Here is a 72,089-nt window from a genome sequence, read left to right as displayed (position 1 = left end):
GTCTAGAACGTCTGCTAACTGGAGTTGCTTGTCATCTTCCTGCCACAGTGGTAGATGAACATGGTGATTCGGTGCCAAATAAAATGCATGAGGAATATGTGGCACAAGACAGTGCACTGGCATCTTGGTTGCTATCCACGATCAGCCCTCATCTGCTATCCCAGTTTGTTGGAACGGAGACGGCAACGGCGGTCTTGAGCACGGTGTTGCAGTTTTTTGCCAACTGATCTACCACAACGGTCATTAGTCTTCACTATAAACTTCAGTCTCTCAAGAAAGGAACTGATAGTTTCCATGTGTATCCCACTCGTATCAAAGAAGTGTGTGATGTGTTGGATCCGTGTGATAGTGCAATTCCTCAGGCTGAGCATGTTGTAAGCATATTAAAATGTCTTCCCCGAGAGTATCAACCGTATATTGCCTTCATAACTACCATGAAAGATTCCTTGTCGCTGGATAAGATCTACTTGATGCTTATCAATGTAGAAACTCAGTTGGTCGGTTTTGACTCTCAAGAAGATTCTCTCCCAATAAGTGCTCATATAGCTCAATCAAATTCTGCCTTGAAATCTACGATTCATGGCATGCATGACATGGCATGCATGATCGATTATCTGGTCGATCAGGGTATGATGTTGGGGGTAGATTTGGAGGTCGTGGACGTGGTCAACCTCGTGTTTAGTGTCAATTATGTGGGAAGAATGGATATTTGGTTATTGACTATTGGTATATATTTGATTAGACTTTCACTAGTAGATCGTCTGATCGTGCTTTGTCGTGTGGTGACTCAGGAGCAGTTAACTATTCCAGCCTAGAGATTGCTTCAAGAAGTGTGGATGAATGTGCATGTTGTACAAAGGCTCGTGCAGAAGAACATGTCTACTATTCCTCACAACCACATAGTCATGTTGCCACCAGCACAAGGGATCACTGAGTGGTTGACTCTGGGGCTACACACCATGTCACCTCAGATTCGGCCAAGGTTCTTAATCAGAAGGATTTTTTCGGACCAGGTAAACTCGTACTTTTGGTAATGGAGGCTCGCTTCCTATTCGAGTCATTGGTAACACTGTTTTTAGTTCTTCTTCTTAAGCATTGATGTTGAATGATCTGCTTCATGTCCCTAAGATAACTAAAAATATTCTCTCGGTCTCGAAGCTTGCTAGTGATAATGGGGTATACTTCGAGTTTCATGCCTCATCTTGCTGTGTTCGTGATGAAGATACTGGTGAGGTACCGCTGCAAGGACATGAGATTTTTAGTTCTCTTAAGCATTGATGTTGAATGATCTGCTTCATGTCCCTAAGATAACTAAAAAATATTCTCTCGGTCTCGAAGCTTGCTAGTGATAATGGGGTATACTTCGAGTTTCATGCCTCATCTTGCTGCTGTTCGTGATGAAGATACTGGTGAGGTACCGCTGCAACATGAGAATGATGGGCTTTACATGTTCGAGTTGATTGCATTAATAATACAAACTTGTTTGAAGCATAATGTTGTTGCTATACATAAGTTGTATGACTTGTGGCATAGACGCCTTGGGCATCCTGTATATGGTACCCTTGAGGAAATATGCAAGTTGATTGATGTAAATGTTGAACAAGAAGTTAATGGAATTTGTGTTGCTTGCCATATGGGAAAGAGTCATAAACTTCCTTTCTCTAACTCGACCACTGTGTATGAATCACCTTTTCAGCTTATTTATGACTTATGGGGACTAGCCCATGTTGCTTCAAATGGCCATAGATACTATGTTAGCTTGTAAACGTTAGAACAAAACGGTGTGGTAGAGCGTAAGCACAGACATATAGTCGAACTTGCTCTAGTTATTCTTGCGCAGGCCTCCATGCCAGTAGCTACTAGTCGTATACAATGGTTATGGTTATACATTTGATTAATCGACTTCCTTTGAAAGTTTTGGTGACAGGTCTCCATTTGAGTGCATGTTCAGTAAAACACCTTATTATAGCTCCCTCAAGGTGTTTAGTTGTCGGTGTTTTCCTCACATGCTTCCTTTCAACAATCATAAGCTAGATTTTCAATCACAACCATGCACGTTTTTGCGTGTTAGTCCTCAACACAGAGGGTTTCTTTGCTTAACACCTGATAAGTGTGTCATTGTCTCTCGCTATGTGCGGTTTGATGAGTGGCATTTTCCGTTTGCTAGTGATAGACATGTTACGCAGTCGTTAATTGGTTCGTAGTTTAACTGATCGCTTGATATAGTTATGAATGCTACCAAGTTGCGTACTGAGGATGTTCATGTGCCAAATATTGCTGAATTGCCTATAGGTACGCCTACAGAGAGTATCACGCGATCAGAATCAACTAGTGAGTCAAATGATATGCCTGTAGATCCTGGTGTTGGTTAGTCAGTACCTAAAGTTGCTGAGGAGATTTAGTCACTGCCTTCTGACAGAGTAGAGCCTGCAGCTGGTAGTGGTCACCCAATGTTGACATGAAGTAAGTGCAGGGTATTTAAGCCAAAGATTTATACTACGTTCTTTGATGATGTTGTTCCATCCAATGTTGAAGAAGCCCTTCAGTCAGTATCGTGGACTGATGCAATGCATGCTGAGTACTCATCGTTGCTTCATAATGATACATGGATTCTTGTTCCCCTACCTGTTGATCGAAATATGGTAGGGTGCAAGTGGTTATTTAAACTGAAAAGGAACCCTGACGGGTCTGTGCACAGGCACAAGGCTCGATTGGTTGCAAGAGGTTTCACACAAGTTTCTGGACTTGATTTCAAAAACAAGTTCAGCCTAGTGGTGAAATTCTCAACCGTGTATGTGCTTCTTGCCTTGGGAGTTCAAAAGGATGGGTGTTAAGGAAAGTTGATGTTAATAATGCCTTCTTGAATGGTGATTTGAGAGAAGAGGTGTATATGCAGCAGCCTCCAGGATTTGAACAATGTGTTGCAGATGGTACACCGTTGGTGTGTAAGTTACAGAAGACACTTTATGGTATTCGCCAAGCACCACGAAACTGGAATGAAAAGCTTAAATCAAGTTTTTTGGAACTAGGCTTTGTTGAGTCAAAAGCAGATGTGTTGTTATTTGTTAGACTTCAAAGTGATTGTTGTACATATGCTCTTGTCTATGTCGATGACATTATTATCACGGGTACCTCTCCTACTGCGGTTAATCAAGTTGTTTGTATGCTTAGCACTCGATTTTCACTTAATGATCCCGGTGAGTTATCGTATTTCCTGGGCATAGAAGTTAATAAGTTGGATGTTGGTTTGATGATAAGTCAACGTGCTTATATTTGTGAATTGTTAAAAAAAAACTAACATTAACCAAGCAACGGATGTGTGTACTCTGATGGTTGCTGCAAAGATTGCTGATCATGAAGGTAAGCCAATGTCTAATGCTCGAGAGTATCGAAGTTGTAGGGACTTTACTATATGTTTGTCATACTCGACCGGATATAGCATTTGCGGTTAATAAGATGGCACAGTTCATGTAGTCCCTACGAGATATTCATCTAGTGTTTGTCAAACAAGTCTTGCATTATTTGGCAGGCACGCTGGATTATGGTTTGATGTTTTCGAATAATGATGCTCGGATGTTGATTGGGCTGGAGATGCTCATGATCGTAGATCCATGTCTAGTTACTGTGTTTTTCTTGGGGGTGTTTGGTTGCGTGGAGCTCAAAAAAGCAGAAGATCGTTTCACGCTCAACATTGGAAGTTGAGTATATGAGTGTTGTTGAATCCACTGCAGAAGTTACTTGGCTCACTACATTGCTTCATGATCATGGTTTGTCATTACCGGATGTGCCTGTTATTTGGTGTGACAACACGAGTGCGGTTGCCTTGAGTGTAAATTTGGTGTGTCATGCTCGGTCTAAGCCTGTTGAACTAGATGTTCACTTTGTTCGAGAGAAGATTGCTGCTGGACAACTTCGAGTTAGCTATGTTCCTGTTGAGTATCAGGTGGTTGATGGTTTAACCAAGCCACTAACCAAGCCAGTATTTGAGCAGTTTCGAGAAAAATTGAGGGTGCTGACTTGTTAGAAGAGGGAAGGAAAAAGAAGTGGAGAGAATGTCAAGATATAGAGTGTGCATGGCATGCATGTGAAGTCATCGTGTGCATGGAAGTTGTTAGCTGAAGTAGTTGGGCTGAGTGCAAAGGCTGTTAGTAATTAGTTTTCAAGCTGTTAGGTTGTTTTGAAGTTAGTTACAAAATGTGCTATAAGTATCAAATGTAGCTAAGGTGTAAAAGTGATATAGTTTGCTTAATAAAACAATTCTCGATTTCAGTTTTCATTTCTCTGGTTTTGCATCACTGCAATACCTAACACAAAACGACCAATAAATTGTTCATCTGTATATACTGTGGATAACTCCTTAGATAGCTTCTTGAACACTCGGTCGGGTAAGGTTGCTGGCCTTAAACTTGATCCATTTTTTACGTATCACATAAGGAGCAGCGCATCTCTTAGGTCTGGTTACTTGACAAGAGTAGGATTGATCATTCTGACTCTCAGTTTGAGGTACTATAAGTTGATTTTCCTCGTTAAAATCAACCACTATATGATTCGAAGGGTCTAGATAAGACTCCTTAAATTGTCCAATAATACCTAGGTAATTTTCAAACACAAGATTATTATTAAAGATAAATTTAGAGTCGTTGACCCTTACCACTTCTCTATATATGAGAGTTTCAACGTACATGGCTTCTGGCGTTGGCATAGTATTGCATAGAACCTCCCCGCGTATGGACCTGCTATCATTAACGTGCGTTAGATTTTGGTGTTATATAGTTACTTGACTCAACCATCTGGGTTGGTTTATTCAGTATGATCACATGATTCTCATACTTTTTCGCCTGGGTTTACGGTCTGTGGTCTTGGTTACCTTCAAAAGAATTTCCTTGTGAATTAGACTTGCTTTTTCCTTTAGCCTTTGACTGTGTTAACTTGGAAAGATTTTGATCAGTAGAAATAATATTGGAATTATTATTAGCAGTATCCAAAGGGATTGCACGTGGATTTTCCTCCGGTTCTTGCTAAATCTTCCTCTTTTTATTCAATGTAACGCTTAACGCCTCAAATCTCGACCCCTGATTCCTGGTTTTCTTAGAAAACTCTAATTTTTTAGCGGTACTCGATTGGGTACGATCAGGGCCGGCTCTGGGTAGGGGCAAGGGGCACCCTACCCATAATTTTGATTTATATTAATTTATTATATTTTAATAAATTAAATTAAAAGTAGGGTCTATATATATTAATATATTATTTTTTATATTAATACAAAGGCCCTATAAATATTAATATTCAATTTTAAATGATTTCTCGTCATAATTACGAGGGCCCAGTTACTATAAATATTAATATTTTATTTCTAATGCAAGATGACTCATAATTATTAGTATAAATTAATGCAAGCTGAATTTAAAATTTTTGGATATTCTCATCTTATAAACGTTAATGCAAGAGCCAAGGGCCCATAACGGTTACATAAATATTAATATATTATTTCTACATTAATGCCAAATGACTCATAAATATTAGTGTAAATTAATGCAAGTTGAATTTAAATTTTTTTTGGATGTTCAACGTTAATGCAAGGAGCCAAGAGGGCTAATGGTTACTTTTTTTTATTTTCCTATAAATGATAGGAGAACATTGAAGTAAAATCAATTTATTTCTTATCGTTCTCAATTTTCAATTTCTCATATTTCTCACAATTCACAAACACAATTACTTATCATCAATTGTGGTCATTGAAGATATTTTTAAAATCCTAAGTAAGTTCGTGTTTCCAAATTCTTTTTATTTTTATTTTTATATATTTCTAAATTATAGATAAACTTATTCTCTTTTTTTTGTTTCATAAATTTTGGATATGAAATGTCAAACGTGGATATGAAGATACTTCATCTTCCTTCTAAGTTCAATCATTACAGTGTTACGAATTTGGCGTATAAATACTTCGATCGAAGATCTTCCCATTTACAGGTGTTATTGTTCTTTTCTACATTAGTTGCATTGTTATATAATGTTTCCTAAAAAACATTTGTCTGGTAGTGAAAAAAGAAAAAAAAATAAAACAAATAGATGATTTAATAGAATCACAAAAGGGAGCTCTTGATAAATTCTTTAAAAATAGAGTAGGAGAGTCTTCTAATGAAAATTTAAATGATATTGCTGAGAATTTAAATAATCTTGATAGTTCTTCAAATGAGTCTAATTTAAATGTCCATAATCATGCACAAAATGAGTCTAATGTTGAAGATGTTGGGATTGATCAACACTTAGTCCCTACTGTAGACATTTATGATCCTAGAAATTGGGGTAATCTTGATAACACATCTAGAGATATTTTAGTTGAAAAGGGGCCTATAAGAGAATTGAATTTGAAATTTCCCTTAGCCAATAATTCTAGGCATTTTTCATATGCTTATTTTTCTAAAAAGTTGAGTATTGGAGAGATTAGCGATAGAAAATGGTTAGTCTATTCTAAACATGTGGACAAAGTTTATTGTTTTTGTTGTAAATTGTTTACAAAACAAAACAATAAGAGTTATTTAGCAAATGATGGATTAAATGATTGGAAGCATCTTAGTGAGAGACTCGAACAACATGAAAATAGTATTGAGCATATGACTAACATGAATATTTGGAGTGAATTAAGAGTGAGATTAAAAACTAATCAAACACTTGATAAAGATTTACAACAAGGAATTTCAAAAGAGAAAGAACGTTGGAGGCAAGTTTTAATAAGAATAGTTTGTGTTGTAAAATGTCTTGGTAAAAATAATTTAGCTTTTCGAGGCATATTTTTTAATATTCTTTTAAATTAGGGCCCATTTTTTAAATTTTGTCCCGGGTCAAAAAAAAGTCAGAGCCGGCCCTGGGTACGATAACGACGTTTCTCGACCAACATCCATGATCCATAGAGGTAACTTTTTTGTGAGGTAAGGTCGGTAATGGTGGAGTTCTCGATTTGACTCAAGTCCCTAGCCCTAAGGTTATCGTGGTTAGGAATGTTTCTGGTAGGAGGGGGTCAGTTGCTGGTTTTAATCCTTCTGTAATTGTGAGTAGTTGGGACGATAATCTTTTCGATATCTGAATATGCGTCATGAGAAACAAATAAGGGGGAGGTTCTCATATTCGATGATATAGATTTTATTATCGACCACCATCCAAGAGACCAGAGGTTTTTTCTGATCAACAATGACGACCACCCTCATAAATCTTCTTCTGTAGCTCGTGGTATTATAAAAATCGAGTTTGACCACCTTTCAAACCAGGCTACCTATACCATATAAAAATTTCTTCTTATATATATATTCTGGTAGCCACAGGAAATGAGTCCTGGAAATCACATGCAGTTGTTGGGTAAGCTTGTGAACCATCGTCTATGGTTGAACTGTAAGATACTGATCATAAATTATCTAGGGTCCCTCAGCAAGGTCTTTCCCATAATCTTCCTCATTCTGAAATTGAGCCAAGAAATATCTGTTCTCTAGATCCATCAGGATAAATGGTCTTGAAGGCTTCCATATGGCATAAGCCTTGTTAGTAAGGGAATGAAGACCTATGTTGCGAACGAGAAGTTTTAAAACCACTGTTCTAGCCATACTTACTTCCATGAGCTTATAGGCATTAGGGCCGTAAACGAGCCGAATCGAGCTCGAGTATTACTGAGCTCGACTTGAAAACTCTAAAATAGAACTTGATTTAATTCAAAAACTCGTGAGCCTAAAATTTTTAAGACTTGAACTTGAAACCGTGAACAGAAGCTCGTAAGAGCTCAAAAAGGCTCGAAATGAAAATAATTCTTAAACTTAACTCGATTGAAACTTCAAACTCAAACTTGAACATAAACTTTTATATATATATATATATATATATATATATATATATATATATATATATAAACCTTATATTGTATTTTTTTTAAAAAAAATTCAACACATAAATGTTAATATTATTAATAATTTATTTTAAAAAAATAAAATCTTAATATATTATATTTTTGAGCTGCTCACGAGATTTTCGAGTCGAGTATCAAGTAACTCGTTTCGGTTCATTAAGAACTCGAGTTGAGCTCGAGTCGAATATTTATCGAGCTTTGACCGAGTTAATCTCGAGGAGCTCATGAGTTGTCTCGTCTCATTTACAACCTTAGTAGGCATGATCCGAGAACTGTGTTGATGGGAGATCGGATCCCGCACCATTGATAAGGTCTTCATCCGAAATATCAATATCATTATCCTCATCAATGTGATTTATCGCCTGGTTCGGGATATCTCTAGTTATTCGTGCCAACACCGAGGCATACAAGGGTAGTGATTCCATTTGCATTGCTTCTTGTGTTTCTATTGCCAGCTCCGATTCATTTAGATTATCTGGATCTTTTCTCTTGAAATGGACCTTTTTTGTTGCATCGACATTAGTCGGATCCCGTCGAGGTTTCATTCACATTGAGAGATTCATTTAAAAAATTATTGTTGATAGTGTTTTATTATATTTAAGACTTTAATATAAGAAATATTTACGACAAATTAAAATATTTCATATATAAGGAGTATTTCTGTCCTTGTAATAAACTCGAATCAATAATATATATTTTTAATTTATGTGATTCATAAATAAGCATGTGATGCATGTATAGACATGAATGAATGAGCAATAACATGCATAGGTTATCTCGACAAATGCATCGTGATAACAAAATATCATGCATCACTACTAATATGAACATCACAAAACACATCATATAAATAGTTGAATCATAAGGTCTGATCCACAAAGCATAGACCAATAATTACTACAATGCTTAATCCACAAAGCATCAGACATTAGAACAATATAATGTCTGATGCACAAAACAGCAAACAACATAGTATTATGATGTCCGATCCACATAGCGTTAAACGACCCTCACACAACTATTCATACAATGTTAACTCGGTTCACATAACAAAAAGTGGCATGAATCATGAATATTTGATCACTTATTCTATACGGCGCATGAGTGAGTATAAAACAAGGTTAATACGATCACATCAATAATCATTGAAAAATATGTCTAACTCTCTATCACGTTCTCCTTTAAGGAAAGTATCAAGTGCGACACCCTTAATATAATACTAAAGGCGTTATTGATTTTGTTATTATTTTTTAACAAAATCGGTAAAAAAATTATCAGAAACATTTTTATTTCTACTGGTTTTGTTATTATTTGAAGCTTTACCGGTTTTGTTAACATATCCGGTAAAGCGCTACCAGTTTTGTTATTTTTTTTACTGGTTTTATTATTATTGAGCACTTTACCGGAAAATGTTAAAAAACATTAATGTTTTAGGTAATTTTTTATTAATTTTATTAAAAAAATAATAAAAAAATCGATAATATTTTACCTTAGCCTTATATTCTCTCCTTTATGATCTCTTTACCAGTGTCGTATCCTCCATTGTGGTACTCTTAACATAACATTTTTTATTTTAAAAAATTATGTAGTATTATCTTATGATGATACTGTTCATAATTTTTTAATTGCGAATAAAAATAGTTAGGTGACTAAAATAGAACAAAAATTGGTAGTTGGATACTAAGCGTATAATTTATCAAAAAAATAGAATATAGTTTTATCAAATATTATATTTTAAATTAATCTTACAGAATTAAACCAAATATATAATCTCTTTTTCTTTTAATTAATGAGAATTGATACTCTTTGTCCCATTAAAAATGTCTCTTTTGTTTTCTGAATTTATCTCATTCAAAATGTTTTATTAAAAAAAAGTCAACAAACAATAATATTTATATTTTTTATCCTTATATGTTTCATTTTTTAGACCTATTAAAATAAATCAACCAAATATATAAATCATCTTTTAGGAATAATTTTATTATTATTTTTAATTAAATATACCTCCTAAAATTATGTGTATAATCAATATAATACATAAAATATAAGAAAGATGAAATAATAATATATTAAACCAAGGAGAGGTGAAGGGAGGTTTTTTTTTTATTTATTAAAATCTTAAAAAGGGGTAGGGGTCATTGTCTAAATTCGTTAGTTTTGTGTTATACTGTAATTGCCCTCGCTTTGACAAGGTATTCCTACCTGCACTCTAATAACAATGGTTATCAAAATCGGATCGGACCGGTCGGTTCAATCGATTGAACTATGAATTGGTGGCTTGTCTGGTCTGGTTACCTTAAAAAACCGGACTGGCAATGAACCGGTTGAAAACCTATATAACTGACTAAAAACCGGTAAAATCGAGGTGAACCGCCTGAAAACCGACAAAACCAGTTTGAACTGTCGGTTCACTTTTTTTTTAAACAAAAATTAAACCAAACGACATCGTTTGTTCAACGAGCCGAGTCAAATTCGAGTATTGTTGAGCTCGACTCGAACTCGAAAACTTTAAAAGTAAGCTCAACTCGAAAGTTCAACTTGAACTCGAAATATAATATTAAAACTTGAACTTAAAAAGGCTCGAACTCAAAAAAAATAATTAGAAGTTCGATTGAAGCCTAAAATTTGAGCTCAATTGAAGCGAAATAATAGTTCGCTCTGTGCTCACCAAAAGGCTCCATGATTTTAAATGTCAAATTACCTTTATTATTTATAGAAGTAAGTTGGGATGCTCTTCTATATTTCTTAGCCATGTGAGATTGTTTTATTCTCATATATTTTTACTCTTTAAACTTTTGGGATGCTTTTCTATGTTTCTTAGCCATGTGAGATTGTTTTTTTTTAAAAAAAAATTAAACCAAATGACATCATTTGTTATGATTTTTTTAAGCCCCAATTTTATTTTTTTATTATAGTTATATAATTATATTTATTATTTAATATGTTTTACCTTAAATATTATGTTGTAGTTGATTTGAATCATTTTGTTTCACTTGATTTTATGGTTTTTAATTTATATATGTTATGACTTGTGATATTTTTATACCTTTTAATATTGTAAACTTAAAAAAAGTATTACATATATATTAATATTGCTTTGAATATTATGTAAAATTTTAAAAAATATTATTTTATATAAAATTCGATTCAACCGCGGTTGAACCCGATTATACTAGTGAACCAGTACCTTCACCGGTTCAATGTCCAATCCGGTTTTAAAAACATTGCTAATAACACTCTGGTCATTCGAGACCACCAATTTAATTCCAGATTTGCCCTTCTAAAATTTAACAATCCCGCCAATTGCAATGTTGAACCCCGCCAGTTTTCCCCTTTCTCTCTTTCTTTTGGCCCTCAATCAATTTGGCGTCGTTTTGCGCTCTGAATGCAATCTCTAAATCATTTTACAATTACTAAAGTTTCATAACCCTTTTTTACTCAAATATCGCCCCTCAAAAAATTAATATATATTTTAATTTTTTTAATTAAAACTTAAATAAAAAAATAATTTTTTTAATTCAATATTTTTGAAAGATATTTTGTTTACAATGTGCTTTCGCTCGACATATTTGTTCAATCAACAATTTATGTGGTTGTTAGGGAAAAACGCCTTTTTGAGTTTCAAATTAAATATTTGAAAAAGGCGCGAGAGGCAAAAGTGCTTCCATATGGTAGTTCTGCGGTGCGGCGTCTAAAAAACGGTTAATATACGGCGTGACCGGTTAAATAAGTGACCGGTTAAAATTTATACCGGTTATGTTATATTATTTAACCGGAAATATTATAAAGTACAATAACATACTAGGTAGCGCTTATATAATGTAATAGGTAGTGCTTATATTTACCTATTTTATAAGTAAACCGGTATATTTATACCGATAGTATTACAAATTTACCTATTACATTATATTATATTGAAAGTGTCCATACTTTTTATAAAAAGGATCGATACTTCTTTTAAAGTTATGTAATTTATGTTTCAATTTTTTTTAATAGTGTTTCATGTTTTCCACCTACAATATTAATTTAATAATTTCATTTGCACAAAAAATTATTTGATTTTTTTGATATTTTATAAAATATTATTTAGAATTTTTAATTTAACAACATTAACCAAAGATAATAATAAATATGTAATATATATGTTTATTGTTTTTAATTTAATAATAATATATACAACATCAAACACATTCCAAGCTATAAATTACAAGCTAAGGACACTTGAAGAAGCAAGAGAACAACTATCCAAGCAATCAAAAACGAGAAAATCCCAACATGATAACAACTGAACATATCATATCAATGTTCAAAATCAAGTTGTAGATTTTGATTTCCTTTTGCTTGGCATCATATGAGATTTGAATTTTGCTTTCCTTTTGCTTGGCACCATATGAGCTTTGGATTTTGATGAGCATCGGAAGTATTTCAGACTTATGATTTGGGTGGTACTCAGAAGCATTTCGGACTTAGATTTTAGTTGCTATTTGTTTACCACCCAGATCATACGCCCGAAACGTTTCTGACGCTTTAAAGTTGACCAAAAAATACAATGGTCTGGATTTCCCTCGCGTTTAAACGTTAGAAAAAAACAATGGAAATTAGGAATAATCAATGATAACATGCATATTGGCTTGGGCTAATATTTATAGTGGAGCCGAAATATATATTGAAATTCAAACTCAAATTGAAATTTAAATTCAAACTTCAATTACATATGAAATGAATTTGAAATGCAGTGTTAAATTGAACATGAAAATTGCATAATTGATTCATACTGTTCAAGTAACATGCTTTATGAACCATCAAGCTAAAAGACAATATTGATTGAGTTCAAAGCTGAGTTGTGAGTTGATGGAGTTGTCACACTTGTCACATGGTTGGAATAAAGTAATTTGATGTAATAATTTTATTTGCACAAAAAATTATTTGATTGTTTTGATATTTTATAAAATAATATTTAGAATTTTTAATTTAAAAATAATATATATCGTAACGTAAAAAATAAATCATTAGACGCCTATAATTACTAAATTAATATCTTAAAACTCACTCAAAAGATAACCTTAAATTAATGTTTTCCACAGTGAAAAAAGTATGGACGCTTTTATAAAAAGGATAGATACTTTACAATATATAAACGAATTACATTATATAAGCGCTACCTATTACATTATATAAACGATACCTATTACATTATATACTTGTAGTTATTGTACATACCTAAATATGTACTGCGAATTTAATGTTGTACCCACCCTTTAACTACCACTACCAATGCCACATCATAGTGAAAGCAGCACGACTGAAACATATTCAAAATGAACCTTTGCTTACATCTCCATCAACTCCTGGAGCACTGAACTTGCACAACAAAATTTTTGCCATGGATAATAATGATGTAGACAATGTTAAGCCAACCGAGGAATGACATGAAGTACATAATGTTGATGAATCTGACAGATTGGTTGGTCAGCTCTTCTGTTCACGTGATCAAGCTTGGCACTTTTACAAGGGATTCGCACGGGAACATGGGTTTAGTGCACGTAAGGGAACAACACGGCTTGACGTGGAAGGGGATGTGAAGACACAAGAATTTTGTTGTTCCAAAGAAGGGTTTCGAGTATCAAAAGTCAATATTGTTGATCGCCAACGTGCTCATACGCCAGTCACAAGAACAGGATGTAAGGCTAGAGTCGTAGTTACAGCAACAAATACAAACGATCAGTGGGTTATAAGTAAGTCTGATCAGAAACATAATCATGCATTGTGCACATCTGCTATGACACCATTTATGCGTTCTAATAGAGCTGTAAGTAAGGCTGATATCGATGAGGCAACAACATTGAAAGAGGTCGGTGTTGGCACGTCACAAGTAATGAACTATTTAACGCAGCAGGCAGGGGGCTATCATAATGTTGGATTTACACATAAAGACCTCTACAATGCACTTCAAAGAGGTAAAGCAAAGGAAATCGTCGATGGGGATGTGAATGCGCTTATTGCCTACTTTGATTATAAGAAACATGATGATCCCGGGTTTTTTATGACATACTCGGTAGACGAATCGGGGGCATTGTATAATCTTATTTGGTCGGATTCTACATCGAGATCGGATTACACATGCTTCGGTGATGTAATTGCGTTCGACACAACGTACAAAGATAATTTGTATGGTCGACCAATTATGCCTATTGTTGGTGTCAATCATCACCATAACACAATTGTGTTTGCCACTGCCATAATCGCTGACGAGACGTCTCAATCTTTCGAGTGGGTGCTACAGAATTTTTTAGAAGCCATGATGAATAAATCACCTATTTCTGTTGTAACCAATGGGGATAGGGCAATGCAGAGGGCTATCAAATCTGTTATCCCTTATGCTAAGCACAGATTATGTTCTTGGCATCTTTCTCGCAATGCACAAGCTAACATTGGTGACCCAAAGTTTACAGCAGCATTCTCAAAATGCATGGCTTCCTGGTGGACAACCAAGGAATCTGATATTCAATGGCGTTCGATTGTTTCAGAATTCAACGTCCACAAGCATCCATGGGTGATTGAGAAGGGAAATACACGACACTTATGGGCACAAGCATATCTAACCGGTCATTTCTTTGCCAATATTCGCTCAACACAAAGGTGCGAGTCTATGAATGCTTCACTAGCTATTGCACTGAAACACAAGAAGACATATTTAGATGTTGTTCGTGCAATCGAAGATGGAATTAGTAGAATGCGTATGAACGAGTTGAAAGCGGATTACTTAAGTTCCCATACGAAGCCCTTCCAGATCACAAAACTGGTCGACCTTGAAAGCCATGCCGCTGCGATTTTTACCCGCGAATCTTTTCGTCTGTTCCAAGATGAACTTATACGGGAGACATTGTACCGGATTGAGGCAGAGATTAAGTCCTTATCAGATGAATATCAACATTATATTTTGTCAAAGTACGTAGAAAAAAATAGGAAATTTGAAATTAGTTTTGATTCTCGTACGAAAACTCTAATTTGCTCCTGCAAAAAAATTGAGACCGTTGGACTTCCGTGTCGCCATCAACTTCACATTTTGAAGCAATTGGACTACACATATTTGCCCGGGACTTTGATTCAAAGTAGGTGGACTAATGATGCGAAGGCTTCTGCACCCAGCTATGTTGATTTGAATGTGTCTCCAGAAGTGATGCAAATGGCAAGGTTCGCTGCTCTACGTTCAACGTCAAGTAGGTTATGCTACATTGCATCAAAGACAGACGAGTCTTTCAAAACCGCAAGAGATGAGATGAAAAAACTAATAGAAGAATTAGAAAACTCGTTTGGTTTGAATCATTCAGTCAACCAGAGCATTGTAGTAAACAATGTTCGTGACCCTCAACGAAAACAACGCAAGCGAAAAGAAGTGCCGAAGAACAAGGCCGAGAAGAAAATTAGGCGATGTGGGTACTGCAACGGTGAGGGGCATAACAAACTAACATGTCCTCAAGTCAAGCTCGGTTTGAGTACAAGCACACAGCCTACATCAACTGATTTTTTCGAAGACGGAATGGAATGACAACGATCTCCATATAATATATCGTAAGTATCAACATGACTCCTATTGTATGTACATATAAATATTTTGAATGAAGGAAGAAAAACCGCGTTACTTAAAATTAACGACACTTTTTTAAATGGTATCGACACATTTTTCTTCCAATATGGACATAAAGTACCGACACAATATTAAAAAGTGTCGATATAGGTTGTAGACCTATTCGCGCATAAAACCGGTATATTTATACCGGTTATATTACAAAATTATCTATTACATTATAATTATGGGTTCCGATGTGTAAATGTCGACACTTTTTTAAATCGTATCGACACATTTTTCTTCCAATATGGACATAAAGTACCGACACAATATTAAAAAGTGTCGATATAGGTTGTAGACCTATTCGCTCATACAACCGGTATATTTTTACCTGTTATATTACAAAATTATCTATTACATTATAATTATGGGTTCCGATGTGTAAATGCCGACACTTTTTTAAATCGTATCGACACATTTTTCTTCCAATATGGACATAAAGTACCGACACAATATTAAAAAGTGTCGATATAGGTTGTAGACCTATTCGCTCATACAACCGGTATATTTATACCTGTTATATTACAAAATTATCTATTACATTATAATTATGGGTTCCGATGTGTAAATGTCGACACTTTTTTAAATCGTATCGACACATTTTTCTTCCAATATGGACATAAAGTACCGACACAATATTAAAAAGTGTCGATATAGGTTGTAGACCTATTCGCGCATAAAACCGGTATATTTATACCGGTTATATTGCAAATTTACCTATTTTATTATAATATGTTGAAAGTGTCCATACTTTTTATAAAAAGGATCGATACTTTTTTAAAGATATGTAATTTATGTTTCAATATTTTTAAGTATGTTTCATGTTTTCCACCTACAATATTAATTTAATAATTTCATTTGCACAAAAAATTAGTTGATTGTTTTGATATTTTATAAAATAATATTAAGAATTTTTAATTTAATAATAATATATACCGTAACGTAAAAAATAAATCATTAGACACCTATAATTACTAAATTAATATCTTAAAACTCACTCAAAAGATAACCTTAAATTAATGTTTTCCACAGTGGAAAAAGTATAGACACTTTTATAAAAAGGATAGATACTTTACAATATATTAAAAAAGTATAGACACTCAAATGTATATGTACACATAGAAGCAAATATGGAATAATTAATGAAAATATACACACCATATAATCACACCAAAATATAAATACACAAGAATGTTCAAATAATGTACCGACAAACAAAATTAATCCGATGGAAAAGGGTTGTTTCTAACGAAGTCCGGAACATTAGAGGCCTTCAACAAATTTTCCAAATACTCTCGTATGTTTCCGCCTTTTTCTGAGGACATACATAAATAATTTCAATTATCAAACTAATGAGGTGCAATTTTACTAACAATAAATTAAATTCGCATAAGCATGAATAAATTTGTGTCATACCTAGAGCTTTGTCGTTCGAATGGGAAGCAGCGTCAAAGGTATGTGGACATATGTAATTGTATTTCTATATAAACACATAAGTTGTTTGGATCATCAATGTCTGAACACCTGTTCAACTGGAAAAACATATTGCATAAATGCAACTTACCGGATTATAAATCATTTTTTCCGCTGAATCATCGACCAAAAGTGTATTTAGCTCGTTAAAATCTGGACACGTGTTCCAAACATCATTGAGATCTTTACAGTAGGTAACAGAATCGTATGTTTTGCATTTTTTTTGATCCTGTTCACAAACAGTCGAACATAAATATGTAGGAATCATAGACAACGAAAAGTCAGCAAACTGTAATGACATTCATCTTACCCACACGAATAGAAAATGCTCGGAAAATACAGGTAGTTTCTCAAGTACACGGTCGACGTTATGCCTGAGATTGTAATCAAGTTTGAATGTTAACATTCAAATGTATATTAACGATTTTGACTACAGTAATTCAATTGCCTCAAACATGTTCTAACCTCATCTTTGAAGACCAAAGGGCAACAACAAAATTGTCGACACAAAATTGCATAAATTCAAATAATCCTCTTCTGAGGACAACATCTACAACATGAAGAAAATGAGATTAAAGTTCTACGCTTATATGTTAAAATAATGGATACAAAAGAATAGAATTAAAACCTGCCGGCAGTCTTGGGATGTAGGCAAGGACACCATTGAGATCAAAAATTAAAAGTTTTCTTGAAGGCGGCGTTGCAGACACGATATACTTGTTTGGATCATCATCTTCATCATCATCATCGTCATCATCTTCATCGTCAGCTTCATCGTCATCATCATCGTCATCTTCATCGTCAGCTTCATCTTCTGCGACCGCTTGGTTGTCCACATCTGTTAAAAGAAAATTAAATAAAATTCAGAACGTGTAAATGTTAAGAAACATAGATAATGAATTACCTAACTCGTTTGATGTCGTTGACGTAATTCGTTACGCAACATGGAGACTTCACGTTGCAATGATGAAATATCGGATCGCATTCCACTCACAAGGGAATCAATATGCTCCCGAAAATTGACCATGTATTCCATCACGGTCTTAATTGTGACATCCTCTGCAACTGGAGCTTCTTCCATCATTGCGTCTCCACTTGGTTGCTCTTCTTCATGGCCAACGGGGTCCATTTCCTCCCTCTCTTGATCTAATCCGACCTCCTTGACACGCTTCCAACCGAGTTTTTCAACAAAATCATATCCCGCTTTTTTAATAAATACCATGTCTAATCCCTGTTTTCCATTCATTCTGGAAATAAATATCGACACAAACTATATTAGTGTCGACACATTATTTAGACATATTCTCACATAAAACCGGTATAATTGTACCGGTTAGATTGAAAAATTACATATTACATTATACTTTTGGGTTCGATGATTTTGGGATCGACACTTTTTATATATGGATCGACACTTTATGGTGCACCCTGTTTTCCATTCATTCTGGAAATAAATATCGACACAAACTATATTAGTGTCGACACATTATTTAGACATATTCTCACATAAAACCGGTATAATTGTACCGGTTAGATTGAAAAATTACATATTACATTATACTTTTGGGTTCGATGATTTTGGGATCGACACTTTTTATATATGGATCGACACTTTATGGTGCACCCTGTTTTCCATTCATTCTGGAAATAAATATCGACACAAACTATATTAGTGTCGACACATTATTTAGACATATTCTCACATAAAACCGGTATAATTGTACCGGTTAGATTGAAAAATTACATATTACATTATACTTTGGGTTCGATGATTTTGGGATCGACACTTTTATATATGGATCGACACTTTATGGTGTACCCTGTTTTCCATTCATTCTGGAAATAAATATCGACACAAACTATATTAGTGTCGACACATTATTTAGACATATTCTCACATAAAACCAGTATAATTGTACCGGTTAGATTGAAAAATTACATATTACATTATACTTTTGGGTTCGATGATTTTGGGATCGACACTTTTTATATATGGATCGACACTTTATGGGTGCATCCTGTTTTCCATTCATTCTGGAAAAAAAATATCGACACAAACTATATTAGTGTCGACACATTATTTAGACATATTCTCACATAAAACCGGTATAATTGTACCGGTTAGATTGAAAAATTACATCCTTTTGGCCATATTGTAAATTTGCCTTTTACTTCCAAGTATCAACATGACCCTTAATGTGTATAAGAAACATGTACAACAACATACTGCTAACTTTTCTCATCTCATTCATAATTATATTCACATACAAAAATATAAATCGTATACAAAATTATAAATCTTATACAAAATTAACCCTACATTTACATCATTGCATTCTTTTGTTATTCTTATGTAATATTGCAGCTTTTGTTATCTCCTGTCTTCGTTCATTTTGATTGTGGCTTACGAGATCGTTTAATACTCGCGATCGATCCCAGTCTCCAACAACCTATATTCAAATTGTCAGAACGTTAAGTATTGTCAACTACAGCATTCAATATACGACTTTTAACAATTTTACCACAAACGATTTTTTCTATCCACTTACAAAATCACCAGTTGCCCCTGTAGAACCGATCGATTCCATCCACATCATCACATACATGACGCAATCATATCTGTTACAAAATTTAAAAACCACACATGTCAATTGGGATGAATACTGCATAAATTAAGCTTTCTATTTGTGATAACATCTCATACCCATTCAATTGCTTATTCTTCTTATGCTCCACAAATTTGAAATTTTTCAAGGGATACTTTCCTAGAGATCCACAGGACTCAACCCAAATGCGTTTCTTATTATAAGAATCTAATATTTTAATCTGCATTAAAATAGAAGAAGTTATGCACCAAAAAAATTATGCATTATAATTTACATAATATCCTTTCATACATACATACATACCAATCTCTTAGCATCATTCACTCGCTGTTTAGCTGCTTCAGTTGTAAACATACTATCATATATTGTTACAACATGATCTACCATATCCAACACCAACAGATACCAATGTGAATTATGGTAGTTTATTGTGATCATGATCTGCAACAAATTTCACACCCAATTTGACAAAATTCAACATTCTATATCCGAAAACATCATTTGCAATTGGTATGGTGTCTTACCTTCTCACAGTCGGTGAATTTCACATAGTTATCCAATATGACACCCCAGAAGGTAGAAATACTCTCAACACTTTCTTTGTTGTTGGCTTCCAACGCCTGTTGCTGTAATTACGCAACAAACATTATTAATTTACCGTCTATAACACTACTTTTCAATATTTATTAATTTAACTCACCACTAAGAGGTATGGAAGGTAGCCAATCCTCCGGAGTGACTTTTGAGAATCGTAGCATATGGTCCAGGCGAGCAAATCGATAACCTAACAAAATTAATTACACAATCAGAACATATTCAATAAGTTTTAACATTTTCTACTTTCTACTTACCACACCGCCAACCCATTCCGTAGGCTTCAACGTTGCAACGTCGTATACAGTAGCGAATTGATTTCCCATTGAGATTACAGAATATCTGTATGAATCATTAGGATTAATATGTTGTCATGAAATATTTAAATATCACTCACAAAACAATATATTTCACTTACCCGATTCTAACTCGCTATTCCATAAATAATTACAAATTGCAGCTTCGATGTCATCAATTCCGCTTGGAATATCCGCTTTTTCAACCTACAATTTTGCATACAAATTTTTGGTCACAACAACATAATAAAAATCAAATTAAGTATTCTTTTATTAAACTTACCTTCTGCTTCTTCTTCTGGGGTGCAGGACATTCCGAATCCAAAACTGCTGCTATAACACTCTCCGGTGTATAAATGCCATCGACTTCCTTCCTCCTCATTTCTTCCATCTCTTCTTCTTCCTCCTCCCTCTTTTCTTCTTCATTTTTTCAGTTCATCGTACTTTTTTTCTACATAGCTCTTCATCTCTTTATTTCACCCTTCAATTGAGCTCCTTCATCCGAGTATTTATCAACCACCCCTTCACCCCGTAAGTTCACTCCTCAAATCCACAACCTCCTTCACCACTCCCTCAAATTTTTCTCCCGTCACCATCTTAATATCACCCCTTAACACCCCAACTTCTTTCACCACTTCACCCCTCAACACCTCTACTTCTTTCACCACTCCATCTATTTTTCCTTCCACTACCCCCTTATGCCTCTCGAGTGTATCTTCGACTCTCTCGAGTTTCTCTACGACTTGATCAAGTTTCTCTTCGACTCTTGATTGTCTTTGCATGATTTCAAATTGGATTTTTTTGATATCAGCCAATTCAGACATCAAAATGTCGAAGTTACTCTGTTTTGCTTCACCGTCGTCCCACTCACCGTCATCCCCCAATACAACCATCCCTCCTTTCTTCTCCTCTGCCTCCACTGCCTCCTCTACATCCTTGCCAATAACCTTCAAAATTAAATTACAATAGTAAGACATTGATTATATTCTTAATATTATTTAATTACATTTATTACCATTTCTTGCTTCTTCCCTCTATCCAACTTCAACTTCACCATCACTCTAACCACCTCTTCCTTCCCCCATGCACGGATGCGTGCCACTCCGGTTCTTTCATAAGCTGGCACTGCCTCACAGCCCGACCAAAAATCGAACAGTGCAACCTGCATTTATAATAAAATTTATATTTTATATAAAACACAAAAAAGTGATTCAACTCATTTACCTCTAAGATTGCTATGCACCCTTTGAGGTATCTCTGGCTGCCCTTTTTAAAGGTGATGATTGATTCAATCAATCTCGAATGGATATATTCAGCCCAATTGAATTCACCCTTCAAGCCTTCATCGCAAATGAGCTTCATATATTCCTTGTTCGTTGACGTATCACCCGTTGGACAAAGAAATATCCCGACAAGGTACAATAGAACTCGGGCCTTCAGCTCATCCCCCCAGTAAGATCCACTTTTGATATCCTCTTCAACTTCAAGATATGTCACCTTATGATTCAAACCATATTTGGAGGCAAGTGCTTTCCAGTTCTTACTCCTACAGACTTCTATAACACTTTTGCCTTTGTTTTGTACCCCCAATACGGCTGCAGCAGTCGATACCCCCAGAGGGAATGAATAATCACCATACTTAGCCATACATTGACTGACGTCAAATTGTGCCATCAAGGATCGACACAATTCCCTCCGAATAGGTCGATCCCTTACTCCGATCAACGATCCAAAACCTATTTCTCCCAGCACATTCAACTGACCCTTCTCCTTAAGGTGTTTAATTAATAAATTCACCCTTTTAATGCTGCATCTTGTCGACACTTCCTACTTTTTTTAACAATATATAATGTTATAGTTCTTATATTTTGTATCAACGTATTTACAAGTTTAATGAATACCTTATTTTCATGTGCTTTCCTCCGTTCTTTGTATTCTTTACTATCATTCCTTGACTGTGTGATGTAAGGTTCCTTTTCAGCATCACTCATTGAATTCCATTTGGACCTCACATCTTTTTTCACCTAATATTAAACATAAACGTTTCTTAATCAATACATTAACACTAAATACTAATACTACTCAATGTCAATTTCATTTTACATACCGAACCGCTCTGTGTGCCATCTCCCTTCATCCTTTTGCATTCGGCCATACTGTTAACATTTAAAATTTGTAATCAATTTAAAGTTTATCGATACTTTAATCCAATTACCATTTCAACAATAATAACAAAAAGACATTGATACTTACTAGAAGTACATATATCCACCCTTTGGTTGCTTTCGAGTCTCGGCCTCAATTTCAAAGTCATCTGCTCCACCAACAATTTTCCAACCCATTGACTCCATTTTTCCTTCATATATCAGTTTACGCAAATCAAATTATTTTGTTACATACACTTTTCAATATACAAATATAGATAACTACTCTTGTGGTAAAACGGTTTTCTTCAAAAGAATTTGAATGGCCACACCAAAATGTGTCGGCACATTTATACAACCTATAATATCATTTTCTACCTATAATATTTAATAAAAGTATCGACATTTATATTTTTCCTTGAATATCTATTTCTACATGCAATCGGTCCCAAATGCTTCCTTACTCCAAAACCCCAAACAACACATAAAAAACCCTATCGCGATTACTGTAATAATAAAAAATTAGGGTTTCGACAACATACTTTTCGATTCGACTGCAGCAACAAACAAACAAACTTCGCTTTAGAAACGCCTTCTGAAATGCAGCAAAAATTACTCTTCGATTTCAAAAACTCGTCCGTTCTATCTTTTTTCAGAGGATATTTAGCTATGGCCTTTATATTTTCATCGGATATGTTATTTATATTTAATCGATACAAATACAAAAGTGTCGATACTTTTATGTCAGGTGTCGATACTTTCGAAAGGATAATTACCTATTTCTTTGAAAGTGTCGATAATTTATTACATGTACTTACGAAAGTATCGACACTTTCAATATATCCGGTATCATTTTACCGGTTTTATCATTTTGATACCGGTTTTATCATATTTTTACCTGTTATATCGTTGTGGATCGATATATTTTTTTAAAGTATCGACACATTATAGGCGCTATAACTGCTTCTCTTTTAAATTCACAAAGTGTCGATCCTTATATAACGTATCGACACTTTTAAATTTACCGGTTTTATCATTTTTTTACCGGTTTTATCATATTTTTACCTGGTATATCGTTTTGGATCGATATATTTTTTAAAAGTATCGACACTTTTTAGGATTTATAACTGCTTTTAAAGTTATGTAATTTATGTTTCAATTTATTTAATAGTGTTTCATGTTTTCCACCTACAATATTAATTTAATAATTTAATTTACACAAAATTTTATTTGATTGTTTTGATATTTTATAAAATATTATTTAGAATTTCAATTTAACAATATTAACCAAATATAATAATAAATATGTTTTCAACAGTGAAATAAGTATGGACACTTTTATAAAAATGATATATACTTTTTTGAAAGTTATGTAATTTATGTTTCAATTTTTTTTAATAGTGTTTCATGTTTTCCACCTACAATATTAATTTAATAATTTCATTTACACAAAAAATTATTTGATTGTTTTGATATTTTATAAAATATTATTTAGATTTTAAATTTAACAATATTAACTAAAGATAATAATAAATATATTTTCACAGTGAAATAAGTATGGACACTTTTATAAAAAGGATAGATAATTTACAATATAACAGGTAAAAATATGACAAAACCAGATTCATTATGACAAAACCGGTAAAATTTACTTGATATGTTAAAAGTATGGACACTTTTATAAAAAGGATAGATACTTACCGATAACCAAAGTTTACCGATAACCAAAGTTTACCGGTTACCAAATTTTTTAATAGTTTTTCATATTTTCTACCTAAAACATTATTAGTTGTCAACATAATAGGTACCGCTAAACCGAATTTATTAAATACATTTTAATGTATCCGATAATGCTGTATATTAGCCGTATATTAATCCGCCTTTCCTGAGACATTCCCGCTTCCATACTCGAAAACATCTGTCAAGTGAAACAAGTAAAAAGATTCTCTTTCCTTCTATTTTATACAGAAAAAAGGATCCATTCTAGTAAGTTTCAATAATTTTTTATTTAATATTATATATCTATAATATGAAAAATATTATACCAGTTTAAATAGTTATTAGAATTTTTTTCTAGTTAATATACATCTCGTATATAACAATATTTTTATTTTAAGAATAATGGAACTATTTTCGTAGTTATTTTGCTGTTAAATCTACCATCGGTCACTCTAAACATTTTCTTTTTTGCATTAACTAGATAATAAGATATGTATATAATGTTGCAATTCATATCACAAACATAGGATTTGCCCATATGGTTAGAGCCTGTCTAATCTTCCCCAAGTATAAGATTTATCACATTTGATTGGATAAAAAATTATTAAACTAAATTAAAATTAAAATCAAATTGTAAAATTAGAATATATAAATAATGAGGACTAAAAATGTAATTATATTAATTATCACATATTCATGTTGGCTTCTCCATCAAATGTTAACTACAAATAATTTGATTAACATCATTTAAATAATTAAGTGATTTAATTGACAAATTTTAAAATCAATGATCAAATTAAAATCTCACCATAGTTGAGTAGTTAAAAGTATAAGTTTACCCTAAAATGATTTAAATTTGAGAGATGAAATTAAACACCGATTGGAAGACATTTTTAGGGAATGGGGCCGCGTGATTTGCTCATTCTGATCATCATCTATCAATCGATCAAGTATGACATATATAATAAATATTTCCAATATTACCCTTGATGTTTGGAGAACACACATGCCGTGTGGCTTCCGGCTAAAGCCGGACCACCCGGTTGGCTTTCTGACCACGTCATCACCCGATGGTAGGGGCCGCATCCTCCCCATAAAACCCTAAATTCACGCCACATCCCCATCCACGGTTTCTATCCTTCCACGTGTACCCGTCTCCCTCATCCTCACCGTTCCCGCCAGATCACCCGGGCAGGCCTCTAGTCACCTTCCAAACCTCTAACAACCCTTCGATCAACAAAAGGATTTTATCTAACGCTCAAAACATTGCCCGAAAATCAAACGGGCAGATCTCATCGCCTTTAAGAATCCAGCCTAGCCTTCTCTCCTTCCTCGCTCAACAAAGGGGTAGATCCCAAGCCCAGTCTTCACGTTTAATTATTTTTCTCCAAAAGAAAAATATTTTCTGGGCTTTTCGTTTTAAATTCCTGGCCACTCTGCTTCAGTTGGCGCGTGTTGGTAACGCTCTTCCTTTCATGGTTTTGCTCTGTCGATCCGAATCGGGAATCCCTCGCCGGAGCTCTACCGGCTCCTGATAATTTAATGGCATCCGCTGTGTTAGTGAATCGGAGCGGTTCAAATTGGCCATCGCAGCCGAAAGTGAGTATAGCCAAATTCATGGGCAAGGTTCCCTTCAAAGGAACAAAACCAAACCCTAAATTCAACAAGAAGCGTCAATTTCACAATCATTTGGCTCCACCAGATGACGTTGCTGGCCATGTCGTCGATGATTCTCCTGCCGTGACCCAATCCGCAGATTCTGATGATGCATCATCAATTAACCGGAAGCTGAACGATTTCAACCCTGACGCCTTCGTTAGCTTCCGTATCAGCTCTTATTCGAGGAAAGAGTTGATTGATCTGAAAATTCAGTTGGTTACAGAGTTGGAACGGGTTCGTGAATTGAGGAATCGAATTGATTCGAATGATTCTCACGCTAGATCCAGCTCCAACAAGAAAGCGTTATCCAAGAAGAACATTTCTGGCAACAAACGGCCTTCCCCCTCAAATTTCAGCAAAGAATTGAAGAGATTAGGCCCTCAAGAGAATGGAAAAGCATCAATGGGTCATTTGATGAAAAGTTGTTCCCAAATATTGATCAAATTGATGAAAAACAAGCATGGGTACATCTTTAATTCGCCGGTGGATGTGGTCGGAATGGGTCTTCATGATTACTACAATATAATCATGAAACCAATGGACCTGGGCACGGTGAAATCGAGGATGGGAAAGAATTTTTATGGGTCTCCCTTGGAATTTGCGGCGGATGTGAGACTCACCTTCAATAACGCCATGCTGTATAACCCTAAGGGGCACGAGGTTTATGCGTTGGCTGAGCAATTACTTGCGAAATTTGAGGAGTTGTTTTGGTCGTTGAGCTTGAAGTTGGAGGAGCAAGACGAGCTACCCGAACGGGGTTATTACGAGGAAAAGTTGCAGGCGAGTTCTTGGAATAATGGTGAAGCCGATAGGTTGAAGAACGATGAGGAAATGGAGGCTGAGAGGATAATGGTTGATAGGTCAGATTCAGCTAATTTTGTTGCAAAATCTGATAGAAATGGAGGGGTTTCGGGCTTTGTTCCAAACCAAAATCCAGCATCACCCCAACAGATGCAACCTCAGGTGCCGACTAGGGTGGCTTCACCAGTAAGGCTTCCCCCGTTTAAGCCATTGAAGCAGCCGAAGCCGAAGGCCAAGGATCCGAACAAGAGGGAAATGAGTATGGAGGAGAAGCAAAATTTGGGGATGGCATTACAGAGCTTACCGCAAGAGAAGATGGATAATGTGGTTCAGATTATAAGGAAAAGGATTGGACATTTGAGGCAGGACGGGGATGAGATTGAACTTGATATTGAGGCAATGGACACGGAGACGTTGTGGGAGTTGGACCGGTTTGTCACTAATTACAAGAAGAAGGTCAGCAAGATAAAGCGGGAAGCGTTGATGGCAAACAATGCATTATCTAATGACAGCCATAGGGTAAGCACTAAGCACATTGTGATTGCTTGATGGTTACTAATAGTTGGTATGAGTTTATGATTGTTCTGATTGGAAAATGCAGGAAGATGCAAATACAGAGAAGTTTGAGGTTCCAATGGAGATAAAGAAGCTAAAGAAAGTTGATGCGGGAGAGGAAGATGTAGATATTGGGGATGAAATGCCAATTAGTAGTTTCCCACCTGTGGAGATTGAGAAGGACAATGATGGTGCTAGTCGCAGTTCTAGCAGCTCCAGCAGTTCGAGCAGTGATTCGTCATCTTCAAGTGGTATGTGTGGATGTATTAGAACTAGTGTTCATCGATAAGGGAATAAAAGAGGAAATCCTTATCTTGTAACGTAATTTTTACAGGTTCAGATTCTGGGAGTTCTTCAGGAAGTGAATCGGATGCTGATGATGCCCGATCTTAAAAGGATGAGCTATATTTTGAAGCTTGTGAACTGATATTGGGTTTTTTTTTTGGGGGGGGGGGGAGGGGGTTTAGATGAGGATAGATTTTGGTAACATACTGGAAAAAAGATGTGGATTCCAAACAGTGTTTGAATGCTGCTGCTGAAGAAGTGAACCTTTTTTCCCCTTCTATTTTTGTGTCGATGTACAGGGGGGGTGGAGGAGGAGGAGGGGGTTGTTTTAATGTGGTGGTGTTTTGTAATGGTTGCTCTCTTTAATGGGGGGAGGATTGCAGGGAAGAGGGTTTGGTGGAATATGGGTAGTGGTGGTGGGGGAATACTTTAGTAATGGCATCAACCCTGAAAAAAGGGGATGGGGATTACATGATTCTCGGCGTCAAAACAATAGAAGCAATTTTAAAATGGAATCAATGGTTGTTGGCAAGCATGGTATGGCAACTCATTCAAATTTCAGACCCTTGTATTTTTTTTAAATAAACATAGGGAGATTATGTAATGTGCAAGGGAGGTTGGGAAATGATGGGATGACAGATTGAAGTGAAGCCTGAACAGATTTTGGATCATATCTGGAAAGTAATTGATGAACGGTCCAACTCAAAAGAGGGGCACTTTGCCCCTAATTCCATGGCCAAGACGATTGCAACTTTTCTAACATAAATTTAAAATGGTAAAACATGTAAACAGCTTCTAATTATAAAGAAGTCATAAAAATGTAAAAATATAAATTAGTTATTTATTTATTAATCTTGACGTTGACATCAACAGATGTTGGAGACGGGATTTCTTTTAACTTCTTTTACCCATTGGAAGATTCTTTCTTAAGAATACCAGATTTTGCTCTCTTTGACAAGAACGACCTTAAAACCTCACTGTTTTTAATCTGAATTCCATTATAGTGATAAATTCTCAATGCTTTAAGATCTATCAACTTCAATGGATTAATTTAAGCTTAAAAGAAGCCACCATTCAAGCCATTAAATACATGTAAATTTAAGCTTGATAATATCTACAAGTCTAATTGTTTCTGTTGTACATAAAAGCAAGTTTCCTGTATTATGCGCATGGAGACGTGTTTAGGCAGAAATTGTTGACACTGCCAACTTTGAAAATGCTGACAACAATGGGGTATTCATAATTTCATCATCCAAATTCCAGAGAAACGTGTATAATACTTTTGATATATGAAATAAAGAAAGACAACTCATCTTAGATATAATATATAAATAAACAAGAGGATGCTCAACAAAATCCCTCAGTTTCCTGGGCATGTCCAACGAATTATCACCCACTGTGACCAATAATGCAAAAACTAATCGACAAAATTTGAATCTCACCTATGGAGGCTTCAGCAACACTCAGAAGCCATACGAGTTGCAGCGACAAAACCTAATTTTTCTCTATATCAATGTATAGATGCATCAAAAATTACCTTCATGCAGTCACTAATTGAGGATAAATAGTCGGCGGAGAAAAGTCTGCTTGGACTGAATGGATTCGGCAAAAGTTCGCTGTCAATGGATGTTTTTTCATGAATTTTTAAAGCTAACAGCAAAGCATCAGGATTTCCAACATCAACAGCTTCTTCAAACCACTGACAAACTCCGGGAGCTTCAAGAATAGGATCCAACAATGCTTCAGCAGGCAGCTGCAACATGTAGAAATGTTACATAATGATTGAAACATCTACTTAACACATTAAACGCATTCATAAATAGCAATAACTGTTACAATACTGACTTGAACCTTGACACGACATACAAATGAGAATACTTGGAACTGCGAGTATGATAATCGCTAACCAACATATCTTTACAGTTATTGGAGGTTATAAAGACAAAATAAATGACCTAGTAAACGCATAACAAAAGGAAGAGTATTAGAAGGACTTGGCACAACATCCAACCAAAAGAGAAAGAAATTCTTTATAACGATACACTTAGAAACCATTGCAACCAGCACATAGTATTAATATTTACATAAATAATAATAATAAAGTGCTGACATCTAATTAGGCAAAATATTAAGTTAGCAAAGGTTCAGAATTATTACAGATTTCCCACATCCTGGCAGAAAAAAGTATGAACATCACGAAGAAAAAATCCTATCACTTAATCAGAAAAATACCTTTTCAACAATTTCTAAAACGATGGAAACTGAAGGCTCCTGCAAATATCGTTTTTTGGTAGAAAGGGAGATATGAGCACTCATAAATTTCTTGATGATACGAGTATCTTTAGTGAGTCCGCCAGATTGGGCAATAGCACCATATGCAAATAAGCAACCCAGAAGGCAATCCCTTGCTTCCTACATAATCAAAGCCAATTACTTGATGTAACAGAGTAGATGAAAAACTGAAATGCATTGAGGAAAGCAAGCCTACCTGACCCTTCATCGATGACGGGACCTCCAATAAATTAACTATAAGTTTCAACAAGGAGTCCACTTTGATGCTACGAATTGTGGCCAGCAAAGCAGTCAAACCCAATGCAAAACCCTGTCTAACACACTGCAAAACAAGTTGAAAAACATAATATCAGCCACAAGCCAATTTAAGTTATTTTATGGATGGTCAAGTATATAGCAAGATAACAAATGAACAAGTACACTTCAGATGCTAGATGTTAGACTAGATTCAAAAGATAACTTAGGTGACACACGGAAAGCATTTTTAAGTTTTGTTCGAAGTGTTCTAGGAAGATTGTTTTATTTTTCATACACGGGTAAAGCAAAGCAAAGCATCGAAATGCAAATTGAAGAAAATAGGAAAGCTATGATTTTCGCAGTGAAATGCAAAATACAAACTTTTAAAACATCAAGAAGCAAGTAGCTACATGAATTCATGCGAGACAAAGAACAAAGATAGCATCAAACCTCTCTCGACGAATAAACACCACGCATCAACCTCTGCACATCATATCTCAAAGATGGTGCACAATTATCCAAGCCATCATCCTTTCGAGCTTCCAGTTTCAAAACACCCTCAACCAAGTCCTTATTCTCGAGTCTATCATATGCCTTCTGAACCTCCTGCAACTCAGACACCATTGTTTCCACCGCTGCTTCTCTCACCGAAGAATCTGCCGAAGCCAAGTCATTAAAAACACCGATACGGAACTCAGGCAAACTACTACAAGATGAAGAGGCCACGGGTTCGGGGGCACCATCTCCTTTAGATTCAACAATCAATTGTTTTGGCCGAGGCTCCTCGTTTTCTAAAACCGAATGCCTCCTCTCCTTGTCCATTTGTTTCCTCTTCTTTTTCCTCTCCACTGGTTTAATGGAACCAGCAGCAGCAGAAGATGAAACAACACATCTCCCTTATCTGCATCTTTTTTTCTTATCCATCTTAATTTTCTTACCAGAAGGCAACCAAAACCATATTATCAGTAGCTAAATAAGTTTCACCCTCAAGAGGTTCTACCTCAGATTGAGTACTTCTTTTCTTGCTACAGGTCAATATGTCATAATTTAAAAAAAAAACAATTATGACTTTATTTGAAAAATTAGTGATTTTGAATTAATTTGAATTAAATTGAATAAGAGTCGCCATCGATTTTTAGGTTAAGTAGGTCGAATACCTAAAAACGTCTTTTAAAACAATTTTAAGGAAAATCATTTTTAAGACAAAAATTGGTTTGCGTTATCCAAAAAACCGATTTAACGGGTCCGAGAGTCGATTACGCGTGGGAAAGGATTAGCACCCCACAGTGCCCAAAATTAGTACTTAGCCGCTTACACTTTGTTGTAATGGTGGAAATTATGAATTCACAATGATAATTAAAGTATGATCCATTTATTAAAATTAATTTGTTTTGAATTATTTAATAGAGAAAATCTTTTAATTTGAAAAGAAATCTCGAGATCAACAATTTTCCATCGGGAAAACTATCTCGTCTATTTCTTGTCTAAAAAGAATATTCCCTCATCGATAAAAGAGTGAATCGAATATAAATTGAAAATCGACATTTGCAAACAACAAAATAAATTGATAATTACTTTATCATGCATTGCATTGTTCAAATTAAAATAAAAATGAATTAGTTAACAAAATAAAATCGATTTATTTCAAGTTCATATTTCATTCGAACGTCGTATCGGATCACACTACTTTGACAAAAAAGTGTTTTCCACTCCCATTCTATAAATAAGTTTTCTTGAAATTATTCGCGTAATATTAATAGTTAAAGAAATACAATAGAAACAAATGTGATTGAAAATATGTGACATAAAATATTTACAATAAATATATCTAAGCATATTTATTTACATATAATTACATAATATGTAAAATATACACATATATAAAGGACTATATCATAAACAAGAAAACATCACAGATCAAATTACAAACAACAAAAATAAGCACATTCGGTAATTCAATGGACCAAAATGACACTAACATAAACTGGAAGGACCTAACAATAATTATGAACAAACCAGAGCCCCAATCAACATTTTAAACAAATATAGGTACCAAAAACAAAAATAACCTATAAATAATATTAAGGACTAAAATAAAATAAACAAGAAATATGAAAGGGACAGTTAAAACTATACCAAAATGCAACCATATGAAATAGTGACCAAAATAAAAGATTCTTAAATGTTGTGGCAATATTCGAACATCAAAGAAAATAACATAAGACATAGGGTCAGTGACTTAAAAATAAACATAGGAAACAAAATGCTCAAAGTAGAATATCAGTAGATTTAAATTAATGACTTCATAATAAAATTACAAAACATGGGGGACCTAAACTGTGATTTGCCCCCAAAAATTGATGAACACAGGTGATATTACAAAGCTACAAGGACTCGATTTTCTATTATCCCCAAGCACGAAAACATGCTGAGACACCCCTCTTAGACAACGTCGTACTGCAGATGGGATAAAACCCCATTTTAAGGGTTATTTCAAAACTCTATTTCATTTCTTACCCCAAACAACATGCTCTCTTTTCTCTCTTCCTCTCTCACCTTCCACCGTCGAGGAGAATGAAACAAAATCCCCAAACCTCTCTGACCACCACGAATCGGTGGCCAATTGAGGTACAAAATAGCCCCAAATGAAATCTCTTCTCACCCTCAAACCGAAAACCAAACCTAAACTCTTAAAACACGACCCTTAACCCTAGATCTAAAAAGTCTAATGGTTACATTAAAAAATCGGAGGCCTTGGCTCGATGAAGATCCCGGTTCCAACCAAGAACAGAGGTATTTTCTTTCCCCTTTCTTTTTATTTTCGAGAGGTTTCTCTTTTTTGTTTGAATCTCTTTATTTTACCTTTTTTTCTTCTATGTTCCCCTCTCTTTTTTTCGGTTCTACTCTCTTTCCCTCTTCCTCTTTTCCTATGTTCCTGGCTTGATAAAGACTTGATATGTTCTTGTATTACTGAGAAGATAAGGTATGAATACCCTATTTTTGGCTTGATTAACAACCCTAATTTTCTCTGGATTTCTTTTTCTTTTTTTATTGTTTTCTTTATTTGATATGCTTGGTGATTGACTGGTGATTGATTTGGGTACTGTTCGGCTTCTATTGATGACAACGGCGGCTCGGGAGTGATCGATAGCGGCGGCTGTTGATATTTAAGGTTTCCCTTGAGTAGTTGAGGACCGTTGGATCTCCATCAGATCCAACGACTAGAAATTGGGCGGCTGGGGCAGAGAAGGAAACCCTAGTCGAGTTTGAGTGCTAGGCCTGGACCGGGTCGGATCTTGGGCCTCAGGTCTGGGCTCCAGTTGGGTCAGTTTCTCGGTGGGCTTGTATTTGATTTATTAATGGGCTTAGGTTGATACCGTTGAGCTTATGTAACTGGTGGGCTTCGGGTTGTTGTTGTAATTTGGGCTCCATTTTCAAGCCTACAAAATGTAATAATTAGTAATAATAAAAGTAAATAATAATAATAATAATAATTTAAAATAAAAATAAAATCCAGACAAAAATAAGTGTCACCCAATATCTGAAAGTTGTCCGCAATTATAACTATGGATAAAAAATCAACTTTCCCAGCAGAAAAAAACGAATCAAAACATAAAAAATAATCAAAGATATAACCTTTATGAGTGACAATGCTATAAGCGGATTAAATTTTAACGACTGAATCATGGAATTTCAATACTTTAAAACTTGTTGCAAAAATGAAAACAAATATATACAGACAAATTAAGAGACAAGAAGAGTTACCGTTGAGTTTTGTAATCTGCTAGTTAAAGAAAGATGAAGCCTCAGTGATATAACTTGGTAGGGTTTAGAGGGAGAGAGGCACAGAGAGCTGTTGACCATTGTAGGGTTTTATTAATTTATAAGAAATAATTTTAGAAAAATAAATATATTATTTTATAATTAAAAAATATTATAATTTAATAATTTAAATTGACAATCAAACTTAAGCATCCTTATTAATTTTCACAGTAAAATGATTTTATAAAATAATGATTATTTTTTTATACCATGGACATTCCTTCTAACTCTAGCTGGACATTTAAGAGAATCATGAAGCTTCGATCCCTTGTTTATCCTATTTTGTCTGTAGGATTTAAGTGTACTAAAAGCTTATGGGAAGATGTTCGATTGAAGAACAACAAAGTTTCCTGGCAGAAACTGATCTGGTACCCAATACACATCCCTAAGCACAACATCATCACTTGGATGATAATTCTGGACCCTTTGCCCACTAAAGACAGGCTGCAGAAGTTTGGAATCATTGTTAATTCTCAGTGCATCTTATGTTCTGAAACTAACAAAACCAGAAATCATCTTTTTGCTGATTGTAAGATGGCTGGCTCCATCTGGCGTTCCCTTCTTCTTCTTCTTTCTGGTATTCACAAACCTCAATTATCCTGGTCTAACTTGTTGATCTGGGTGTCTGCAACTTGGAAAGGAAAATCACTTATTACCAGCATTTTAAAGCTCTCTTGGTGTGCTTTCAACTATACAATTTGGGAGGAAAGAAATCATCGTCTTTTCAGAGGTACTTATAGAACCGAGGAGGAAGTTCTTCTTGCAATCAAACACATTATTAGTACTCACTTAAGTAGCAGAAACATTAATAGATTAGATAGCACTAATTTAGATTTATGTAACAATTGGGGTATAGTCTAATTTTGTTGTTCATAGTTTACCATTGATCTTGTTTCCATTGATTGAATTGGTTCTTTTGTAGCAGTTTCTGCTTCCTTTGGATAATAAAAATCTTATTTATTAAAAAAAATGATGATATTTATTTTATATATTCTCAATCATTTGATAATCAATGTTTAAATATCTTGTCGTCGTTGTTACTAAACCCTAGACTTAGTTTAAAATTCACAATTATAAATTGACCCATATTTAGTTTAATATTTAATTTTTTTATTTAATAAGGGTTAATGAGAGTGCTTATGAGATTTCAGTCCCAATTACCGTCTGCTAAGATTGTCATCAACGATGGCGTTTGGAGCTTTGTGGTTGGTTAAGGGTCCTAAGTTCGGCATCCAATTGTCATGCCAAAACCAACAGATAGAGAGGAAGCCATAGAACATAGGCCATATTTTTGTAATCGCTCTCCAAAGGGGAGAGCTATTCAGCCTGGTTAGAGAGATCGGGCAAGACTCAACCATCCTGTATTTCTGTCGAAGAAGCGTGATCCAGTAAGAACCCTTGTTTATGACGAGATTATAGCATACCTTTCGGGTGCGTTTGGTTCACGGAATGGAAGATTACAATGGGAATGTAAGATTACCAGAGAATAGGATTACTGGGAATGTTATATTTTGTGTTTGGTTGGCTTAGTAGGAATGTAAGATTACCGTGTTTGGTTAAAGGAATAAAAGATTATTGGAATGTATATTTGACCAAATTGTCCTTATTATATATTTGTTTTTTTTAACAAGTTGGAAAATATTTAAATATTTTCTTTAAAAAATTTAAATTTATAAAATTTATATAATTTTTTTACAAAATTGAAAATATAAAAAGGTTTAATGAAAGGGTAAAATTTTATTTTAACCCCTGAACTTCATATAAAATTTTAATTATAGACTTTTTTTTGTAAATCTAAAATAGTTTAAGGATAAATTTGTAATTTAACCTTCGTAGAATTTTTATTATTTAATGACAGAAAAATGATATTTAAAAAAATTAAGGGCATTTTAGTCCAAAACGTCGGGAATCCAACAATACCTAAGGAAATGGAGGTAATGACATTCCCGGTAATATACCCTAAAAAATCCACTATTGATAATCTTACATTACCGGGAATAAGATTCCCGGGCTAACCAAACGGGGGAATGTGGATTCCATTCCCATGGGAATCCAACATTCCCCCATCCAAACACCCCCTTATGAGAAAGGTAATGTTACGATTCTTAAGCATTCGAACCCTCCGCCATGGGATATTGACTGAGTAGTGGCCAATTCAGAAATTTAAGAATGAGAGTCCAAAAATATCTTGATGGTAGCCCAATTTACAAGGGGAATACCTTGATTGTGAGAAGAGTTACCCCGAATAAAACGTCTAATAAGCGTTTCAATAGCGTCACATATCTGAGTAGGAAGAGGAGGTTTGCATGAAATACGTCGAGATAGAGAGCACCGAATTCGCAAGACAAATTCTACCATCCGTCTAATCTCTTTCGAATTTTATCAAGAAATCTGAAGTGGTTCTTTTATGCATAACCGGATTCCAAGATAAGTGTCGAGATTATCAACTTGTTACAAGTCAAGATGGTTGCTAATAGCCGTAGCAATTTATTCACTCCTATTGGAGGAGGAGAAAACTTGGGATTTCAGCTTATTGATATTGTGTCCCGAATAGGTCCCAAAATCTGATAGGATTGAGTCAATAACGTGAGCTTGATCGAGCGATGCTTTTGCATAAAGGATTAAGTCATCGTCAAAGAAAAGGTGGGAAACGAGTAAGCCACCTTGGACGAGTCGAAAGGGAATTCGATCTCTTCTCTCGACCGCAGTAGAGATGGCATGACCTAGCCGTTCCATGATCATAACAAAAAGGTAGGGTGATATGGGCTCACCTTGTCGTATTCCTCTTCGAAGAATTGAAAGTTCGGCCTAGAGCACCATTCAATTGGACTTGCATGGAAAATGTAGAGATTAGTTGAGAATCAACCGAATGAAAAGAGGGGGAAATTAGCTTCTGAGTCAATGACGAAATCCCAATGCAAACGATAAAAAGTTTTCTCAAGGTCGATTTTGAGCACCATCCAATCACTCTTTCCTTTTTTCGGCGTTAGAGAATAGATTACCACCTGGTTGATGACAACATTTTTAGTGATACTCAGAGAGGAAGTGTTGAAAATTCAATATTAGCCTATATGTTCACACCTAAATTAATTTGATGTCATTGCTTACATCAATTTAGTTTTGATGTCATTGCTTACATCAATTTAGTTAGGTGAAAATTAAGTATTTTTCTCATGTTTTAATTTCAATGGTTTAGATTATTTAGTGTTTATTTTAATGAGTGGTTTAGATTGTTTCTTGTAACCTATAAATACCCTACTTGTATTTGAGTTTTATCATCCAACAATCAAAGCTTAATTATAAGCATTTGAAAGCTTTCTTAAGAGTTCTTCCCTTTTGCAATTTTGTGAGATTATTCTAAAGAGAGTTTTTTTTTCCGATCAATTAGAGTTTTTACTCTATTTTGATTCAACAATTGGTATCCGAGCAACGTTTTTTAAGATTTCTTGAAATTCTGAGTATGCTCTGTGGCTGCAGTTTTTAACTGATCTTCCACATCAGAAAATATTTCTTGAGTTATTGTCGATGTTATTACAAACCTTGTGGAGCTTCTTTGTGTTTAGAGTAATTTAGTACTCTGCACGTTTGTTACTCAAGCTTGTTCGGTGTAGTCAAAGCCTTGCCGTTAAGATGGGTGATCTTCAAGTAGTTGGAGGAATCAAGAAGCTCAACAACAAAAACTACAACACGTGGGCAACATGTATGGAGTCATACTTACAAGGTCAAGACCTTTGGGAGGTTGTCGGTGGTGGTGAAGTTACACAACCGGCGACAGAAGATGCCAATGGAATCTTGCGAAAGTGGAAAATTAAAGCAGGCAAAGCAATGTTTGCTTTAAAGACCACAATTGAAGAAGAAATGTTGGAGCACATCCGGGATGCTAAAACACCAAAGGAAGCATGAGACACTTTTGTTACACTCTTTTCGAAGAGGAACGATACAAAATTGCAACTTCTCGAGAATGAACTTCTATCAATGGCACAACGCGACATGGCGGTTGCCCAATACTTTCACAAGGTGAAGTCGATATGCCGTGAAATTTCAGAATTAGATCCGACAGCTGCTATTGGGGAAGCCAGGATAAAAAGAATAATTGTCCATGGTTTGAGACCCGAATATCGAGGGTTTGTTGCCGCTGTACAGGGATGGCCGACACAACCATCGCTTGTTGAGTTCGAAAATTTGCTTGCAGGTCAAGAAGCCATGGCCAAGCAAATGAGAGGAGTCTCGCTGAAGGGTGAAGAGGAAGCGCTCTACACCAGCAAAAGCAGAGGCACTTTTCAGCGGTATACTGGCAATGGATCTAAAAAGGATGGTGACAAGGTGAAAAATTACCAAGGAAAGGGAGGCCCTCATTCAGGGGGAGCTTCCAAGAATCGCGGTAATAGTAGAAAGTTCGATGGCAAGTGTTACAATTGTGGGAAGATGGGACACATGGCAAAAGACTGTTGGACCAAGAAAAAGCCTGTTGAAAGTAATACTGCTACTTCTTGTTCGAAGGAGAATAGTGAAGATGGTTGGGATGCTGAAGCGTTATTTGCTACGGAGGAAGAAGAATTAGCTCTCACGGTAACACACCAGAACGGATTGACTACAAGAATGATTGGATCGTAGATTCTGGCTGCTCAAATCATATGACGGGTGACAAACAGAAGTTGCAAAACCTGTCTGAGTACAATGGAGGTCGTGTGGTGGTGACAGCTGATAACTCAAGGTTACCGATAACTCACATCGGTAAGACAATAGTTACTCCTCGATATAATACTAACCAGGTGCAACTCCAAGATGTTTACCATGTCCCAGGAATGAAGAAAAATTTGCTATATGTGCTCAACTAACATCATCAGGCCATTATGTCTTATTTGGTCCCCAAGACGTGAAGGTTTATCGTGACGTCAAAATCACAGAAACCCAACAATGGAGGGACGACGTTTGGAATCAATTTACGTGATGTCAGCAGAGTCTGCATATGTAGACAGGACAAGGAAAAATGAGACATCAGATCTATGGCACATGCGGTTAGGTCACGTTAGCTATTCCAAGCTAAGTGTGATGGTGAAAAAGTCGATGCTTAAGGGGCTTCCTCAACTAGACGTGAGAACAGAAACTGTCTGTGCGGGATGCCAGTATGGTAAAGCACACCAATTACCATATGACGAGTCGAAGTTTAAAGCAAAAGAACCTTTGGAGTTGGTTCACTCTGATGTGTTCGGACCGGTTAAGCAACAGTCAATTAGCGGTATGCGGTACATGGTAACATTCATTGATGACTTCTCCAGGTATGTGTGGGTTTTCTTTATGAAAGAAAAATCTGATACTTTCTCAAAGTTTAAAGAGTTCAGAGACTCAGCTGAAGGAGAAGTGGGAAAGAAGATATGCTGTTTGCGCACAGACAACGGAGGAGAATATAGATCAAACGAGTTCTCTCAATACCTAAGGGAATGCCGAATACGTCATCAGTACACTTGTGCCAACACGCCACGACAGAATGGTGTAGCGGAAAGAAAAAACCGGCATCTTGCAGAAATTTGTCGAAGTATGCTACATGCAAAGAACGTATCTGGAAGGTTTTGGGCTGAAGCAATGAGGATTGCAGACTTTGTGATCAACAGACTTCCTCAACCAAGGTTAGGATTTGTTTCACCCTTTGAGAAACTATGGAACATAAAACCTACAGTTAGCTACTTTCGAGTATTTGGCTGTGTATGTTATGTGTTTGTTCCTGATCATTTACGGAGCAAATTTGACAAGAAAGCTATTAGATGTATCTTTGTGGGATATGACAGCCAGAGAAAGGGGTGGAAATGTTGTGATCCAATTAGTGGAAGATGCTACACGTCACGAAATGTGGTATTTGATGAAGCATCTTCTTGGTGGTCCTCAGAGAAGGAGGTGTTGCCAGATTCGAGAGAATTTGGAGACAAACTACAACAAAAGATGGGGGAGCATGATGTTCAACTTCAAACAAGTTCAGATGAATCAGAAGATCCAAATGGCGATGATGTCGAACAAAGAGTGACTCAGAATCCGTGGCAAACTGGCGTGTATCAACAACCAAACGAAGAAGGTGGGCCTAGTGAAACAGAAGAATCAATTCCACAATCTCAACTTCGAAGGTCAACAAGAATACGAAGGCCAAATCCCAAATATGCCAATGCAGCCATAATTGAAGAAGAAACGGAGCCTGAGACGTTCGAAGAAGCATCGAAGAGTTCTGAGTGGATGACAGCTATGAAAGAAGAGATCGATGCACTTCAGCAAAATCAAACTTGGGATATTGTACCAAAGATAAAAGATGTGAAACCCATATCTTGCAAATGGGTTTACAAGATAAAGCGCCGTCCAGATGGGTCAATCGAGAGGTACAAAGCGCGATTGGTAGCTCGTGGTTTCTCTCAACAGTATGGATTAGACTATGATGAAACATTTAGTCCAGTGGCGAAACTTACAACCGTACGAGTCTTACTTGCACTTGCAGCCAACAAAGACTGGAACTTGTGGCAGATGGATGTAAAGAATGCTTTCTTCATGGAGAGCTAGATCGAGAGATCTACATGACCCAACCAATGGGTTTTCAGAGTCAAGATCATCCTGAATATGTGTGTAAGCTGCGAAAATCACTCTACGGATTGAAACAAGCACCTAGGGCGTGGTATGGTAAGATTGCTGAATTTCTAACGAAAAGTGGTTATTCAGTAACACCTGCAGATTCTAGCTTGTTTGTCAAAGCCAATGAAGGTAAGCTAGCTATCGTGCTAGTGTACGTGGATGACTTAATCATAGCCGGTGATGATGAGGCAGAAATTCTTCAGACGAAGGAGAATTTATCAGTTCATTTCCAGATGAAGGAACTTGGACAACTTAAGCACTTCCTTGGTCTAGAGGTTGATCGTACACACGAAGGAATATTTCTATGTCAACAGAAATATGCTAAAGATTTGCTGAAGAGGTTTGGAATGCTCGAATGCAAGTCAACTTCAACGCCAATGGAACCAAATATCAAAATGTGTGCACATGAAGGAAAAGATTTGGAAGATGCAACAATGTATCGACAATTGGTAGGTAGTCTGATCTACTTAACCTTGATCCGACCTGACATTTCTTATGCAGTTGGTGTGATGAGTCGTATATGCAAAATCCAAGAAGCCTCATTTGGAAGCAGTTCGACGAATACTGAGATATGTGAAGAATACAATTGACTATGGTCTTTTGTACAAGAAAGGTGAAGACTGCAAGTTAGTTGGTTATTGTGATGCTGATTATGCAGGAGATCATGACACCAGGAGATCAACAACTGGGTATGTGTTTAAGCTTGGCTCCGAAATAATTTCTTGGTGTAGCAAAAGACAACCAACGATATCATTGTCAACCACTGAAGCTGAGTATCGAGCAGCAGCAATGGCAGCTCAAGAGAGTACATGGTTGATACAGTTGAAGAATAATCTACATCAACCAGTAGATTATGCAATTCCGTTGTATTGTGACAACCAATCGACAATTCGGCTGGCGGAGAATCCTGTCTTTCATGCAAGAACTAAACATGTGGAAGTACATTACCACTTTGTTAGGGAAAAAGTTTTGCAAGAAGAGATTGAGATGAGGCAAATCAAGACAGATGAGCAAATTGCTGACTTGTTTACAAAAAGCTTGAGTGTTGGAAAGTTTGAACATTTCCGTCGTCAGCATGGCGTGATTCAAAGAATGGAGGCTAACATTGAGGGGGAGTGTTGAAAATTCAATATTAGCCTATATGTTCACACCTAAATTAATTTGATGTCATTGCTTACATCAATTTAGTTTTGATGTCATTGCTTACATCAATTTAGTTAGGTGAAAATTAAGTATTTTTCTCATGTTTTAATTTCAATGGTTTAGATTATTTAGTGTTTATTTTAATGAGTGGTTTAGATTGTTTCTTGTAACCTATAAATACCCTACTTGTATTTGAGTTTTATCATCCAACAATCAAAGCTTAATTATAAGCATTTGAAAACTTTCTTAAGAGTTCTTCCCTTTTGCAATTTTGTGAGATTATTCTAAAGAGAGTTTTTTTTTCGATCAATTAGAGTTTTTACTCTATTTTGATTTAACAGGAAGCTCGTCTGGTTTGGTGCAATAAGTCTCGGCAAGATGTTCTTAATACGACGAGCCAGGAATCTGCGATCAATTTATGGAGAATAGAACAAAGGCTGATGGATAGAGGGGCTCGACACCTTAGGAATAAGAACCAAAGTTGTAATATTATGTTGCGGATCAATGCTTTGGTTACTCAACACTGTTCGGATCATATTACAAACGGAATCACCCAATATTTAAGTTATTTTTTTCTTTTTGTTTTTTATAAACTTAGATAACATTAAGATATTTTAAATAATAATATACTGAAAAAGAATCAAATATACAAAACAACAGAAGTGATAATTCACATTAAGCATCGAATTTAAATTGCAATAAGCCTTAAAAAAAATTTGTACAGTTAAATTTTAAACAAAAAATCACAATTACACAGTTAAACCTTCAAAAGAACAAGCATAGGGCATAGGCATACAACAGAACCGGGTTACATTTAACGAAATACACCACTTTTTTCTGGTGAGCTCCTGATGCAACAGCCTCTTTCATGGATTCCGACGGTTGTCCACGTGGATAACGTCCGATAGGTATGAACCGAAGAGGGTGTTATGGGATAAGATTATATCTCTAGAAATTATAAATTATCATATATTATAAGTATTTTCATTGATAATTTAATTCCACAGACTTGAAATTTTGTACTCCTAAATCTTTAATATAAATTTCTAGATTCACGTTCGTAACATAAAATTCTCTATCTGTCCTTAGTTGACCTGAAAACCTGCTTCTTATACGATGTCGTCGCTTTGGTATATAGAGGAGGGAAGAGGAAGCACAACAACACCAGGAGCAACATTGCTAGACAAAGAATCATGACATTGATGAAACTGTCTTTTACTTCCGCCTCGTTCTGCATGGTCCATGGAACCCCACCCACATTCATTCCGAACACTGACATATATTCGACGGCCTCATCTGTAATTACGACTTCGCATCCGCAACCACAATTTAATACTATAGTACAGATAAAAATCGAAGTATTACCTCCGGTGATTACCGATAAAGGAATGAATACGATGGAAAGAAAAGAGAGGTAGTAGAGTTTTTTGTTGATTTGCTCCGACTGCCATGTATTCAAACCGGTTTGAATTGCGGTGACACGGTTCGATAGAAATACGACATTCTCTTTCAGTCTCCTCAACCGTTCGATTAGCCCTTCGAGGGAGTTGATGTCTTGGCTTGAAAACCATGGTTTGGAAGAACATTTTTCCTTGACTAGGGGGAATACTTGCTCTCCGTGGGAGATCACATGAGATTTGGAGAAATGGGTAAAGAGGGTAGGCTTGTAAATGAATCGAGATTGAATTAATTGTAGATGTTTAATTTGTCCGGGGCCCATATCACTTGCAAATGAAAACAGTTCTGGGGGTTAAAAACCAGAAAAAACGTGGAGGCCATTCTTTATTTTTTCATTGGGGGTAATAAAAACTGAAATGAGCAGTTTTTTACGTGGAGGGAAATAAACTGTAAAGGGTCAGTTTTTAGGAAGGAACCTCCAGAAACAAAAGGGGGACGATCATCACAAATTAGAGGGAGGGGAGAGCAAAAGAAAAGGAGACCTCCATTTTCATTTTTTTTTTACAGAAAAACAGAAAGAACATTGTACTGGATTTTACTTCTATTTTGGAGATCAAAGGAAATAGAATTCACTTGTTTCAACGAACCAAGGCAATTCAAAGCAGATTCTTTCAAGGTTCATTTTCTTTATCATTATGTACAGTAGCATTTCCTTTGCCAATTTTCAATCTTTATTTATTTATTTTTTTCTTCGAATAAATCAGTAAATAAATTACATTTTATATGTCTAAAAAGTTCCATAAGAATTATAGCTTTAGGTTTTCATTCGAAATAAATACTAAGGAAATATGATAGGGATTTACCTGGACTGTTCGAATGCAATTAACTCCATTTTTTTCTTTGGTGCGTGTTCTAATATCAAAAGAAGGATAAGATTAGGATTTGTAAAATTTCTGAAACAAAACCAAGATAATAAGAAGAGAAAGGGTCTAGATAGTTTACCTCGCAACGCGTCATTGTTTGGTGTTGAACTCGTGGGCCTTAGAAGCTTGTGGGTGCATAGGTTCTTAGTGTTCGAGAGGTTTTAAAATGGTGATAATAAGGGATTTAGGGTGATTGTCGTTAGGAGTGGCCGAAGTGAGTGTATGACCTTTGGGTGGCCGGCCGAATGGAAGCGATGGAATTTTTTAGGGCCACTGCCGACTGTGAGTGGAGAGAATGAAGAGGGTTGGTGAGAACTTTGCCGTTAGGAGGTGACCGGAGTGAGTGTAGACCCTTTGATGAGTAGCCGAGCGGTGGTCGTCCGTCTATTCCACTGGTGAGGGATGATGGAGTGGCGATAGCTTTCTTTCTCTGGTGTGGGTAGTGTGCGAAGAAGGGGAGAGGGAAATTAAGAGTGTGGTTGTGTTTAGTTTAGTTTAGGTTTAGGTTTTTAATTAGGTTATATATTAGGCTTTTAGGATAATTTAAGTTTTTAGTCCTCCAAATGTATGCGTTTTTATACTTTAGCCGCGTATTTTTACTCTAGTTACTGGAAAGGACTGCTCGTTAATTTATCTTTTTGTGTTTGTTTCGATTTAATTATTTTCCAAATTTTGCTTTTAGTTGTAATTTTTTTGGTTATTTATGTTAAATCCTCTATATTTATGCGTGATTTTATTTAAGTCCCTGGATTATTTTTGATTTGAATGTTGAATTTTATATTTATTTAATTTAGTCATTTTTAATATGTATATATATTTTTTAAAATTTATAGTTTGGCATGTCATGTTTTTATTTTTATATTTGAATCACATTTGTATATTATAGGTTAGCATACATGATTTATAATTTTAAAATTAAAACATATGTATATAATTTTTTTTGTATGTTACATTGTATGATATTTTTAATTTTGTTTAATTAATTTTTGGCATGATATATTTTTTGCACAATTTGTATGATATCCTCATTTGCATAACTTGACATATTACATAATCGGACTAAGGGTAATACCCTTTTAATTTAAAATTGTTTTAAGTGGGTAGTTATAACTGATTTGAGGTCTGCTTTTAATGATTTTAAAATAAAAGTGTATCCCGAAAGTGAAACCAAAAAATTGATTCGTCACCTAAAATTTGGGAACGAGAGAAAAGGAAATGCTCGTTTATTTAAATATATCGAGAAAAGGTTCTTATATCTTTAAGATCTGGTCTCGATATTTGTAAATAATCGAACATTCTTTATCTTTCTAAAAGGACTTGGTAATTTTAATTTAATTTGTTTGAGTGCTTTTGAATGTTTTTAAATTTACGTCATTATTTTATGGGATCAAAAATTAAATTAAGTTTGAATTTGTAACGTTCATTGCAAAGACGTTAATTAATCGACTAGGTACCGATTTAGGGCGTTGTGGGGGTGCTAATCCTTCCCTACACGTAACCGACTCCCGAACTCGGATTTTGGTAACGCAGACCTCAATTTGTTGTTTTAATTAAAATTAATTTTTATTTAAAATGACAAAGCATTTTTGGGTGCCCAATCATACCCTAATCAAAGATTGGTGGCGACTCTTCGAACCGTATTTTTCGATCATAAAGTAAATCCAAAAATTTTTGAAACGAGAGGTCTTTTAAATCGTATTTGTTTTTAAATTAAAAAGAGATGATTAAGAATTAATGTGGTTTTTAAAATCTCACTTTTTTCACCTTTTAGAAAAAAATCGTTTAAACAGCTTGGCGACTCCGCTGGGGACTTTTTTTTAGAGAGTCAGGCCGATAGTCGATTAATTAAGTGTCTTTGCAATTGAAAATTACAAATTCATTTTAATTTGGTTTTTGATCCCTTGTTTGGTTTTTAATAAGTTTTGTTTTTATTTTGTTTGTATTTTGTTTATTTTGATTTTTTAATTTAATTCGATTAACAATTAAATAGTTGTACTAATTTGTTTGCTAATGATTTCAGATTAATTGTGTGAATTTAGGAAATTTTGAGTGTTTTTATTGTGTTTTTTCGCTTTTCCTCACACACTGCACAGTTGCATTATCATGACATGAGCTAAAACTTCGCTCCGTCCTAATTAAGTAGGAGTGAGAAACTATGCCCTCGTGTGGTTTTCACCTCCGCATGGGATAGTGGATCGCTTATAGAGCTCACGCCTTATGGTCCTCGTGATGGTAATCACCTCCGCATGGACATAAGGAGGTGTGTTCCCTCGAAATTGAACTCGATCCCATAAAGCCTGTGATGGGCTAGGATTGAGGGTTCGGCAACCCAAGGGGGCACCGACAAGGACAATTCGAGAACCTATTACTTTAGAACCTAACCCGGCATATAGTGAACGTAGAGCCTGAACTTAGGTTGAACCAAACCCGAACCTTAAGAATCCCGTGAGGAGGGTACACAAGGAAAAGCCTTTTTTTTAGTTATTTATTTTCATTTTTCAAATAAATGCATGCGAACTAGATATCATGCAGTTAGGTTTATTTTTTTGAATAAGCATGCGAACTAGATATCATGCGGTTAGGTTTATTTTTTGAATAAGCATGCGAACTAGATATCATGCGGTTAGGATTTATTTTTGTGAATAACAAAGCATGGGGGTAGATATCATGTTGGATAGGATCTGATAAAGCATGATTGGGTAGCCAGTATGTGGGTAGGATTCTTGAACAAATTATTATCCCGACTTAATTGCTTTATGTTTGCTAACCGATCTCTTGTTGTCTTTGCCTTGTTTCTTTTTCTGTTTTGCATTGCACTATCCATTACATGGTGTTGATTTGGGATTGATGTCCATATAGAAGGCCAGTAATATGGAACGAACGGTTCAGAAAGAGGTTGAGGACAATGCCGATGTTCTGAGGTGGTCGGAACAATCCCAACTGACCAACGGGGACAGTGTGATGCCTGGATATGTGTCAGAATTATTTGGTTACACTCACATCAACGTGCGTCAGAATGATCTAAGTGAGCTAAAGGAGATATGGGGAAGATGGACAATAGCCGATAGGGAGATGTTTTATCAGTTGTACGATGATATTCCTTATCTTCTGGATGTTCCTATTGACCAAAATCTGTTTAGAGCATTGGCACAGTTCTGGAACCCGGCTTATAGTTGTTTCACATTTGGTAGAGTGGATCTGACACCAACAATAGAGGAGTATCAAGCTTTGGTCCGTTGTCTGAGGTCCCAGATAGATAGAATATATACCAAGCTGCCAGTCACTCCTTCGTTTAAGAAGAAATTACTATTGATGACCAGAATGAGTGAAGATTGGGTAGTCAGAAACATTAAGAAGAAGGGAGACAGTGAGTGCATCTCTTGGGTTGCTTTGAAAGAAGTAATTGCTCATCACCCTGATAAGAGAAAGAAGCTTGACTTGTTTGCTTTAGGGATTTATGGGCTCGTTATTTTTCCAAAGGTGTTAGGATATGTAGACGTATCAGTCGTTGACCTGTTTGAAAGATTAGACAAACACGTGGATCCTGTTCCAGCAATTTTAGCTGTGACGTTCCGGTCCTTGAGTTCTTGTAGGCGCAAAGGAGAAGGACGCTTTATAGGATGTGCGCCTTTGCTGCTAGTGTGGATTCTGAGTCATTTCAAACATGTTGAAAGAGCACCAGAACGAGTGTTTCTAGAGGGGTTTTCGCCTTTGAAGGATTTTCTTTCTAAAGAATGGCCTGGGGGCTTCACCGAAGAAAAATGGATGGTCATCTTCAAGGATATCAGAGATGGTGATATTTTATGGCGAGCTTCGTGGAATGTCTCTTCGGCTATACTTTACCGATGTAGAGAGCGAGATTGGGTTCCTTTGTCAGGTATATGGGGTTCTGTTGGGTATGCACCGCTACTAGTTTCTAGACAGTATGGATCAAGGCAGTTCATTCCAGCCACATGGGACTTGGTAGGGTCGGATTTTGCATTCAAAGGAGATCAATATAAGGGTAAAGTTAAAGGGGTTGCTGAGGCTTGGAAGCAAACTCGTCGTGTGAATCTGTTCACTTATGATCTCGAGTTATCTTAAGAGTACGAGCAGTGGAGAAGCGGTCGAGTAAATGACAACATCCCGATAGTGAATCCTGAAAATATTCAACCGGTGGAGGAACAGTTGAGAGTGGTGCCATCTCCATTAGAGTTAGCCAAGCGAGATTTCGAAGCAGAACAGAGACAATGGAGAATGACTTTACAGAAGCTAGAAGATGAAGTGTATCAAAAGGGATTGGAGATTGACATTCAGAAGAGTAGAGCAGATCGAATTGAAAAAGTAGAGAAGCAACTTCGGCTAGACTTTGACGATCTTCGGTCAACTTATCAGCGAATGGTAAAAGCTCAGGCAGGTTCTAGCTCGAGTAAGTGTGTCGAATTGAGGCAAGAGGTGGTGAACCTCAAAAGAGTAACCGGAGAGAGTCAAGCAGAGCTCAAGCAAAGCAGACACCAAGTGAAGATTTTATCGAAAGAAAATGATTCTTTAGAGCAGCGGTTACAAGAGAGTCAAGCCCAGAATGAGAAGTTGAAGGAAAAAATTTCAAGTTTAGAGAATGCATTACGACGATACCGAAGAAGGGAATGTAGCTCAAGCCGTGGGGAAGTTGAAAGTCTGAAAAAACAAGTGAGTGAGCTTGAAGCCATGGTTCAAGATTTTCAGAGGCAAGCAAGTGAGCTATCGATAGTTCCTTATGAGGGGGATATACAGTGGCGTTTTCGATGGGAGCGAGCTCAGGCGAGAGTTAAGCAAAGAGATGACCTTATTGCTTGTTACCTAGGACACGCGCGGAGAATAGCTCAATATTTGGTCATTTTATCCAAGGAAGCTTCCGATGTGACTGAAGAACTGGATCCCGAGGCTGAAGAAAACCATAAGATCGTGGAGTTGTTAGCACATGTACAACAAATAGGAGAGATGGTGAAGATTTATTTGTGATATGTTTCAACTTTGTAATTGAACGTCGTTCTAATATAAAGAGTTGTTCTAAGGATTCGTTCCAGGATCAACACCCTACATTTTGCATATGCATTTTTAATACATTTAAATTTTTGCATCGCATTTTATTCATTCATAATCATATATTTCATATTCATTAATAAATATCATCGATAACAAAATGACTCTGTGACAGAGTAATACTAGAAAATCCCAAGCATATCTACAGAACCAGGAAGAAAGTTATGGAGGATAAACTTGCCCAAATTGAGAAGGCTCAGTTGGAGTTACAAGATAATATCAAGAAAATGCAAGAAGATATGATGAATGCCCAAAAGGAGATGTTTGCCAAGTTTGTGAGTATGTTAGAAGGAAGAAATCCAGAACATGGGAAAAGCCCTATGCCAGAAGGTGTAACTGAGGAACCACTTCATCATCCAGGGTTAACCCCAGAACAATCTCAGAACGTTCAAGTGACCCCTGTTCATATCGGGAAGGTGCACATTAATCCAGTCGGTGCTTCTGTTAACGTACAGCCTGGATCTAGTTCGTATCAGGAAGAACATCAATATCATCAAGTTTCGGACCTTGATGAAGAAGCCAAGAAAAACCAAAACGATCCGCTGGAAGAGAAATGGAAACAACTAGAAAGATAAGTCAGAGCCATGAAGGGAGATACTAGTGTCTATGGATTCGACGCAAAGGAATTAAGTCTAGTTCCGGATTTGGTTTTACCTCCAAAGTTCAAAGTTCCTGACTTTGAGAAGTTTGATGGTACCAGGTGCCCATCTGCGCATATCACAATGTTTTGTAGGAAGATGATCGGATACATAGGGGACGATTAATTGTTGATACACTGCTTTCAGGAAAGCTTAGCTGGTTCGGCAATACGGTGGTATAACCAGCTGAGTAGAGCTAATATTAAATCGTGGAAAGACTTGGCTAAGTCCTTTCTTGAGCAATACAAACATGTAAAAGATGTTAGGCCCAACAGGATGATGTTGCAAGGAATGGAAAAGAAGTCTAACGAGAGTTTTAGATAATATGCTCAAAGATGGAGAGATGTAGCAGTGCAAGTCCACCCGCCATTGGAAGAGGAGGAAACAAATATGCTTTTTGTCAACACCTTAAAGGCTCCTTTTTTCTCGTATCTTATCGGTAATCCTTATCGAAGTTTTGCTGATGTAGTTACGACGGGAGAAATAATTGAAATGGCTGTTAAGAGTGGGAAGCTCGAGGGAAGAGAGTCTAGTAAGAGGCCACCAACGAGGAAAAAGGAAAACGAAGTCTGTAATGTGAGGCAGTACGATTCTAATAACATCATTATTTCCCGTCCTCAAGGAGTAGGGTCATCAATACAAAATGTCAATAGACAATGAGCAAGGGACCAGAGGAGAGAGAGGCCTCAATCCCCATCCCGATGACTTATAAGGAATTGTTTCAGATTTTGTATAATCGGCACGTGGTTTTGCCGTATCACGTGACTCCAATGCAACCTCCTTTACCCAAATGGTATGATGCTAGTGCTCAGTGTGAGTACCATGCAGGGAACCCTGGGCATTCCATTGAGAATTGTACTACTTTTAAGAAGGTTGTCCAAGCTTTGAGAACGAGGAATGCCATCAACTTTGGTGATAGTGAGCAGCCAAATATAGCTCAGAATCCGTTGCCAAGCCATGCAGAGGTAGGAGTTAACGCGATTACTGAAGAGAAAGGAAAGAGAATTGTAAGGAATGTTAGTGAGGTGGTATCACCCATGAGTTGGGTGTGGTGCCAGATAGTCAAGGTAGGATTGTTGAAGCCCAGTTTGATGGGTGAACAGTTTAACAGTGGAGAGGTATGTCAGTATCATAACAGTGAAGAACACAGTATTCAGCAATGTCCTGACTTCTTATCTTTGGTACAAGACATGATGGACAGTAAAGAAATTGAGTTCTTTAGAGAGATTGCTGAAGAAGAGAAAGCGGAAGTTTGCGCTTCAGAAGAATCGTCTAAAGGGGTATACAATGCCAGTTGTCCTCTAATTATTACTCCCAAGAATCGAATTGCTGAGAAGGTAGCCCCGAAAGTGGTTATTACACCTCCATCTCCATTCCCGTGTCGGGATAATAAACAAGTGCCTTGGAGATATGATTGCCAGATGGGAGATGTAACAAAAGAGAATGAGGAAGTAGATGAGGTGGGATGCTTTACTAGAAGCGGTAGGTGTTATTCTTTTAATCCACCTAAAGAGTCTGAGAAAAAGGTTGCAGTTGATAAGAATTTTTGAAGTTTCTGAAACACATTGAGTACAGTGTTGTTGAACAGTTACACAAGTTGCCTGCCCGTATTTCTGTTTTATTATTACTTTTGAGTTCAGAGGCCCATAGGAATGCTCTGTTAAAGGTTTTGAACCAGACTTTTGTTCCGAAAAAGTTACCCATTGAAAAGTTGGACCAGTTAGTTTCCAATATACAAGCTGATAATTTTTTATCTTTTTCTGAGGATGAGATCCCTTTTGGGATGATTGGTAGTCAGAAGGCTTTGCACATTACAGTTAAATGTAAATGGCATGTGTTGTCCCGGGTTTTGGTTGATAATGGTTCGGCTTTGAATGTGATGCCCTTAGTGACTTTGAAGAAGCTTCCATTAGATAGTACGCTTATGAGAACCTGCCAAAGTGTGGTTCGATCTTTCGATGGGACTAAAAGAGAAGTGTTGGGAAATATTGATGTTCCTCTGAATATTGGTCCAGCAACTTATGAAGTGGAATTTCTCGTAATGGACATTATGCCTACGTATAATTGTTTGTTGGGAAGGCCTTGGATTCATCAGGCCGGTGCAGTTCCGTCCACATTGCACCAGATACTGAAATTTGTGATCAATGGAAGGTTGGTATGTATTCATGCTGAAGAGGACATTATTGCTTTTGTTTCTACTACTGCTCCGTATATTGAAGTTGATGAGCAAGCCATCGAGTGTTCTTTCAGATCGTTGGAGTTTATTAATGCTATGTTTATGGCCGAAGGTAGGAAGATACCAAAGCCTCGATTGTCAAACTGTACCAAGATGGGGCTCAAATTGACTCTTGGAAGAGGAGCGAAAGTTGGAAAGGGGTTAGGTCGACAGTTGCAAGGACTGGTGAATCCAATATGCCCTATTACTAAAAGATATCGATTTGGTTTGGGGTATCAGCCAACTCCGAGGGATAAGCTGAGGGGAATTAAGAAGGGTCAGGAAATGAGAAAGGCCAGACTAGCTGGTGAAGACCTTAGCTGGGAACCCATGATCTTCTCGCCGTTGAGCAGCATTTTCATATCTGGGGGATATATGTTTCAAGGGAATTCAAGGAACACTGAGGTGATGGTTGAGGATGCCTTGGGAGATTTAGGCATTAACGTTATAACTGATGATGAATTTGAGGAAATGAGAGTTATGGGCATTTATCCTGCACCGCCGGGCTTCGTGTTGAACAATTAGACCACGGAAGAACTGCCTGTAGTTTACAAATATTTTACAGAGTAATGCACTAGAACTTTCTCCTTGTTATTCATATCCTGGGGCAATAGGTGATTTTATGTAAAGGGTTAAGCTGTTTGTTTTTTCTTGCTTTCAATAAAAGATGCATTCTGTTAGTTCCAAATGGCAAACATTCTCCCATGTATTTCATTAATTCATTCTTTGTTGTATATATGTATATATGTATATATTTATTTATTTCTATTTATTTATATGGGAAAAGATCCTCCCATATGTATATATGTATATATGTATATATATCTTCTCTTTCATTATTTTTTCAGGAGCTCAGATATCAATAATATGAATGCCAATGACTCTTACCCGGAGATTGATTTCGAGAAGCCTATATATCAATGGGAAATCGAGGATTGTGATGATGATGAAGGATGTGAACTACCTTCTGAATTGCTGAAAATGATGGAAAATGAAGATAAGCAGATTCTGCCTCATAAAGAGTCTACTGAGATTTTGAATTTAGGGACAGATGAGGATAAGAGAGAAGTAAAGATTGGTATCACTCTGCCAGTTGGAGGTCGACAATATCTGATAGAATTGCTTCAAGAATACAAAGATGTGTTTTCTTGGTCATACGAAGATATACCGGGTTTAGATACAGAATTGGTTGTTCACAAACTGCCAATAAAGGCTGAATGTAAACCGGTACAACAAAAACTGAGAAGAATGAGACCAGAGATGCTGCTCAAGATTAAAGAGGAAGTGAAAAAACAATTTGATGTCGGGTTTCTTAAAGTGGCCAAATATCCTGAATGGGTGGCGAATATTGTCCCAGTACCGAAGAAGGATGGAAAAGTTCGAATGTGTGTCGACTACAGAGATTTCAACCGAGCTAGTCCAAAGGATAATTTTCCTTTTCCACATATAGAGACTCTAGTAGATAATACTGCTGGAAATTCTTTGTTCTCTTTTATGGATGGTTTCTCTGGCTATAATCAAATTAAGATGAACCCTGAAGATATGGAAAAAACGACGTTCGTTACCATGTGGGGAATATTTTGTTATAAAGTAATGCCGTTTGGATTGAAGAACGCCGGGGCAACATATCAAAGGGCCATGGTGACATTATTTCACGACATGATGCATAAAGAAATAGAAGTTTATGTCGATGATATGATTGTCAAAGCTAAGACAGAGGAAGAACATATTGTGAATTTGAGAAAACTCTTTAAAAGACTAAGAAGATGCCAGCTAAAACTCAACCCAAATAAATGTATTTTTGGGGTGACATCTGGGAAGCTGTTGGGATTCATAGTAAGTGGAGAAGGAATTGAAATAGATCCAGATAAAGTAAAGACTATTCAAGACTTGCCACCCCCACGAACACAAAAAGAAGTCAGGGGATTTTTGGGGAGATTGAATTATATAGCCCGGTTTATTTCACAGCTGACGGAAAAGTGTGATCCCATATTCCGCCTTCTTCGTAAGAATAACTCAGGGGAATGGAGTGAGGATTGTCAAAGAGCTTTTGAAGCAGTGAAAAGATATTTGTCGAGCACTCCAATCCTAGCGCCACCTATCTCAGGCAAACCCTTATTCTTTATTTGTCAGTTTATGAAAATTCAATGGGGTGTGTGTTGGGGCAACATGACCAAACTGAGAAGAAAGAAATGGCTATTTATTATCTCAGCAAGAAGTTCACTGAATGTGAGACAAGATACTCACCCATTGAAAAGTTGAGTTGCGCTTTAGTATGGGCTACCCGAAGGCTTAGACAATATATGTTGTATCATACTACTTGGCTTATATCCAAGCTTGATCCCTTGAAATATCTAATGGGTTTGCCTGCATTATCTGGAAGATTAGCTTATTGGTAGATCTTATTGTCCGAATTTGACATCCAGTATGTAAACCAGACGACAATTAAAGGAAGTGCTATAGCGGAATTCATTGCAAGCAGGGCTTCGGAAGAATATGAGTCGTTGAGATTTGATTTCCCAGATGAGGATTTAATGGCCATTTCGGTAGAAGAAGAAGTGGCATCCACTAGTAAATATTGGAAGTTGAACTTCGATGGTGCTTCAAATGCCATGGGACATGGAATCGGGGCAATTTTGGTCTCCCCATAGGGAGAGCATTATCCTTTCACCAGTCGGCTTAATTTTGATTGTACTAACAATATGGCCGAGTATGAAGCTTGTGTTCTAGGTCTTAGAGCTGCTGTTGAACGCAAAGTAAAAATGCTCAAGGTGTATGGGGATTCAGCTTTGGTAATATACCAGCTCAGAGGAGAATGAGAGACAAAAGATCCCAAGCTTGTAGAATACCGTAAGTTGGTTATGGAACTTGTTGAAGAATTTGAAGAAGTAACTTTCAATTACCTCCCCAGAGAAGAGAATCAAATGGAAGATGCCTTAGCCACACTGGCAATGGCATTTAAGATGAGCGAGCATTCAAATATGATGCCCATTGAAATGAAGGCTTATGAGAATCCAGCCCATTGTTTTAATATTGAAGAGGAAGAAGATGGAAACCCCTGGTATTATGATATCTTGCAATATATAAGGTATCAGAGTTATCCAGAATAGGCCACTGAGAATGATAAGAGAACCATTAGAAGAATGCCATCAGGGTATGTGCTTGATGGTGAGACTCTATACAAGAAAAGTATGGATCAGGTCTTGTTAAGATGTGTGGACGCGAAAGAAGCCAAATTGATTCTTTAAGAAGTGCATGAGGGAATATGTGGTACCCATGCTAATGGGCATGCTATGGCTAGGCAGATTATGAGATTTGGGTATTATTGGTCAACTATAGAAACAGACTGTATTAATTATGCCCGAAAAAATCACAAATGTCAGATTTATGGAGATAAAATACATACTCCTCCTTATCCATTGCATGTAATGACAGCGCCGTGGCCATTCTCAATGTGGGGCATGGATGTTATTGGACAAATTTCGCCCAAAGCTTCAAATGGTCATCGCTTCATTCTGGTAGCCATAGATTATTTCACCAAGTGGGTAGAAGCGGCTTCTTACGCAAATGTTACCCAGTCTACAATATGCAAAATTTTAAAGAAGTAGATCATTTGTAGATATGGTTTGCCCGAGAGGATTATCTCCGATAATGCGTTGAATTTAAACAATAAGATGATGGACTCGGTCTGTAAACAGTTCAAAATAAAGCATCATAATTCCACCACTTATCGCCCAAAGATGAATGGGGCAATAGAGGCGGCTAATAAAAACATTAAAAGGCTCATAGAGAAAATGGCTGAGACCTATAAGGATTGGCATGAGAAGTTGCCCTTTGCTCTGTTTGCTTATCGAACTTCTGTACGAACTTCAACTAGGGCAACTCCATTTTCTCTGGTATATGGGATGGAAGTTGTCTTACCTATTGAGGTGGAAATTCCCTCACTTCGAATTTTGTTAGATGTGAAGCTCGATGAGGCAGAATGGGTCCAGGCTAGGTATGACCAGTTGAATTTGATTGAAGAAAAGAGATTGAAAGTTATTTGTCATGGTAAGATGTACCAAAAACGTATGATACGGGCACATGGTAAGAAAGTTCGCCTTCGAGAATTCCATGAGGGAGATTTGGTGCTTAAAAGGATTTTGCCTATTCAGAAGGATTTCAGAGGAAAATGGATGCCCAATTGGGAAGGACCTTATGTTGTCAAGAAAGCCTTTTCCGGGGGAGCTCTAGTCTTAACTGAAATGGATGGATTAGAATTACCATATCCAGTGAATTCCGACGCTGTTAAGAGATATTTCGCTTGAAGAAAAAAGAAAAATAATGAAAAAAAGAGAAAATAAGAAAAAAAAAGAGAGAAAAGAAGAAAGAAAAAAATGAAGAAAATAAAAAAAAATGAAAAATGAAAAATGAAAAATGAAAAAAGAAGAAAGAAGAAAGAAGAAAGAAGAAAGAAGAAAAAAAGAAAAAGAAAAAGAAATAAAATGAGGGTTCAAGATGAAAACCCGAAAAAGGCGTCTTGAAACCAAAGGAGGTCTCAAGTTGAAAACTCGCGAAGGGCGACTTGAGTTTTGTTTAAATTCAGAATTTGTGCATGGTGGAGGTTCTGAATCAATTTTGGAAGTGGAAAGAGCTCCTGATATGGATAGTAACAATGACAGTTGGTGATCAGGGATGAGACCAAAGATTAATGAGTCTCGATTGAAATAACCAAGAGAAATTGAATGCACGTGAGATTCAATACTGGTTTAGGGCATCCAATGATGGAGATTTGGGAGTTTAGAAGTAGCTTCATACTATTAAGCATCACAAATTTGGAGATCATTTTGACAGAAACTACACTCGAGACATTCTAACGGCGTGCCAGTTCAAAAGCATTTGCATTATTGATATTTGAAGACGCCTACTCTTTTGTTCTTTTACTGTTTCCAGTTAAAAGTTTGCCATGAAATTATCTAAAAATTCTTTGCATTATATAAATAACGAGATTTATTTTCTTGTTAATTTTCCTTTTGCAAGCATCTTATTTTGAAAGGTTAAAACATATAACTTAACTTGAAGTACATAAGATCATTTTGTATTATTGTGCAAAAGGTTTTGGAAAATACAGGTATTATGAAGCTGACAATGGTTTAAACATGTAATCTTGTGTGGCTATAGGAAACTAAAACCTTGGAGTTCATAGAAAATCTCGGCCATTAAAAGACGACCCAAGGATATTTGCATACATTTGGTCATGGGTACTAGTGGGTTTCAAGAAAGAAAGAAGTCAAGGTCCTGTTAAACCGAATGATATGGTATTGAGATTGTCAACTGGAGTGAACTGGTCAAATGTTTTGTGCCCAAGATGAAGCCGAGTTCCATTGAGATCAAAAGGAGATAGAGTTTCTTCGAAGAAGAAAATGCATCAAATTGCATATTTGCATACATTTAGGCATATATAGGATCATGGAACTCATAATTGCATGATGACTTAAGCGTTTGCAGGTTTCCTAATGATAGTTGAAGATTGAAGATATTGAAGCATCGAGATGAAGATACCTGGTCTTGAGATTTTGACAAGAATGATGTTTATACGAAAATTGAGTCAAAGCAGATTCAAATATCCAATGGCTTTCAGACAAGTTTTCATGATGAAGATGAATTTTTAGAAATTTTCTCAAATTCTAAATTTTTGAATATAATATTTTCAAGCATATGTTCATGATTGATAATGTTTGATTTTCAGGTTTGACCTTCAAAATAAGTCAATTTTAAGCCTTCACGAAAGAGTTGTGAAGCAATTAAATCTATAAGCCTTCACGGAAGAGTAGTGAAGCAAACTCGTTTGTTGAAGATTGAGTCCTATACTCTCTGAAGGAATAGGGAGCGGACAAGTTTGTTGAAGATTGTTCGAGTTCTATACTCTCTGAAGGAATAGAGAGTGAACCCGTTTGTTGAAGATTGTTCGAGTTCTATACTCTCTGAAAGAATAGAGAGCGGACCCGTTTGTTGAAGATTGTTCGAGTTTTGTACTCTCTGAAGAAATAGAGAGCGGACCCATTTTATGAAGATTGTTCGAGTTTTATACTCTCTGAAGGAATAGAGAGCGAACCCATTTGTTGAAGATTGTTCGAGTTCTATACTCTCTGAATGAATAGGGAGTAGACACGTTTGTTGAAGATTATTCGAGTTCTATACTCTCTGAAGGAATAGAGAGCGGACCCGTTTGTTAAAGATTGTTCAAGTTCTATACTCTCTGAAGAAATAGAGAGCGAACTCGTTTGTTGAAGATTGTTCAAGTTCTATACTCTCTGAAGAAATAGAGAGCGAACTCATTTGCTGAAGAATGTCCGAGTCTTATACTCCTTGAAAGAATAGGGAGCGGACCCGTTTGCTAAAGATTATTCGAGTCTTATACTCCCTGAACGAATAGGGAACAGACACATTTGCTGAAGATTGTTCGAGTCTTATACTCCCTGAAGGAATATGGAGCAGACCCGTCATTCGAAATTTTTTAAAGTTTCATTTATCCCGAAGTAACAGTGGAGTGCTTTAATCTTTTGAAGTTCTCATGGCCGGACAAATTTGACCATCTTTTAATCTTTGCTCTATTCTCGTTACACGACAATAAGCAAAGAGGGGCAGCTGTAGATGTTTAATTTGTCCGGGGCCCATATCACTTGCAAATGAAAACAGTTCTGGGGGTTAAAAACCAGAAAAAACATGGAGGCCATTCTTTATTTTTTCATTGGGGGTAATAAAAACTGAAATGAGCAGTTTTTTACGTGGAAGGAAATAAACTGTAAAGGGTCAGTTTTTAGGAAGGAACCTCCAGAAACAAAAGGGGGACGATCATCACAAATTAGAGGGAGGGGAGAGCAAAAGAAAAGGAGACCTCCATTTTCATTTTTTTTTACAGAAAACAGAAAAACAGAAAGAACATTGTACTGGATTTTACTTCTATTTTGGAGATCAAAGGAAACAGAATTCACTTGTTTCAACGAACCAAGGCAATTCAAAGCAGATTCTTTCAAGGTTCATTTTCTTTATCATTATGTACAGTAGCATTTCCTTTGCCAATTTTCAATCTTTATTTATTTATTTATTTTCTTCGAATAAATTAGTAAATAAATTACATTTTATATGTCTAAAAAGTTCCATAAGAATTATAGCTTTAGGTTTTCATTCGAAATAAATAATAAGGAAATAGGTTAGGGATTTACCTGGATTGTTCGAATGCAATTGACTCCATTTTTTCTTTGGTGCGTGTTCTAATATCAAAAGAAGGATAAGATTAGGCTTTGTAAAATTTTTGAAACAAAACCAAGATAATAAGAAGAGAAAGGGTCTAGATAGTTTACCTCGCAACGCGTCATTGTTTGGTGTTGAACTCGTGGGCCTTAGAAGCTTGTGGGTGCATAGGTTCTTAGTGTTCGAGAGGTTTTAAAATGGTGATAATAAGGGATTTAGGGTGATTTCCGTTAGGAGTGGCCGAAGTGAGTGTAGGACCTTTGGGTGGCCGGCCGAATGGAAGCGATGGCATTTTCGAGGGCCACGACCGACTGTGAGTGGAGAGAATGAAGAGGGTTGGTGAGAACTTTGCCGTTAGGAGGTGACCGGAGTGAGTGTAGGCCCTTTGATGAGTAGCCGAGCGGTGGTCGTCCGTCTATTCCACTGGTGAGGGATGATGGATTGGCGATAGCTTTCTTTCTCTGGTGTGGGTAGTGTGCGAAGAAGAGGAGAGGGAAATTAAGAGTGCGGTTGTGTTTAGTTTAGTTTAGGTTTAGGTTTTTAATTAGGTTATATATTAGGCTTTTAGGATAATTTAAGTTTTTAGTCCTCCAAATGTATGCATTTTTATACTTTAGCCGCGTATTTTTACTCTAGTCACTGGAAAGGACTGCTCGTTAATTTATCTTTTTGTGTTTGTTTCAATTTAATTATTTTTCAAAATTTGCTTTTAGTTGTACTTTTTTTGGTTATTTATGTTAAATCCTCTATTTTTATGCGTGTTTTTATTTAAGTCCTTGGATTATTTTTGATTTGAATGTTGAATTTTATATTTATTTAATTTAGTCATTTTTAATATGTATATATATTTTTTAAAATTTATAGTTTGGCATGTCATGTTTTTGTTTTTATATTTGAATCACATTTGTATATTATAGGTTAGCATACATGATTTATAATTTTAAAATTAAAACATATGTATATAATTTTTTTTGTATGTTACATTGTATGATATTTTTAATTTTGTTTAATTAATTTTTGGCATGACATATTTTTTGCACAATTTGTATGATATCCTCATTTGCGTAACTTGACATATTACATAATCGGACTAAGGGTAATACCCTTTTAATTTAAAATTGTTTTAAGTGGGCAGTCATAACTGATTTGAGGTCTGCTTTTAATGATTTTAAAATAAAAGTGTATCCCGAAAGTGAAACCAAAAAATTGATTCGTCACCTAAAATTTGGGAACGAGAGAAAAGGAAATGTTCGTTTATTTAAATATATCGATAAAAGGTTGTTATATATTTAAGATCTGGTCTCGATATTTGTAAATAATCGAACATTCTTTATCTTTCTAAAACGACTTGGTAATTTTAATTTAATTTGTTTGAGTGCTTTTGAATGTTTTTAAATTTACGTCATTGTTTTATGGGATCAAAAATCAAATTAAGTTCGAATTTGTAAAGCTCATTGCAAAGACGTTAGTTAATTAATACTTCCCCACACGTAACCGACTCCCGAACTCGGATTTTAGTAACGCAGACCTCAATTTGTTGTTTTAATTAAAATTAATTTTTATTTAAAATGACAAAGCATTTTTGGGTGCCAAATCACACCCTAATCAAAGATTGGTGGCGACTCTTCGAACCGTATTTTTCGATCGTAAAGGAAATCCAAAAATTTTCGAAACGAGAGGTCTTTTAAATCGTATTTGTTTTTAAATTAAAAAGAGATGATTAAGAATTAATGTGGTTTTTAAAATCTCACTTTTTTCACCTTTTAGAAAAAAAATCGTTTAAACATTAATAAGATTAAGTTCATGTTCGTTTGTTTATTTTTGAAGATGTTCATATAATATTATGTTGGTTTGTTTATTTTTGAAGATTTTTATGTTTGTTCGTGAAATATTCGTTTAGCATTTATGAACATGATGGTCAAAATGATGAAACTATACCATTAGTCCTTAAGCTCTTTAAGAATCACAATTTAAACTCTAAAGTTCATCATATGTTTAATTTAGTCTATACTTTCACTAATATTTAAAATATAAAAAAATATAAGAAGAAAGAGAATCGAGTAAACAAACCGATAAACAACCTTATAAATTAATCAATAAATGAGCTTTCAAACGAGCTTGTTCGTGAACATAAATGATTTGTTTGTTTATTAAGTGAACATAAAAGTTTTATTTATGCCGAACATAAACGAATGTTATATGAACGATTCAGTTTGATAACACTATGCTTAGTTACACTCTTAAAAAGAGGGTTTCATTGCACAGCCGTGGATTCTCGTAGACAAGACAAATTACCAGCAGGAGACGTTGCAAATTTAGATGCATTTTGGGGAATCGTCTATCGTCTAGCATCTCCATCTTCAAAGCAAATCCACCTGAGATTAACCAGATCTTCATCTACATATAACTTCATTGCTAAGATAAAATGTGCTGTACATACTTGACATGCAAGTAATCAGGCAAGTATTCTGTTTATACAAAATTTACTTACCTCTATCCAACTGAAGCTCCACTGCTTCTAGCTCCATCTCGAGTTTCGTAACGACATCCTGAAGGTGATCGACGTGAGTGTCGGTGATGTGAACCACAAGGTTCGAGATGGATTTCGGAACCGGATTATCGGCCTCCTCGGAGTGGCTCATTGTGAACAGGAACTCTAGTACATGTTCTTTGATAACAATCCCACTCCCTCCCGTCATTCTTCTATGATTACACGAATTTTCGACACTAGGAATCTCCGAGAGAAGGGATTGACCGGTCGGCGAGAAACCTAGTCTCGGAACACGCCCCAGGGACACGGTGATTACCGAATTCTCGGTGATCCTCGCGGCTATCCTAAATGTAAAACTACTAGTGGCAGGGCCGGGTGAGTTAACCCGAAAGACGAGCGCTCCGTCGACATGACCACAAAACGGACCGTTGCTAACGAGTGAGAGAATGTCTTGGAGCTTCAAAGGTGGACAAAGAACATCTATAAGGTATTGTGCTGATAGAGAAAACCTTTGTTTCACTTTCGGAAGTTCTACATGGTACCAACAAAACTCCTTGCCTTCACCGTCGGTAAGATCCCAGTCCTTGTCAGAATAATTTCCGAGACCATCGAAAAAAATATGCTTTCTGTCGCACCATACCGGGAAAACGTGTCGGAAGCTTGTCGGGGACGGGAAAAGCAATAGAAGAGGACTGCCTGACCAATCCCACAGTTTCTCCATCCCCAGACGGTACTTCCTCAGCTAAATTCATTACTTTTGGCCAATGATGTTTACAGAATACAATGAATCGAATCAAGATTGCACAACTCAGAAAATTTCTAATTCAACTATTCAGTTAAACCCAGTGTGGGGTTTCAGATTATTCAAAGAAAAAACTGTTTCTTGAAGGTAAAATGTAGATTTTTTTTTCAAGTTTCAAAAAAAAAGGTAACGGCAGAGACTGAGAAATAACAGTTTGAGAAGAGCAAAGTGCTAATCACAATTCGGCTTTAGTCGTGATTAGCACAGGCAAATTAGATACGAATGAGAAGAAGTTTTATCAGATTAAAGAAGGAAAGAAAGATTGACAAGAAGTGAAAAGAGGAAAAATATAGATAATTCATGAGATGGGGGAGAGAGCTATAGAACTCAATGATTTTTATTATCATCTTCTAGTTTTAGAATTTTTTGTGTCAATCCCTTTTTCTTTGACCCAGCAAATTGCAATGGGAGGGAGAGCAAATGCTCAAGATATGCCGCAAGTTCGGAACCCAAAGATTTTTTGGTATGTGGCGAACCGTTCCTTCTTGACTTTCATGATTTATTTTCATGACCTGTGTAAATATAATGTAAATATAAATTATAATATATATATATATATATATATATATGATTCTCAAATACTTAAAGCATATAATAAAATTCTCATTAGAAATTTGTAAGTCTTGATTAATCTAATAATAATATTTTAAATAGGTATTGGCAGTGATGGAATTTGGTGGTTAAGTTTTGGGGGATCGGCTTAAATTTTAAAGAAATTTAGAGGTTTAAATTAAATTTTTTTTTAAAAAAAAGTGAAGAGTTCAACTTACATTTTTTTAAATCGGGGTTAACTAATTTTTTAAAAATTTTGAGAAGTTTAATGAAAATTTTTAAAAATTATGGAAGGGATTTAATTAAGAATATTAAAAAAATTTAAAACTTAATTTGAATTTCTAACATTTTGTGGGGGTTATATTAAATTTAAAAAAAATTAAGGATTTAAATCATTTTTTTTAAATTTTGGGGGACTTTGGCTCAAATATGTCTATGTTGTGTTCTGCCCATGCGTATTGGTTAAATAATTATATGGTGATAAAATCATGTCTAGATTACGTACATGTATGATATAAAAATGTATGATATGTATAGTGTTGATTGATGTATATGAAAATAAAAGTATATTGACTTTATTAATTCGATTCTATAAATATGATGGATTTATCTTTGTGTTTATATGTTACTTGTATATATTATGTTTAAAATATGTTTTTTTAAAGGCTTAATTATAAAAGAAGTGCCCAAACTAAACCTTTTTACGAATTTGTAACATCCCGAAATCTGGGTCAGTGACTAAAATGAGAATTTTAAAATTTAGGGATCAATTTAGGAAAAATTGAAAGTTCAAGGATTTTAATAGGAATATTTTATTATTTGATAAAAGGGTAAATATGAAAGGATTGTAAGAGTATTATGGTAATTTGGATTGGATGATATTTTTATCTCCCTTATTTAGGAAGATAACACGTGGGGATGGGGAGAGTTATCTGGAAAGCTTATCTCTTCTTCTTCCTTCTTCACGTTGACTTCCATCTTTAAAGGTAAGTTTGATTTAGTTGTCGATTTCTTGAATTCTTAAGTTGGATTTGAGTCTTTGGGGGTTATATAAGCTTAAGGAAAGCTTATATAAGTTTAAAACACCAAGAAGAGAGTATTAGAAAGGAATTTCTATTAAGAGTTAAGAAATGAACTTTTGTTATAAAAAGGTTTTTGAAGTCCTAAGAATGAATTTGACTTGTCAAAGGGTTAATTAAGAAGTTAGAGGTGATAGAATTGAATTTAGAACACATGGAAAATTTAATGAAATTCTTTGATTCAAGAATTATGGTGAATTATGGGAGATGGTAAAGTATTATAGTGTTATAAGAAGGTTTACATATGTATAGATAAGTTTTAAGGTACAAGGAGAGATTAATAAGTAGAATTTGGGGTCAAAACAAGACATATTTGTGCTCAAGATGGAATTTATGGGTTGTGTGCATCGATGCATCTTCAATGTGTATCGATGCACTCTCAAATAAATGAACATCGAATGCAATTAGTGCATCGATGCATAAGGAGTGCATCGATGCACCCCCTTAAGAATAAACATCGAAGGTGATTTGTGTACCGATGCACAGGTAGTGCATCGATGCACACGTTAAGGAATGCATCGATACACTGTAGAATGCATCGATGCATACCTTTATTAAAAGATAAAAATAGCCTTTCTTTTGGTCTAAGAAATGATAGATTAGAATATATCAATTGGATACTGATATGTATCAATGTATGATTATGTAGATATAGAGTACGAACAAGTTCTGGGATGACTATCAAGTTAAGATTCGATTGAAAAAAATGAAATCATAAAAGAGGATTGGAACTTAGTAAGGCCAAGGTGAGTGCATACTATTGGAATATATGTACTTTTACATGGGAATTGGACTTATGATAAGTCTGTTCCAGATATTTTGTATATATGATAGCATGAGTCGAAGCATGATTAAGATTGCGTGCTATGTGAATGTGACATGCTTGCATTACATGTTATGTGATGTGCATTTATGTGTTATATGATAACGATTTATGAAGCAATATAAGAATATTATCTGAGTTATTGATTATTAACTTCTAAGATTGCATGCATATGTAATATAAGTTATAAGATGAGAAAGCATATATTTATATGTATATGAGAAGATATAGGAACAAGAAATAAGTCAAGTAATAAAGGAATATGAAATTGTATGAAATGTGACATAAGCTGTGTAATAAAGTCATAAGGAGTGAAATAAACATGTGACCTAGGTTGTAAGTTAAAGCATTATTTGATATAAGTAACTGTGATAATAAGATAATCAAGTATAGGTTATATTATATGGTATAAGGGTTTATATAAGAAAATGATATAAGACTTTAGGAGAATAGTATGTAAATTAGGGTGCATAAATATAAATGGTGATACCAAATTATAAGTTAAGTGTTTAGAGAAGAATTATATTTAAAAGAAACTATGCTATAGGAGTCATGTGACATGAAGCTAGATAAATGGATTAATTTAGTATATAAATTATATGTTATGATATAGATTACATGATCAATATAAATGCAGGATAGTGTAATAAATTATATGAATTGATATAATCAATTATGTGATAAATGGAAAAGTGAGTCAAGATAAGTATTGACTTATAGGATAAAATGAGATTATATGAACATGTAATATAACTTTATGAGGAAGACTTAGGTGTTATATGATTTAGGTATGAAAATGATATATATGTAAGTGAATTATGTGATTATGTGACAATGGGTGAAATGGAGTAAATTATGTAATTATAAAGTATGTGAATATATGTATATAAAATAAGTCACGTGACTATTGAGCTATATGAAATCAAGTGATAAGAAGGTTATGATAAGAAGTTATAAGAGTATATGTTTATGAGAAAATATAAGAATAAGTTATAAGGTAGGTGATATGTGATTTATATGGAATTGTTCTACGTGCAAGTGATTATATGCATAATTCATCCATGTTTTAATATGACATTATGTGTAATGAGCGGTATTACCAAAGGATAATGCTAAGTGATCATATGTGTACATGTGAAGTGAATGATGTGTTATATGATGAGTAATAAGAGAGAGATGAAAATGTGAAGTGTATCCATTATGTGGAATTACCAAATCATATGTGTACATTATGTGTAATGATGTGATATATATTATCAGTGGTTCTTCGGGAGATAGTGGTCCTTTGGGACATAGTGGTCCTTCGGGACAAATATTCAGTGTCCCTAGTGGGAATTATTCGAGCTGTGGTGACAACATCTGTGTACAACCTCAGTGTACTCACGTACCTTTTGTTCTCAATAATGTACATGGGAAATTCAAAGATAAAATTTAAGTGAAATTTGTATAAGAGGATTATTTGCATATGTGTATAACATGATCATATGTGTTATATTTTAGTAGACAAACGTAAATTTCACTGTTATGTTTGATTCTTTATGAATTGCTCTAAGTTATTGATGATGTGCACATTTAGTGAATATGAGATTATATGATTAGAAGGTTTGATAATAATGCTAAGTGTGAAGATGATAATATACAGGTGCATGTATGTATATGTTATATGAAATATTATATGTTTGTGAATGGTAGAATCATATTAAGTGTTCATGCGTTGCTCTGAGTTAGAGTTTCTATTATATGTTTTTTTATGCCTCACTAAGTCATCGACTTAGCGTGTGAGTGTTTCACACGTAGGTTCTGGATAAATGAGAAGAGAAGCGAGTTGAAGCTAGACATGTCAGACTCTCCTTTCCACAAATCAGATCAGAATTGCAGTTAAGTGTATGTATTTGGTTGTTTATAGTGTGTTGGCATGTAACAAAATTGTGAATTTTTGAATGCTCTGATTAATTTGGTTCAAATTGGGTCTAACTTGTGTAAATTAACATCTTTTATTTTAATGAAAGTTTAAAACTTTTCATGCTTTTCTTTAATAGTCAAAGTTTGAAAAGTCAATGTGACACTTCGGACTCGTATCCGGGTTAGGGGTGTTACAGAATAGGTGCCTAAACTATTTTTTGAATGATGCAGGTGCCCAAACGTTACCACTTTAGGTGCCTGGTTCGTAACTGCCATTAATTTTCTCCATTAACTAACACTTGTCACATTATGGTAATTTGGAAATTTATTTATTTTTTAAAATTAAAAGTATTATTATATTTATAAAAAACCTAATTTCTCATAATTACAAAAAACCCTAATCCCTAACAATCATAAGTTCCTACCCCTAACCCGTCGCTATCCCTTTTCGGCCACAAGCATCACCGTCAACGTACTCCTTGCCATCCTCCTAATCATACATCGTTGTAATTGTGACTGTTGGCTGTCGAAATCGTGCGGGATCACAATTTTCATCATAGGGTCTGACAATATAAAACATCAATTGACCATCGATCGATAGCGATTTTGTAGGGGTATTGATCGCCAGGGAAGGCGAGGTTGGGTGGAGATTCATCGACGGTAAAGGACACCGGTTGGAGTTGGTTTAAGGGTTGAAATGAAAATTTTCAAAGTTTTAGGGTTATTTCAAAAAAAATATAATTTTAGTTTTTAATTTTGAATAAAAAATTTAAAATTACCAAAATGTGGTATGTGTCACTTAACGAAGGAAATTAATGGAGTTTACGGCCCGAGTACCTAGTGGTGACATTTATAACGTTAGACACTATGATCATTCAAAAAATAGTTTAGGCACTTATTCTGAAAAGTGATATAGTTTGGGCACTTATTTTATAATTAAGCATTTTTTTAAATATTTATTTTTAATAATTAATAATTTATTATTTTATAATTTTAAACATTTTTCATTTTTAATGGTGTTTTAGTATTTTAGTTATATTTTTAGTAATTTTTTTTTATTTTTTTTTTAATATTTGTATATTTTTTAAAATTTTTGAATATTTTTAAATTCACAATTTTAAATTTAAATTAATTTTTTCAAAAAAAAGTAACTTAGTCTTTGAATTTTCTAAAAAAAAATTAATTTAGCTATTGAAATTCGATCAAAAAAACCAATTTAATCCCTTTATCAAATCATCACTCACTGTGTACTAGGGATGGCAAGCATGCGGGTCAGGTGTGGATACCCCCTCCCCCATCCCTATACCCATCTAATATTTTTCAATCCACCACCCGCCCACCACCCATGATGGGTACAAATTTTCAAATCCACACCCGCCCACGCGGGTACATTCTCAAATCCATCCCCACACCCACTAGCGACGTACCCGTCTAGACCCGCTTGACAGCAAACTTAAGTTATACATAAGCAACAAACATAAAAAATCATATCCATTAAGAAACATAATAAAATAATCCAAGGATTATCTAAGTTAAGTGTTAATATAGATCTTAAAATACATAAAACACCATAATAAAGGACATAATTAAAGTCTAGAAACATAAATGACAAACACATAATGTTTTTGTTCTTTGGCACAACATTCTAAAATTTCAGGCAATATTTGTGACATATAATACTCCAGTATTACAATCATCATTCTCTATTTCCTCCAACTGAGAGCGCTCTAATTTAAATTCACTACTACCTACATATATAATAGAAAGTAAAACTAATATAAGTTAGTAACTAAACTTTAATAAGATACAATTTGACAGCTAATATAAACTAAATAATAATATTACCTTTAATATCGGCCCAAAGCCAATTTTGAGCATACATTAATGCTTCAATCGTCTCCGGAAGTAGTCGACTACGATAAGGACTAATTACTCTTCCACCTATATTGAATGCAGATTTTGATGGGACAGTGGAGACAGGAATGCCCAAAATATCATTTGCTATTTGTTGGAGAGTTGGATAAATTACATGTTATATCTTATACAATATTAGAATTTATAAATTAGTCTCTAAAATTACACCTAAATTCATAATGGTCCAAAATTTAATGGATATTTAGCTGGGCGGGCGAATGTGGGGCGGGCGGATGCGGGGCGGGTAATGTCTCAAACCCATTACCCGCCCACCACCCGCGACGGGTACCACTTTCTAAATCCATACCCGCCCACTACCCGCTAAAATTATACCCATCCCCGCCCCAATTGGAGCGGATGCGGTGCGGAATCCACGAAACTATACCCGTTTGCCATCCCTACCGTGTACTATCACATTAATACATTAGTTTGTCATATCAACATCGTAAACTACAACATCATTATAATTGTTAATGTTAGATTTCATTAGTTAAAAGGTCAAATTAATTTACTTTACAAGGGTCGCATTAAATGAAAAAAATTCACCTTAAAAGCTAAAACAATCTATAAGAAAAACAGTTCTCTTATTATTCACATTTAGGACAAACATTCCTTTAAAAAAAACATTTAGGAGAAAAATAAAAGTTTTACAACAAACAAATGAAACGAAATTTAATCAATCTCGAGGAGGTAACAAGAGAGATGAAGATGCAGAAGAACTCGAGGATGAAGGAAACTGTGCGGAATTGGTGCTACCACTATAACTGCTGTAAGGTTTAATGGAGGAACAATCAATGGTGGAGCATAATACATCGGCACTGGCATCTTCGACGGGAGAATCGGCAATGGAGCTTCAAAATTAAGTACATGAATCGCTTGCTGTATCGACGGCCTCGAATTCTCGTTCGGGTGTGCACATATAGCCCCACGATCATCAATTGCTCCATTTCTTGCTTTGTAAGTTCTCCTTTAAGCCTTGGGTCGCAAGCTTCGAGCAATTGGCCTGTTCCATAAAGATCCCAAACCCACTCCACCAAATTCACTTTTCCCTCACCGGTTTTCGGTTCGATCGGTTTCTGTCTGCAAGCGAACTCCAAAGTGACAACGCCGTAGCTATAAACATCTGATTGTTTGCTAGCTTTTCCAGCCATGTGACACTATGGAGCAAGGTACCCCATTGTGCCAGCCAACACGGTCGTTTCCTTTCGAATGGTCCACGAGCCTCGCTAGACCAAAATCTCCGAGCTTGGCGTTGAATTCAGAGTCCAACAAGACGTGCTTGATTTGATATCTCAATGCACAACACATTGTTGCCACGAGTCCCGAGGCTAGTCCTTGAGAGATTCTGAACCTTAAATCCCAAGGCAACAATGTTAAATGTTCTTTCTTTTTGCACCCAATGTTCAGGCTGACAGCTTAGAAGAGGCAATTAACATTTTTAATAGAAACAAGTACATCCTGGATCAAACCCTCTTTCTTCCTCATCTACGTTACATATCCATGTTTGTTTTACGTGCAAGTTGTGCTTATACAGATATGGCAATGGTGCTTCTATATTCACTTCATCCGGTGCAGCTGCGAGGAAATTCCAGACCGAGGTTGACGCTGGGCAGGTAAAACTATGGACAAATTGCACGACCCATACGACGAGGTTTACTGCAAGGTCATTTCTCTTGCAGTAACATGTTTCTTCTTATATTTAGGTTGGCATCAATGTTCCCATACCAGTTCCCTTGCTATTTTTCTCATTCATCCGCTCCAAGGCATCTTTCGCTGGCGATCTTAATTTTTATGGTAATATATACATTCTCGTTAACGTAGTTCTTCTACTTGCCATCTGCTAATGTCGCCCGTTTCTCTCGACGACTTCCTAACCTTGAAGCTTATCCTCACTGCAGGCAAGGCTGGAGTTAGTTTCTACACCCAGATTAAAACCGTGACTCAACAATGGAAGGATTTACCCAGCGGCGGTGGAGTTTCGCTTGCGATGCCGACATCTCAGAAGCTGTAATCATGCTGCAGGTTTGTTCTTTGAAGATAGTAATGTACGCTCTCTGTCATCAACTAATTCAGTGTTACTTTTGTATATTTCAATGTTTGGAAAATGGGATTTGACTGTAATTAGCTTTATTGGTAATAATTATAATAGTGTGATGAGGTCGAATTCCATGGGAGTTTGCCGGTGGGGCTGGACACAAGTTTCACACCAATGAAACTACTCCATGATTAGGTCATGTTAGTATTTATCTTTTTAATTCTACGGCTTTTCCTTAAGGTATTAGTTTAATCATTCATTAGCTAATCGAACTCTATCGATGCAGTGACAAATATAAGATTTTATGTTTTGGGACGAACTTATAATATTTTAAAATTTAAATTTATAAAATCTTAGAGATAATAAAAACATATTATTAATAAAAATATAAAAAATATATGAAACTTATAAAATTAAATATTTTATATGCAGAAATTTGAATGATTAGATACAATTTGTTATGACTTTTTCTTTGTGATTCACTACGTAACATACTTTATTTTTTGTTTACTTTATAATTATTTTGAATTTTATATTATTTTTCAGATCAGTTCATTACAAATTCAAAATGCATGTAAAGTATGATTATTTGGATTTCATGATAACCACTTTGAATATGAAAAGCAGCAACAACAATAGAAAAACAGTCTTTTGAAAATACAACACTATATTTGAATTATTTGATTTTTTTATTAATTTGGGATAAGAACAAAATAATATATGTTCAAAAATAACTTTCAATTATTTGATATTAAAAGTTTACACTTCTAATATACATGGAGTTCGAATTCGATATTTCAAGAAATAATAATAATTTCTTTATCACCGTGGTTGCTTATTTCATGCATTAATATGTATTCTTTAACAATTTAAAAAGGAACTATTAATTAATATGATGAGTAATGCACCATTTGATTGATTCATACTTCCACTTCTATTGATACATCTTTCCACTAATACCGCAAAGCACCACATTTTACTTGATCTGACGTAGAATTACATTATTTTAATACATTTTTCACTGGTCAATCAATAAGATTTTTTCATTTTTTTCCTCTTAATTGTGTGTTAATTCAAATAAGTAATTCATTTATTCGAATTGAAGTGGACTTGAATTTTTGTGAATTGAGTATAAAAAAATATTAATAACAAATGGATGTAATTACCCTCTAGATCCCAAAAATAAACAAATTAGTCTATCTAAAAATCACAAAATAATCCTCCATTTTTAAAATATAAAATATTTTAAAACATTATAAAAATATAA

At 35.4% G+C, this 72,089-nt stretch overlaps 2 protein-coding genes and 1 pseudogene across 2 annotated transcripts; 2 read left to right on the top strand and 1 right to left on the bottom strand.

The window, feature by feature from the left end:
* The first annotated feature begins 25,690 nt into the window (after positions 1–25,690).
* On the top strand, positions 25,691–28,342 carry LOC120120596 (transcription factor GTE7-like). Its single transcript, XM_039140200.1, has 3 exons — positions 25,691–27,332; positions 27,415–27,619; positions 27,703–28,342. Exons 1-3 carry the CDS (start codon positions 25,896–25,898, stop codon positions 27,759–27,761), a joined length of 1,701 nt encoding a protein of 566 aa, XP_038996131.1. The 5' UTR covers positions 25,691–25,895; the 3' UTR covers positions 27,762–28,342.
* A 5,872-nt stretch (positions 28,343–34,214) lies between these two features.
* On the top strand, positions 34,215–34,949 carry LOC120120625. Its single transcript, XM_039140216.1, has 2 exons — positions 34,215–34,734; positions 34,930–34,949. Exons 1-2 carry the CDS (start codon positions 34,215–34,217, stop codon positions 34,947–34,949), a joined length of 540 nt encoding a protein of 179 aa, XP_038996147.1.
* A 7,882-nt stretch (positions 34,950–42,831) lies between these two features.
* LOC120120624 lies at positions 42,832–62,467 on the bottom strand (annotated as a pseudogene).
* Positions 62,468–72,089: the final 9,622 nt, after the last annotated feature.

Source organism: Hibiscus syriacus, unplaced genomic scaffold (assembly GCF_006381635.1).
Source record: "Hibiscus syriacus cultivar Baekdansim isolate YM2019G1 unplaced genomic scaffold, ASM638163v2 tig00110342_pilon, whole genome shotgun sequence".
Classification (NCBI taxonomy): Eukaryota; Viridiplantae; Streptophyta; class Magnoliopsida; order Malvales; family Malvaceae; genus Hibiscus; species Hibiscus syriacus.
The sequence above is the reverse complement of the archived record's forward strand: the minus strand, read 5'-3'. Positions and strand labels throughout refer to the sequence as shown.

Bases quoted from the DNA above. Each gene is read 5' to 3' on its own strand.
- LOC120120596 (XM_039140200.1), top strand. From the start codon at position 25,896: ATGGCATCCGCTGTGTTAGTGAATCGGAGCGGTTCAAATTGGCCATCG. The intron at 27,333-27,414 runs GTAAGCACTAAG...TGGAAAATGCAG, and splicing joins TATCTAATGACAGCCATAGG to GAAGATGCAAATACAGAGAA. The intron at 27,620-27,702 runs GTATGTGTGGAT...TAATTTTTACAG, and splicing joins TGATTCGTCATCTTCAAGTG to GTTCAGATTCTGGGAGTTCT.
- LOC120120625 (XM_039140216.1), top strand. From the start codon at position 34,215: ATGGACATTCCTTCTAACTCTAGCTGGACATTTAAGAGAATCATGAAG. The intron at 34,735-34,929 runs GTACTTATAGAA...CTTTTGTAGCAG, and splicing joins AAATCATCGTCTTTTCAGAG to TTTCTGCTTCCTTTGGATAA.